We start from the raw sequence: 72,089 nt of genomic DNA on the forward strand, positions 1-72,089 counted from the left end.
AAAAATTTCAAAATTTCACAAAATGGCTTAGAAAACCTATGGCCACCCACTTTGAGAAAAATTTAATTTTTTTAGTTGCCAAAAAAAAATAAAAATTCTAAAATTTAAAAACTTCACAGAATATCTTGGAATACCTGTGGCCACCCAATTTGAGCGAAATTTTATTTTTTTAGGTGCCGAAAAAAATTAAAAAAAAAGCAAAAAATCAAAAATTTCAAAACTTCACAGAATGGCTTAGAATACTTGTGGCCATCCACTTTGAGTGAAATTTAAATTTTTTTAGGTGCCGAAAAAAACAAAAAAAAATAAAAAATTTCAAAACTTCACAGAATAGCTTAAAATACCTGTGGCCACCCACTTTGAGTGAAATTTAAATTTTTTTATATGACAAAAAAATAAAAATAAGCAAAAAAGTAAAAATGTCAAAACTTTACAAATGGCTTAAAATACCTGTGGCCACCCACTTTGCGCGAAATTTTATTTTTTTAGGTGCCGAAAAAAATAAAAAAAAAATAAAAAAAGAAAAAATTTCAAAACTTCACAAAATGGCTTAGAATACCTGTGGCCATCCACTTTAAGCGAAATTTAAATTTTTTTAGGTGCCGAAAAAAATAAAAAAATAAAAAATAAAAAACTTCACATAATTGCTTAGAATACCTGTGGCCACCCACTTTGAGTGAAATTTAATTTTTTTTAGGTGTCGAAAAAAAAATAAAAATAAGCAAAAAAGAAAAATTTTCAAAACTTCACAGAGTGGCTTAGAATACATGTGGCCATCCACTTTGAGTGAAATTTAATTTTCTTTAGGAACCAAAAAAAATCAAAATCAAAATCAAAATCAAAAATACCATTTCGGCATCTAAAAAAAATTAAATTTTACTCAAAGTGGGTGGCTAAAGGTATTGTAAGTCATTTTGTGAAGTTTTGAAATTTTTGATTTTTTATGTTTTTTTTCACCTAAAAATATTTAAATTTCACTCAAAGTGGATGGCCACATGTATTCTAAGTCATTCTGTGAAGTTTTGAAATTTTTGATTTTTTGCTTTTTTTCACCTCCAAAATTAAAATTTCACTCAAAGTGGGTGGCCACAGTATTCGAGCCATTCTCAGTAAAGTTTTGAAATTTTTGAGTTTTTGAATTTTTTTGGGCACCTTAAAAATTTAAATTTCACTCAAAGTGGGTAGCCACATGTATTCTAAACTATTCTGTGAAGTTTTGAAATTTTTGATTTTTTGATTTTTTTTGGCACCTAAAAAAATTTAAATTTCACTAAAAGTGGGTGGCCACAGGTATTCTAAGCAATTCTGTGAAGTTTTGAAATTTTTGATTTCTTGATTTTTTTTTGAAAAAATTCAACAAATTTCCTTTTTTCCCGAAATCTAAATTTTTTTTATTTTCTCGACATTTTGATGATTTTTTCTGGAATTTTTCAATTTTTTGGGATTTTCTGAATTTTTTTAAAGATTTTTATGAATTTTTGGATTTTTTATTAGTTTTATTCCATTTCTAAAAAAATGGATTTTTATTCCTGGAAATAGAATTTTCTGTTGTTTATCAAACGGGTTTTTATTTCAGGAAATAGAAATTTTGTGCTGTTATCAAACGGGTTTCTGTTCTAGAAATAGAAATTTTTTATCATTATCAAACGGGTTTTTTTTCTCAGAAACTCATCTAGGAACCAGAAATAGAAAAATCTATTTCTGGTTCAGGAACTCATTCCGGAACAGAATGGTTATCATTCGCTACCCTAATGGCTAGGATTGATTCTTGAAAAGGTTTCTAGAAAAAGGGCAATTAAGAAAATAACAAAAGCAAAGAGGGGCAGATCTGCCCAAGGAATTCAGCCACACTAGGGGGTACAAAGACCAACATGCCCTTCCACTCAACCAAGAAGTCCTAGAACACTAAGGGGAAAAAGGGTCTTTTTCAATTTCCAGGCCGAATTTCACTTTTTAAGAATTTTCGAGCAAATCGATAACTAAGCGAGCTTAATGAGGCAATGTCCAATATAATAATTTTGATATCCTTGAAAGTTCAATACCAAAGTTCGGATTTCAATTCGTGGCCAAAATCAATCAATTGTGACTTTAGTGTATCTCAAACTAACAGGCGGTTTTTAGGAGTTACGCGTATTCAATCCGTGGTTGATTCGATATCAAGCCACATTTAAATTTACTCAAGCTATGGTGACCTTAGTTGTCATGTAATTGCGAGGGTCAATCACTAGTTCCGAAAGACACAATTGTTATAAATTGTTTTAGAAACGTTCGTCAACCATACAATTGTCAAACGGAATCACCCGTGATCCAATTGTATAACATTAGCAAATCATTCCATAATCATCCTTGGATCGGTCTATAATGGCCCAAAATATCCCCTAGTCAATCCTTATGGTCGAAGTGTCAATCCAGGGTCGAGTTCTTAGGTCGTGTGTACTTAATTCCTAACTAATCATTCCCTAACGGTTAGTCTTCTCATGAGTGATCAATTCAGAGCAAGATTTAACTAAAAGTACATCAATGAGATAATCATTTCATAAGTCCCGAAAATGGGTCGAAATTTAGAATGTCACATTTGGTTCGCGTAAACAACTTGGTGAGAGGGGGAGAGATTCGAGCCATGTATTTGAAGGCTAGTAGGGGATGGCGAATCGGCGATAGCGATGACAATTAGGACCAAGAAGACAAAGATGAAGAAGCTGAGATTGCTTATGAGCTTGATGAGTTTTTGGGGTGACGGCTTCAGCTCTCGAATTTGAATTTTTAATGCGTTTTTTACTTGTCTTCGTGATCGATCAATCGAAAATTTTGATGCGAAATGAGATAATTCAAATTTTACGTGAGATGGAAGAGGACTAGTTGGGTGAAGATGAGGTTTCTACAAATTTGAGCTTCAACACATATTATTGATATGAGAGGGATGTTTTAGAAAGAGAGAGCACAAAGAGAAAAGAAGGAAAAGAAGGAAAGTGGCCCTGCCAGAAAAGATAAAGAAAAGAAGCAGTTGAATAATGCTTTAAAAAAGTGGGACCAACAAAGATTAATATTGTCAAAACATTGTAAGAGGGAGTGTTTTAGCCATAATAGGAGTGCAAAAAGCGCGACCCTTCTAAAAACACTGTATTTTAGTTTTTGATTCTAATTTTTTTCAGTATATAATTTTAAATACTTGAATTTTAGAAATTTTATAGACATTCTAGTTACTAAAAAAATTGAAATGCTTTTAAATGCTTACTTCGTTGAAGATATTCATATAAAAACCACCAAACGAAAGAATTACGTAACCAGATCTACTATTAATTATATTATGTGACCAATTTGAATAATAATAAGCAAAATTACGTTATTACGAAAATTTGAATCATTAAATCATAAAAAGAAATAGTTAGTAAAATACACACACCATAAATAAAGTGATTGAGAACATTTCAGAAAGGAAAAAAAATTATTGAGATCCCCTAAAAGTGGATGGTCCTCTTTGCTTTATAGTATGTATAGATGACTTTATTCAACAATTAACGCGATCAAATTCAAACAAATAAATTTTGTGTTAATGCGATATTCAGCATCTTAATTTTTTGTGTGCCCCCAATTGCCAATGTCAAAGATTAGAAAGTTCGTATTCTAACTTTACTTACATGTCTACATAACTGTCTGTAATAATTAGAATTCAACATTTCTTATACCACAAATTTTTTTACCATCAATTATATTATGAATTATTTATATTTCATTTGTCGTTATACAATATATATGTCTGGCATTAGTTGACCATATAAAAATGAAATAAATATTCAATTATTGTTGCAACCTATGCTATTATTGTTATGTTTCTCTATAATTGATGATAAACACGATTAATCTACTTACAGTAACGAAGTCGATTAATTTATTAGAAATACGTATATGAAAAAGAAAACAGAAACATGATAGCCAACCTAGCTAGTGCAAACAAATGTTCGAACCACAGAACAAAAAAAAAAAAACAAATGCTCGAACCTCATAAAACGACTTACAAGTGTAGTGATGAGAACTTTATAAAATCAATAAATAGAGGTTTATGCAATTAATTGCATTGGAATATTTTTTAAATAACCTTAAAACTAGCTTGTCTGACTTCTAGTGGTTAAAAATTCGCTTGTATTTCCTATTATACAAATTAACTGTTATTCTACCTTTACTTATATATCTAGATAAGCAATTCACTTGTAATATGTCCAATCGTGCTACATGATATTAACATTCCACTAATGATCCCACATGTGTCGAGTTGAGAAAGTAGAAATAAATGTTTAAATTCCATTGACGACCTGTGTGTTAGCATCAAATATTTGTCTGGGATGACTAACACAGTTCATTAATACTGATATCATCTTCGTATTACAAATTTGGTACTACTATCTTCTATCCTGTTCAAGAATAATTTTCGTCGCCAAGAAAACATCAGGCGACAAAAAAATTCAATTTCACCACCTTATGGTATACCAATAATGATAAAAAAATTTATTACCTCCGGGTACACCTAAGGTGACAAATCAGATAGTTTGTCACCTCAATTGTAGTCAATGGCAACAAATTTTTCTTGTTACCTTAGGCATACTTAGGGATGATCGATTTCAGGGTGGGTTGGTTCCTACTTTGAAATCGGGAACCGTCCACTAAGGGTCGGTTCCACAAACTGAGAATCGAGAACTAGACCACCAGTCCAGTCCTATTCTTGGATGGGTCCATAGAACCGGCTGTGTCTTGGGAGGCTCGGAAAGGGAAATGTTTCATTAGCATTTCATTATTTTGCCTCTATTCTCTTGGGCAAATCGAGGCCGATTTTGATGACACGAGCTGCATCAAAGGAGGCAGCACCTTGATACAGATGAGGAGGAGCAAAGCCGCCATAGATGGAGAAGCCATTGGAGGGTTACAATACAACACGGTGGAGGATGCACAATACAGGAAGGCGAAGAGGTGGAGAAGGAGGCAGGACCCAAGAACAGACGAGGAAAAAATAAGATAAAAATAAGGGATAAGTGCAGTGGAAGTCTTAAAACTTGTCACTAAAGTGTAATTAAATCCTAAAACTTTCAAAAAGTGCAATCAATTCCTTAAACTTGTCACGAAAATGCAATTGAGTCCTAAAACTTTTAAAAAGTGTAATCAAGTTCTAAAACTTATCAAATTGGTTCAAGCAAGTCCTTCCGTTGATTACACTTTTTGAAAATTGTAGGACTCGATTGCACTTTCGTGATAAGTTTTAGGACTTGATTGCACTTTTTGAAAGTTTTAAGACTTGATTGTATTTTTGTAACAAGTTTTAGAATATAATTGTACTTTTTAAAAGTTTTAGGACTCAATTATACTTTTATAACAAGTTTTAGAACTTTCAATGCACTTATCTCTAAAAATAAACGAAAACAGAAGAGGGGTTTTGCAAGCCGACAAGATGGGTGACTCTGTCTCTGATTTATTTTCTTATCTCAAAAATAGAATGTAATATGATCAAATCCAATACTTCCTCTTCTTCTTCCTCTTCTTCGTCTCTCTCCATGCATGCCTCAAAGTGATTTGATCAGAGTTGGGGATTTGATTCTGTGTGTGCTGTGGACCATCAGTTCGCCTTGAGTGGTCTAGGTGGATAGGTCTACACCTGAAATTGAGAAGCGCCCAAAACCGGCCAGTTCAAGCAGTTCCTAGTCTGATCTGGTTCTTTTGCTCACCCTTAGGCATACCCAAAGTGTTGGGAAAACTCCTTATGTATTTTGATATTTTGAAAATGATAAAACATTCTCTATGAACTATAATATGTGTATTTGAGCATGAAGATGAATGGTACTTATTAAATGAAAACAATGCATTCAAAATGAAAACATGTACCCATTAATGGTCCGTTTGTTTGAAGGAAATACGTTTCTAAAAAATTGTTTCCTGACTTTCTGGTGTTTGAATGACGGAAAATTAACAGATTTACAGAACCATTTTCCATGGATCGAAAACAACAAGTTTATTGGTGGAAAACAAATTCCTTCTTCTAGCATGAATAAAATCAATTTTCATAAACCACCAAATAAATTAAAACTAACTATTTTTCTTAATAATGATTTCCATGACAAGTACTTTATTTTAGCATAAAATTTTCAGTGAAACAAACACATCTTATGATTATGTCACTCTTCAATGAAAGAAAAAGAAAATTAGAAGAAAAAGATAAATTTATCAATATAAGGAGAGCGTAACATTTGAAATTTCGCGGGACCAACGTGTACAGCCTCTAAAATCAAGTGATTCATGCAACTTTTTACTTTTGAAAAGTGAAGTGCATATAGCTCATAATGGAATTGGTGCAAACCGTAAGTTGCAAACGCTCGTAGTGATTTTAGGTAATTTTCTTTAAAAAAATTAAAATTAATTAATAAATCAACCACCGATATTTTTCTCCCTCCGACAGGTCAACATCGAGAGGGTCAACAGCAAAATCCCTTTCATTTTTCCCCTCTATTTTCTCCCCCAATAATTTTGGAATTTCGGTCCATCTCCCCCCCCTTCGATAGTAACAATGCGACGGTTCACCTCCTTTCATCACGTGGCTCCTAACGTTAAATTAATATTAAGCCGTGCTTATGGACGGCTGTGCTTCGGCCGTCGTGTCGTCGCCACCGCTGCGAACATAAACGAAGCAGTCGGTTAAAGCCGCTTTGACCCTTCCCCTCTCTCTGTGTCTCTGTCTCTCTCTCCCTGCTGTTCTTCCTCTGCTCTTCTCTAGCGTTGGAGGCTGATGTCGTTCCCCCGGGGGCTGTGCGCCGTTTCGAGGTCCGCGAGGCGAGGCTTCGATGGGTGCCGTCGCCTTCTCTCTTCGGATCACGGGTCCCCTGCCCTGATGCAGACCCGCTTCGCCGGCGCTCCTAGGACGACGGTGCGTGTTCCCGCTCGCGGGTCGTTTCTTTTTTTTTTCTCTTTCCGATTGGTCGTGTTCGTGCGGGCATTTGGGGGTCGAAGTGCTGAGCTTACTGGTTCTTTTTGGGCGATTGGGGAGCTGGGATGAAAACGGTGATCTGGGTATGCGCGCTTCCCGTTCGACGTATTGTCTGAGAGGCTGTGCGTTGGTGCTCGATCTCGGGGGAGGTCGGTAAGACAATGGCTTGTTGGGTTGAGCTTTTCTCTAAGATTTTTGCAGCTGATTTTTGGAGGGTAAGGCAGTTGCTGCTGTTTCGGGACTCGGCGGGCTTGTTTCGTTTGTTGTGAGGCGAAGTAGCGTCGCAAACATCAGTTGGTGTTTGCTGAGATTGCTCAATAATTGGTTTTGCATTCTGGATTATCATCAGCTTGTGGAGGCTTTGGGTTAATCAGCAATGATTGCGGGGGTCCGGGTTGTTTCAGAGCAGCACAGGAAGGATCTCCAGGACGAGTGTTTAGGCGGTGGTGCTTTGGCAAAATGAAGCACGGTGTTTTTTTTTTTTTTTTTTTGGGGGGGGGGGGTGTGTGGGTGAAGTTTCTCTATTTGCTAAAAGAGGACATTTAACAAACCATTAAACTGTTAAAAACTTAAACTTCGACTTTTAATCTTGTTTCTGAGGGATCTATGTTTTTGAGTCATATCTTCTCTGTGACAATAGGTGTTGGGCTGCAAAGATATCTACTCATGGTGTTTACCTTCCTCATATAGTATCGGACATCAGATTCATCATCAAACAGTGGTTGAGGTAGTCATGCCGTCTTCTCTTATTTATTTTTCTACATATTTCGGCACAAGATTGCTTTAAATATTGTTTGATTAAATGTACATTCACAATTGTAATAGTGCTGGAGGGAGTATGTGTTTTTATTTTTCCAGTTGTCTATTTGCTTTAGCTTCTGTTTGAGGCATTGCTATGAGTATGAAATTGTTCTAGTCAAATGAGTAATTATTAATCTCACTGGGGAAGATCAGTTTTGTGGGGCTGTCGGGCTTGATGTAGTATTGTCTTTTTTTGTCCTTTAATGAAAGCTTTCTTTGTGTTGCTTATGGGTTCCTCTTTCAGTTAATTTGTATAGAGCTTTACACTTTTATTATTGGGTTTAAAATATAATTTTTTCCTCCTTGGCTTTTCAAACAAGTGAACATACATCCATGTATAATCGTCCAATCTGTTTATTCTGTCCATGATCAATTGTGCTAATTGTACGCCTTTTGTCTTGTGGTCATCACTATGCAAGCTCTTTTTCAGTTATTGTTTTTTGAGGTGGCATGGGATATTGTGCTTAAACTTATTTTTTCTGAATTAAAGTTTTTCTCTTTCCGTGGCATGGTGACGAGTCTCAACCTTTGTGATACTTATGCGTATAGTTGTAGCTACTCTCAAAGAGCTTTTCAAATAATTTCAGTTTCTCTTATTGTGGATTTTGTTGCTTTCTTTTACTTCATTGCACGCATTTTCGTCCCTTGATTGTAATTTCAAATTAACTTTCTTGTGTGCAATAACATTTCACGAGATATAACGATCTCCTTGATGGGGTTTTTCTTCAGTTTCTTTGAGTTGATTATGCTGTCAATTGACTGAGAAAACAATATCTAATCTGGGTATTCCCCTCCACTCTCTTTTCCTTTTTGGTTTTTTCAAATGTAAGAGACGGCCAGTCAATATACTGCAAAATCCAGCTTCTCATATGTGTGGAGCTTCTTTATTGGACTTACTGGCACAAATACGCGATGGCTTACTAGACTAAACTATATGGCCACATTTTACAAGAAAAGCTGATGAAGCTGCGTCATGTCAAGGGATTATGCTGCAATCACATGCACATGTAGATGTGTGTGCTATGTATCTGGATCTGTTTGTAGGGATACATGGCGCTGTATTAATATCAATATGGCATGCTTAACCCACTGACTGTTTAAGTTTGCTAAAGGCAATTTTGGTATGACACATAAGAGTGGGTATTAGATGATGAAGCTTTAAAGTGTGGGATTTGTAGCCTTACCATTTACTTTCACTACAGAGACGCAACAAATCATGGAGACGCGTGGGAAGTCTTAGTCTGACTATTCACAATAATTTCAGTGTATATGTTGAAAATGATTACTCTTGTCTCCCCAAGTAAACTTCAAGCATTTCTTGATCCAAAAACTAGGAGTTCTTGACAGTGAAGTACTCATCTGGGTAAGCTTTTCATCAATCAGCTTAGGAAATCTTCTATACAAACTAAAGTTGAAAATTAGTTGAATCTTATTTTGTTGGCTAATGCAATTCCTCTTTAAATAGTTGATGGAATACTTTGGCATCCATCATAATACTTCCTTGTTCCGCCATATGTCTGGTGTGACATGGCTTATTCTTCCTGTTTTCCTCTAGCTGGTGGTGTTGCGGGGAAAAATGTCGTTTTGTGATGAGGTCATTTTGTTTAGCCATTCTGATGTTTGTGAATGTTCTATTTACTATTCAAATATTCGATCATGTATGGCTTGCTTTGCATTTTGTATTCTTACATTCTCTGTGGCTTCTTTCAGGAACAACTTGACCCATTCTCACTTGTTGCAGATGAGCTATCCATACTTGCTAACAGATTGCGATCAATGGTTATTGCTGAGGTATCAATATTTGCTTTCTTCTCTTTTGTTTCATTTTAGGAAGTAGGAATGCTTTGGATGATTTCTCCATAATAATCTAACATAGGAAAATCAATTCTTCAGGTCCCAAAACTTGCCTCGGCTGCTGAATATTTTTTTAAATTGGGTGTGGAAGGGAAGAGGTTTCGCCCCACAGTATGTCCTATACCTTTTACTTTCTAATATCATACTTCTAGTTTGAGGGAAATGTTAACACGAATTTTTATGCAAGGCTTCCCTTCTGAAGCCATTTTGTACAGGGGTGGTGCCCACTACCTCCTTGATACCTTCTTAACAGAATTTTGCGTATCATTAGAAAAAAGACCTTGTTTTTACTATTTCGGAATATCAGAAGTTTGGGGTTTGCCTATTGCTTTTATTGCATTGTGATGTTATATTTCATTGATGTATTACATATGCTAAATGTTCATGCTTTTGCAAGGTTTGCATTGCAGACCTTTAACTGATAAGTGTGTTCCTAAGCTGTGATGCAACCACTATTTTTGTTCTGCTGATCCACACCATTAAGTTCACAGTATGGGAATGTTTGAGGTGTGTTGAGTTGGGAGAAAATGTCTCGAGGATAACCAAGATTTGCTTGCCTGAGAACTGTGATATTAAGGGATATAAATAATTCATTGTCATCCTGCTTGTTTGCTTTAAGAGGCTTGAAGGGGGAGAGGGAATTGTAGCGAAAGTCCTAAATGTTTTGTACCTAATGCATTCAAGTTCTAAATTGAAATTCATGCGGTTAAGTCCTCTTCACTGGTATATCTAATTGCAGAGATTCAACCTGTCAGCAAAATCATGACGGTGCCGATTATACCCTTGTAAAAAAGCATATTGATATGGTTGAGTATTGATTGTATGGCTTGGTTATGAGATCAATTAAAAGACAAGACTCAAGTCTCATGTAGAATTGAGAAAAATTGACTTTTGTGAAAAACCTGGAGACCGACCTTCAAATCTCAAATTTAATCACCAAAATTGAATAAAATTCTTGTTGATCTATCATTTGTTCTTATGACCGAAAAAAAAAATCATCAGTTCTTAAAACCATACATAAGTTGCTCGTGTATTCAATTTAGTTATTCCATAAGTTTTTTCATTTATTGAATGACAATTTGATTGTCAATCTCTAGTGTTTAGCTAACCTGAATCTATTTCTTCAATTCTTCTGGTTTCTTATTATTTTATTGAAATTAGACGCATGTGTCTTATTACTTTAATGATTTTCCTTATTCATGGATGATTAATTCAACAATTTGATTAACCTTTTGTGGTTTAATTTGAAATGGATGGCTAGTTTTCGGTTTCATGTAAAAAAGACTTCTTCTTGGCTTGACATAGATTTTGAGTTTTGTTTGCAATGTTTACCTATAATCAAGTCAGAAACTCAATAATTGACAAAAACCACATGTTTTAATACGTGATTATGGTTGAATCATGCTTTATTTTGTGAAAATTGAATACTGTCCAAAATTCTGGTGTCTAAATGCCACCATTAGGCAGTTTAGGACTTTGTTGCCTGTCAAAATTCTGGTGTCGAAATGTTTATGACTTGATTACACTCCGTATGAAACTTTTAATGCTTTTGGTGTAATTTCGCTTGAAGGGGCTAGACACCCTTCCTAAGCCCAGTATAATTTGTTGAACGTCAGGACAAATTAATACTAGCATATAGCCCATGAGCTTTGTGGACCTTGTGGAACTAATGGCTTTTAGAAGATGCTTCGAGGCATATTGAAACTCAACTTCCCCTTTTCTTATGTTTAAATCTTTGGTTTTAATTGACTGTTGTGCATGTGGATTTCAATTTCTTTTTCTTTATCATTTTCCATGATTTGATTTCTTTTTCCATACTTTCAGCTGCAGATTTATTTTGTAGAGAAAGATTTAGGTTTCTAGTGATATATATACTTCTTATTTTTTGGAATCCACCTTCTCTTAAGTTTTGTCCTTTATCTGGCACAGGTTTTACTTTTAATGGCTAGTGCTTTGCATGTGCCTCTGCCAGAACCAACTGATGGTAGTTTAGGAGATGCAGTGTCTTCGGAACTACGTACAAGACAGCAGTGCATAGCTGAGATCACAGAGATGATTCATGTAAGTTATTTTTTCATCTTCCTGTTAAATGTGCCTTTTTTCTGTGTCTATGGAATCAAAGGAGTAGGAAATAACAGGTTGTTGCTGCATTTGCATATGGATTATCTTAAATTATTCTCTTATATCCCTTTTTGTTCTTTTAACATTTAAGCATCTAACTTGCTGATCCTGTGAACCTTGGAAACATATTATACGTTAGATGGTGGAGAAAATTTGTCTTTGAGTGATCTACAATGGCTTTGACCAGATGAAGTTGTTCTTTAAATGATGTCTGTGATGCTACTTTCTAATTTGCCTACGTGCCTTTCTTTAAATACTACATTGATATTTGAGTTCCCTTTCAATCTCACCACCCCAATAACCTACCCACCAACCAAGAAAGAAAGTCTGTTGTCGGTAAATAGAAGTAAATAAAACAAGTGAGACTTGATAATTGTTGTGAAGCAAGAGATGATTCTGTGTTAGTAGGGAAGTTCAATTTCCCACTTCAATATTCTGAAGCGGATTTTTATAGGGGTAATTCCCCCTTCGTACCTTCTTAAGGGAGTTGTGTCAACCTATAGAAAGAAAGGGAAGGAAACACACCCTGCACATATATAGCATGTTTCTTAGTACCAGTAATGCAGAGAAAGGAATACATCTCTTTTGCTGTACAATGTTATAGACTCAAATGACGTTTCTCATAAGTTCCGCCTATTAAGGAACCCTTTGATTTCTTGATTAATGCACATGTTATTTGTTTCTCTTAGGTTGCAAGCCTTCTTCATGATGATGTCTTGGATGATGCAGACACAAGACGTGGTATTGGTTCATTAAATTTTGTCATGGGAAACAAGGTGCTCATATATCTCCACCAACTTCAAGAGATATTGCTGGTTCTTATATTTGTTATATGACTAGATTTGTATATGTATGCATGTAAGTATTGTACCGCCAAACTTGGTGTTTATCAGTAATGGACGGAGAAATCTTTCTTCTTTTACATAGACACAATGTCTGCACCTTTCCACATTAGATGTGGCAATATTTTTTACCAATCCGTGCCTTGATTTTCTTTTACACAGGAAAAGAAGTTTTAGTCCTACCATATTGTTCTTGCTTTTTAAAGAAGATGCATTGTGAAGATTTGTGACTTCATTGTGGTCCTTATAGATGATAGTACATTAAAAATCTAGACATCAACAATTTTTTGTTTGCTATTCAGTTGGCAGTTTTAGCTGGGGATTTTCTCCTTTCTCGAGCTTGTGTGGCACTTGCATCCTTAAAAAACACCGAGGTATGTCTGGGTTTCAGTTTGATTTGACTTGATTTTGTATTGATCTTTAAAGATAATCTTTGTTTCAGTGATAAACACCACCTGAAAGGGCTTATTTTGTCTAGCCCATAAAAAAGACATACTTTGGGTACTGGATTCTAGGCTCTTCTTTTGTCATTTAGTTGTAAATCTGTGGATGCAACATTCTTGAAATCTAGGTATATATTCCTATATAGAGTGTGTCCAGTTTCTTTTTTTTTCTTTCCGCAAGATCATGGTTCCCTAATTATGTGTGAACATTCAAGCTTAGGCTTGGGCATGAGTGTTAGACATCAGGTCGTCTTGCTTGTGGAGCGATAGATGGAATTTCTTACGATGGCTCAGGATATTCATATGAGTCTTGCAAATGCTTGTTCTGTATTTGCACAAACTGCCTTCGTTTAGGATTGACAAGGAGATCCAGCATCATCCATTCTCTTCCTCTTTTGCTCTGCAATTTCGTCCGCTATTTCACTTTCCATTTGACAATTAGTAGAATTCAAACTCTGAGCAGAGAGAGCTTTTCTGACACAGCTCCAGTTGGCATATTTTTCTTCTTTGTCTCTGTCTACTTAATTGAGAAGGACCAGATGAGTTCTGGAGGATAATCCCCTAATGTGTCTTCTCTATTCGTTTAGTTTAAGACTCATAAATAAATCTTGCTTCATTTTCCTTCCACTTTTCTTTTCATTCAGGATTTCAGTCATTAAGAGGTGTAGTTTATGTGCTATGACTAGGATTGCACTGCCATGCCTTGAGCAGCATAAAAAATGTCATATTTTCATTATATTTCCATATATGTAGGTTGTATCGTTGCTAGCAACAGTAGTAGAGCATCTCGTTACGGGTGAAACTATGCAAATGACCACATCGTCTGATCAGCACTGTAGGTATGCTTCTGTTTTATCCTTGGTGCACTTTTAATTTTCTTTCCCTGGATAAGCTATGCCTTGCACAGACTGGTGCTTAGGTGATATGTAGTCATCCATGTGGTCCCTAGACGTGAAATGGGCACATTTATATCGCAAACATCTTTATGTTAAATGGACATTTTACTCTGTATGTCATGGCTGTATCCTTTTGTGTTGTTCTATTGCTTCCTGAATCAATTGTTTGTTCTGGTTCTCTGTGGTGCTAGACATCATAGAATATAAAGAATCAGTTTTTTTTATTCCTTTTATCAATAGCTAAGAATGTATTTAGCAATGAATGTGCCTGTTCTCTTGAAACTAGTTTTTGGGCTTGTGGTACACATGGGTTACTTCTCAATATAATTTCTTAGAATTTTATTAGTATCCATTAATATTGGGCAAAATTACAATCATGATATACTAATTTATGATTTATTAAACCTATCTCACTTTCTTGTATACGACTTTCACGTTTTGATAGAAATAAGTTGTAAAAGTTATAGATGTTTAGAAAATTAATAAGACAATGGCTAATTCTAATACAAATTTGGGATGAATTTTATATTTGCGCTTCATTTGACCTTGCCTTTAATTTAAGTTTTATCTAATATTATAAACCGTTTATTTTTTGAAGCATAGAAATCCTAGTATTCAAAATGATCTTTAAGTAGATTCTACAAGTTAAATTCAACATATACGTTCAACATATGAGATGGAACATCGAGATCTCTCACAAGCTATCCCAAGTTTCCAACCACTCCATTGCCATGCTCCCTATATCGGAATATTGCTTTCTCATCCAAAAGTGGGACTTCACTTTAACGATTAAACAACCAAAAGTGAAATTCACAAAAAAGTGAAATACTGATCTATTTAATTAGATACATGAGCTATGGAAGCTCTATATTTTCAAGTTCACTCTTGACTAGATTTGACACTCAAGCTATTCAAAATCGACTTAAACCTAAAGTTATCAAGTCTTGTTCAAGTAATTTATGAGTAGGTGGACTCATTTATACCTCTAATGATCATGATCAAAATCATTAGCTAGCTTCACAAATCACAATATAGTTGGTGCACAAAAAGTAGTAATGTGAAATATACTTACCGTTAAATTGTGTGAAATTTTGTGGGACCACAGCCAACTGTTCTAAAAGCTTAAACTATTAGATGAAGTCGTGGTTTAATATTTAATTACTCTAATACTCCCCCTTACGCCTAGCCTGGTCTCTTTGCCTAGTACTAAGCGTGCACATATTTAATTGGGGAGGCAAATGGGGTTTGGAAAGATTTGAACTCAGGATCTCCTGCTTTGATACCTTGAGAAATTTTGTGGGACCACAGACCGATTGTTCTAAAAGCTTTTTGTTAGATGAAGGCGAGGTTTAATATTTAATTACTCTAACAAATCGGAATACTTTTCTCATCCCATTAAAATGAAATATTTAGTATTTAAGATCATGTTAACTTCTTTTAGTTATAACTCAAATCAGGATAATATTAAATTGGCACATTTAACATCTAAAGTTTTTCTTTGTATTTTATTGACTGAAACTCAATGTAATTTTGACTAATTTATATATATATTAGGATATTCTAAGAAATTTATATCACTTATCATGAAATTCATAACTAATTAATAAATACATTAACTTATCAGGATTAATTAAAAACTGAAAAAACCACTAAAAAAAAAGGTTGTGGACTCACCTAAGTCTTCTTAATAAAGATCCAAATTTAGTGGGTGGGGCCCACTACAAAGTTATGGCAGAAACTTGTCTCGTACAAGGAGATTCACTGAAATGCCCTTCTTTCTGCTTCAAATGACAACTTTCCAAGAGCGTAGGAAATGAGAAATAATCAGAGACTGTTTATGGTTGTACAGAAAGAAAGTGAGTATTTTGAAGACCTTAAAAATATTTAGAGTCGGTAAGAAAAGTGTAGAAAGACAATCACCTGGTTTACCTATGTGCTCTGGCGAGGTGAGGCAATGGCACTTCTCTTCTAGGAAGTCCAGCAGGGCACATGAAGTCAGCCATATGCCTTTTACCACATTTTGTGCTTTCTTCATCAGACACAAGCTTAACTTGTCACCCGATGAAGAAAAATTGGTTTCACTCAAGTCAATTGGCTTTTCCTGTGAAAGTATTATTTGATCCTTTTATTACGGTGGGGTTGATATTCTACCTTTTTCAAGACCAGAAGTACTTTTCAGATTTTCACAGCAGAGGAGCGCCTGCACATTTGTCATTATTGTCAATGTTAGCTACACATAGGCTAGTGTCTATCAAAAGAACTAGACCAGTACCAACTCTATGCGTGCGCGCGCGCGTGTGCATGCGTGCCTTTTGAAGCAAATATACGAGATTGAGCTCTACATTTTACTAATTATAATTTCTCTCTTTGAATTCATCTTTTCTTATCTGTCTTTGACTCAATCATCTAGAGTGCATGTTCTTCTTGATCACCTTTTTTTTTCCTTATTTTATGTAGTTTGAACTCTTGATGTTTATTTTTGTTGAATGCTAATGCTACTTTCCAATTTTGAGTTTTTGCGCCCTTCTTTGCTGGGTTATGCCCTTTTTTCATGCCCTTTGCCTTAGGCATTTTTGAGTGGTAGCTCAAGTGTGCCTTTTGCCTTTGCCTACACTAGATAAGATCTCCGGGACCCCGCACACACAGCCACTCTTTAGAGACGAAAAAAGGTGTACTTATGGCAATTTGAAGTTTGTTTCGTAATCTTGCCATCTACTTTCTTGTCAAGAGAGGCACCAAGTATTGAGGACCCTGATAAGGTTTTGATATGTAAAAGATTGTGCATGAGGCTGCAAAGTGGCCTTTGATTAACAGTGGCAACTATATTATGCTGTTATAATGTTGCATAGTTTCCCAGATTATTCCAGTATATGCAAAGAAATTTCTTTACTGGACTATTGATACTTAAGTTGTTTAGAGAGGCTGTTGTGCTTTTTTTAGTTAAAGCAGTTTCCTTGGGGACTCTAGCTCTGTATGCACTTCCAGGTAAAGAAAATGGTCTAACTATCCTTGATATCAAAGAAAGATTCAACTTCCAAAATGTCTTCCTGGGGATGACTAAAATTACCCACCTTGTGAAGTGGAATTTAATAAGGTAAAATTGGAAATAAGTCAATCTGATTACCCGGTCTTGTGAATCTGTCACAAAATCAAGGACCAGCAGGAAAAATCTATATAAAGAGATGGGGCAGCTTGACAGAAGTGTGGCACTTGGAAATTGTACACCAGCTTTAATACTAACAGAAGCAGCATAATGACGTTAAAAATTAGTAATTGATCTCCAATTCCATGCTATGATGGTGCCTCAAGTAACTCATCCATTAAGAACCACCTACGACAGCAGAATTAAGCTGCACCCTCTAGCTATGATTTCCCTTAATCCTCCTCTTAAGTTATATTTTGTGGATGTATTATCCCTCCCTCCTTTGCGACATCTATTAGCTTTCTCTTTGAATATGTGGCGTTACTTTTCATGATGCTATAGCTGGCCTCCATAGAAACATTCCTTGTTTGTATTGAGCCACTGCCAAGGTCAAAATTTCATCCTGCGACCATGTTTTTACTGTTATGTAAAGGTTAAATTTTGCGTTGGGAAGGTTCTGATCCATGAGATGTTCATGAGCATTATACATGTTATAGTGATCTCATGCAAAGTTATTGTTTAGAGGTAATTCCATTTCTGGTCCTATGGCTTAGGTGGATGGTGTAATCCAAGTCATGTAACTCTTAATTTGTGCAATAGAGGTCCCGGAACTTTAGTCCATTGTTTAATGTAGTCCCCTGATGACCGGAGATCAGAAACTCCAATCAAATCAATGACATGGGCTTATATATATATATCAAAAAGAAATGATGTAGAAAGTGTGAGATCCATGCAGACTAACGTCACTCAATGTGGACTATTTTCTTGGGAGAGGGTGATGCATCATAAAAGGTCCACTAAGTAAAACCCATAAAAAAATCAGAAAGCACGGAAATGTGCTTGAAAATAGAGAAAACATCTGGGTTTAGTTTGAGAGATGAAGTTTGAAATCACTTTCAATCAGTGAAGGTAATCACATTAAGCTTGAACTAACCCAAGAATTTAGGAAGGATTGAAGAAGAATAGATCGTTTATGACATTTCCATGTAACTGAACTTCTAGCTATAACTTTCTGCATAAATGAACTTCTAGCAATAATTTTTACACTCAAAAACCGAGGAAAACATGCAAAGTTTGATGATCACCTTGGATCTAGGAAGCACAGACACTCTCCGGGGGCCTACGTGTCGTGTCAGACACGTGTCAGACGTACCCCAACACTCGTCCGACCCTCTTTTTTTTATTATTTATTTATTTATTTGTAGATTTGAATCAAATTAATTTGATTGAAATAATCATAAAAATGATAATTTATCATGTGTATATAAAAACATACATTTAATATACAATGTGTCCCAACGTGTCGGAATTCTCATTTTTTGAGAAATGATGTGTCGGCATGTTGTGTCGTGTCGTGTCGTGTCGTGTCATGTCGCGTGTCGGTGTTGGTGCTATTTATCCTTGGGTCAAGATCAGTCAATTAAGTTAGAACACTAGCTACAATCTTTATGAGCAAAAACAGAAAAAAGCAAGAATGGGAATAATGAAAATAATGAGAAAGAGAAAAAGCTTTTCGTCATCCTCCTCTCAATGGAGTTGATAACGAGACTCCCAAATCTCAGCAAACACCTACAGGACAGGAATGGTGATGGTGGCATGAGTTCAGTGACAGTAAGCACTCTAGAAGCTTCTGCAGCTCCTCCACTGGAAACGTCTCCTCCTCCACTATCATCTTGACCAATAATTGGCTGAATTCCCAGAGCAGGTCACTTGACTTCAGCATCGCGAAGCTGTCTCAGTGTTCCTATTGCTGCTGCCACTCAGTGGCAACACTCTGACTCTGGCTGCGCTGCTTTTCATCTAACAAGTCCAAGGAGAGGGAGCAGGAGGATGAGAGGCCTGCGTCGCTCTCGTTGCTGCTCCTAAACCAGTCCTCTGGGGACGTAGTTGATGAGTTATATGGACACTTATCTTCCTGCTCCGTCCTTGTCACCTTCTTCGTCTTCTTGGTGGTTTTGACTCGTATTTTGGGATCAATTTCTATAAGCTGTTGAAACAATGGCAGATTGACATTTTCTGCATCCCTCAATGGAGCCTTGGTGTGATTTTAAGCTCAATTTTCACTGGTTGAAGTCGATTTCAAGCTTCATCTTTGCCAATTAAATCTACGATGGTTGCTCTGTTTTCAAGCACGATTCTGAGCTTTTTAATTTTTTTGGGTTTTGCTGTGTGGACTTCGTGATAAATCACCCAAAGAATACACATCCTGTGATGTATGTCCACATGGATTTACAGTTTCAATGTCATTTTCTGGAAAAAAAATATAAGTCCGTGTCATCAATTTGATCGGATTTTGTGATCTCCTGTCACAAGAGGACTACACTGAACAATTGACTAAAATTACAGGACTTGATTATACCTTTAATTTAATTGCACAGTGATCATTCTACTGTTCGTGCCTCATTTTGGAGTCCACCGTGCCTCTTTGTAGTTGATGTAAGATAAATTGCTCATTGTGTGCAGCATGGAATATTATATGAAGAAGACATATTACAAGACAGCATCATTGATTTCAAACAGCTGTAAGTCTATTGCTATTCTTGCTGGACAAACAACAGAAGTCACCGTGCTGGCTTACGAGTATGGCAGAAACCTGGTTTGTCCTCTACTATAAGCTTAATTTGTAGACTTCTATATACATAGATGTTGTATTGATAACAACTGCAGTTGATTACTTTATAGGTTACACTCCTTGTCAGTCATAACTGGAAAATGCAAAAATAGCATTAACTTATAATATAGCTAGCACTTGATGAAATGTCATCATTAGTTGATGCAATATGGGAGGCAGCAAAATATATCTACAAAATCATATATGTATGGTGCCTGTCTAAAGTGATATCCAATCTAAGTGATATCACGCCTATTAAAAGGAAATCAATCCAAATCTTACGCTCCTATCACGTGGAGTAGTTCTTAGGTTATTGTTATGCAATGGTAATTAGGTAGGATAATAAATGGCTCCTTCTGTTGAGTTGACATGAATTGCAATCAGCAGTTCCCCATCTGGCCTTTGTTTTGTTGGTATAAGCATCAGGTCCTAAATCTGCTTGGAAATCCTTTGTCTTTGATCCACGTTGCAAATACTTTATGTTCGATTAATAAGTATTTCTAGAATATGCTTCAATCACAACCGACATGCATGTTGCCTGGAAATACCTTATATATAGGAAATAGGCACATAACTGTTTAGTTTCCTCAGTATTCAAATTTCTTATTTGTCTTTTCTGTTCCCAGGGTTTGGCATTTCAATTGATAGACGATGTTCTCGATTTCACTGGGACATCAGCATCCTTGGGGAAGGGTTCTTTATCTGACATTCGCCATGTAAGCTGTACTCATTGTGAAACTTCATGGTTCTAGGATTGAACTGGATGGAGAGTCACTTTTTGTGCTATTATACTTATTAGATAGATTGCTTTGTTATTTATCCCAGTTAATCTGATACTAGGTTTTTTTGTTGTTTTGGTCAAATCTGATAGTAGTTCAGCAGATGATAATTTTCTCTGCTGGTAAATCTTATGCTTGAATTTATGAAAGTAATTGTTTCATGCATCCACACAGTCTTTCTGCTCTGGTCAAAACAACACTGGAGCAATATTAGGAGGAAACAATTTCGCATAACTGGTAATTGTTTCCTAATGTCATCTAATAACTAATTGAGAAGCAGTTTTGCAATATCTTAGTGGTATCATTTGCAGAATTCTTTGGTAGGAAACAAAGATGTCCCTGGAATATTTTCCTGGATAGTATGTTGTCGTCATGTGATAGCATTTGACTAAATGAGGTGGTGATTTCCATACACATTGCTGGGTACTTGAACTGCTCCAGAATTATATTTGCTATCTTTATAAATGTTTGGTTGAGTCTTTTGCCTGATTTTAGTTTGATGTTGCTATTTGACTGGGTCGCGTCATTTTTTGTTCTCATGATTTTTAACTTATATTAAGAGCTACAAGATAATAGTGCGGAAGTATTCCTCTTGGTTGTGTTTAAGTGGCCTGCTTGCCAATTGTCCAAACCAAACATAACATACCTACTCTTTTTCTGAATTTGTGCACAAGTGGATAAGAATATTCGTGACAACTGCAATTTCTATTATTTGTGCAGGGAATCGTAACAGCTCCAATCTTGTTTGCCATGGAGGAGTTTCCCCAGTTACGCACAGTTGTTGACCGGGGCTTTGATGACTCGGCAAATGTTGATCTTGTAAGTGACGCTGATTGCCCATCAACTAGCTAATTGAGCAATCTCAGATCTAGAGTTGATGCATGTTCATATCATTTTCTTGTGACTGCTACAACAATATCAGCCTTTTGAGCTGGCGAGGTTAGTGATGGCAGCTTTTTTCGCTGCTAAAGCATGACAAGCCTAAATTGGAGGGGGAAGAAAAGAGAGCACTTAGATTGGATGTCATTACTAGTAAGATAGGGTTGAAGCTTTTGTCGGAGCACAGGTTACATCCTCATTTAGTGGTGAATTATTTTGTATCCTATTTTAAATTGAACTTTTTTTGTCCTTGTGGCTTTGAGATTGAATTATGTTGTCATTTCACTGTTTATCTTCGTTATTTTTTTTATTTGCTCTTAAGGGCTAATCTGTGGCACAAGCAATGTTTGACTGAGAAGCAAACTAAAAAGCACTTCCCATTTGCATAAATGACCTAATGGGATGCTTCTGTCCTCATTTGTGATTGCAATGAAGCCAGCTTGGTCAAACTCAGGGTTTAGTTGGTACTGCTTCCTCCTCAATCAAGCTCTTTTGCGATGCCTATCTTGGTCAACTAACTATTCTTCTTTACCATCTAGTTCGTATCGCATGCAATGAAAAGTGTTCGGCATTTTAAGGTTACCTTGAAATGTTTCAAACCTAGCAATATTTTTTCCCCTCTTATCTGCAGAACATGTTCTGATCGGTGGATTTTGTGTGAGATGATTTGGTTACAAATGTAGTCGACTCTTTCTGAAATCGCAGGCTCTTGAGTATCTCGGAAGGAGCCGTGGAATACAGAGGGCAAGGGAACTAGCCAAAAAGCATGCAGAACTTGCCGCTACAGCAATTGACTCTCTTCCTGAGAGCGACGATGAGGATGTCCGGAAATCAAGGCGAGCACTCATAGACCTCACACATATAGTCATTACAAGAAACAAATGATGCAGGGGGCTCGTTCTTCTTCAATAATGAACACGGCATAGGGGAGGTTTTGATCTTTTTGTAATCATTCCTTGAAAGGTGGGGGGTAATTTTGCCCTCTTGTTCATCAATATTCTTTTAATTTATCCAATGTCTCCTAATAATCATCTGCATTGGATATTGTTCATTGTATAATAGACCCCAATTAGAGAGTAGGATTTTAACTAATGTCCTTTAGTATAACGCAAGCTCCCTTAATAATTTGCTGTAGTGCTCTGCTATTTTACCCGCATGTGCATGGTTCACTTCAGTCTCTGAGCCAGCATAAAGAAAGTTATAGTCCGTTATCAAGTGGCTAAGTAGTGAATTTTCGAATTTTGCCTATAACATGTTTGGTGTTTTCTTGCGGCATCTTGTCTCCGACAGTTGGCAAACGCAACTTCAATTTGGTTTCATGATTTAGCACAACTGAAAGGAAAGAATAATAGTTGAGCGCGGATTCCAGTTAGAACGTCGCTCATCCTCGTCTGGCCATTAACTGTACGTAAGTCAGTATTGTATCTCCAGACTTTTGCCTAATCGTATGCTCATATCTGGGTGTCTCACTTGCTTTTGCCTAATCGTTGGCTTGTCATAAAAACAATAATCAGCATGCTTGTGGCGTCGCATACTGGGAAAACGAATTCTGCTGTATCTGCAAACGGTAGAACTTGGATTGTGTTTTGCAGGATCGAGAGAACTTGAGACAAGGGGTGAGAGTCACGGGCCCACTGCCATGAGTGGCGAGGGTCGCGATCCTTTGCTGCCCTGAGTAGCGGGGGGGTCGCCACCCTCATTGCTCTCAACGGCGAGGGTTGACCCTAGCTAGAGATCATGCCACCTGACCTCACCTAGCCCTTCTCTCTCTTAGTTGTTCTTACTTTGCTTTTTTACAATTTCGCGAATAATATCTTTCGATTCTGTTTTTGCTTTTCTTTAAGTTTTATTTGCCATGTAGGATGTGACACGTTACGGAAATCTAATTTTCAAATCAATGTTTCATTATGCTCTTCAGTAGAAGGATCTAGAAGGATCAAGGTTATAAAACCTTATAGTTCAAGGACCAATTAAAGAAATTTTTTTGATCATACTAGATTGAACTTTTGGCGGGAAAATTACCAAAGCAGTTCTAAACCTATTGCAATTGTGCCAATTCAGTCCTAAACCTTTATTTTTTGCCAATTCAGTCCTGAACCTTTTGTAGTTGTGCCAGTTCGGTCAATCGGGCCAATTTTGGCTGACCGGCGCTGACGTGGACGCCGGCCGACGCTGACGTGGCATGTTTAAATATATTTTTTTCGAAATTTTTTTATTTTTTTTCCTTTTCTTCTTCCCCTGGCCGGTCGCCAGCCACTGGTGAGGCTCGCCGTCGCGGGCAAGGTCAGCCGAGCAGCAGCCATGGCAAGGCCGCTCGGCCTCCCCCAGGTTTGGGCAAGGTCGAGCGGCCTCGCCATGGTTGCTCGACCTTGCCGTCGCCACAGATCTGGGCGGCGAGGTGAGGGCGAGCTTCACCAGTGGCCGACGACACTAGTCGTCGGCCCTAGCCCCTGGCCGGTCGCCGGACCTGCCAAGGGAAGAAGAAATGGAAAAAAAAATCGAAAAAAATATATTTTAAAAATGTCACGTCAGCGTCGGCCGGCCAAAATTGGCCGAATGGACTAAACTGGTACAAATACATAAGGTTTAGGACTGAATTGGCACAATTGCAATAGGTTTAGGACTGTTTTGGTAATTTTCTCAACTTTTGGCAATAGTGCAAGATTGGCAAAAGCGCATGATCAAGATGTCTTAATCCCTAGTGTCGAACTATCCTGAGACATGAGATTCCAAATGCAACTATGCAAGGATATTTGTCGGAATCTCTCTACTACAGATTTTTTTATAGCTCTAGTATCAGTTTAATGTCAAATATTTATCCATTTTCGTAATCCCTGTAACCCCTAGATAGAGGATTGCTCCAGGTGGCAAGAAGCCCACATTGAGGTGTTTGATCGAGATTAAAGAAGATAAGCAAGAAATTTAAAGAACTGGAATCAAAGAATTCACACGTCTGCATTGAATCCCTTGTGAATTAATGGACGCAGATGGCATATCAATGAAAGCAAAATTACATTCTTCTAAAGAAATCATGTTTTTCTTTCTATATTTGGTGCTTGTGTAGCGGTAGACTGACTTTAGACATTGGTGACAGCAATGAGACCTACTCTGTTAGGATGCATGTGCAGGCCCTCCAATTTTTATTTTTTTTTTAAAAAGATGACAAGACATCAGATTAAGAACACAATACAACTATTCACATCAGTGATGAGTATTTTAGAATTCCAACGGCGAAGTGCTGCAGGAAGACATTGAGTTATGCCGATTCTCAGCCAATATAATATCTCTCTATCTCTCATTTATTTGCGCGATTCCCACTGACATCATATTGTTTAAAACGATAATAATGAATTCCCTAAAGCAGTATGCTTCAGTGCATAAAATAATCAGTTGCTTCTGAAAATTACATGTACCTCCACAAAAGTCCTGCATAGTCTGTCTTCGCAATTCATCACCGTCTTGCAAAAGAGTGCCAAACATTGAGCTTGAAACTCGTGAAGAATCAATCTGAAGTCGCTTCTGCATAACAGTTCAGGCAGAAACAGATAGAAATCCCATCTCCCGTGATTGGTCCAAGCCCCAGATCCAGACAGAGGCAATTGTAAAGATTTTCTTTTGCTGCAGAAAATCATCAAAGACATGAAAAATACCCAGTTGCTGATTGTCTGCATCGCAAAAGCGAGGAAAATGCCGACAGTCGTATTCTTAGCTGTAATGACTGGAGAAGACCTGACACTGGAAATTGTGAGTCGGGATTTTGAATCATCAATTATGCAAAAGACTATCTTCTGCGAGTGCATGACTCGTCAACATGCAAAGAATACACCTGTCCTGCCCATTCTTGAACCTGAGTAGCCTTCAAATTACAAATAAGCTCACCAGAAGTTCCTACACATAAAGCTGAAGGTAGATCAGTTAAGAGGCGGTTTGAGTAGCAAATTAGTGACTATTTGACGACTTCATGACAATGACATATACATAGTTAAATTCACCACAATTGACCAAATAGGTCCTCATTGACCACCTCCTTGAGAGAAAAAATCAATTTCCAGAACCACAAACAAAAATGCATGTAAGCTACTTGTTAAGAGGAGAGAAATCTTATAGTTAGCTCATGATGTCAATTGGTGGACAAAAAGAAACACGACACTAAAATATTTTTACTGGCTTTGGTATACTTGAGTGTCAGGCTGTAGCGAAACTAAAGCCTACTTTTTCTATTGACCATTTTAATGAAGCACTAAAGGCAGGTGTATGACTTCCTTAAATGTCACCATTCGGATTAAGGCCATCTTCAAGCACTCTAATCTGAGTTGCCGAAAAATTAATTTGATACCATTAATGCTGCGGATGAGATGTATAATAGTGAATGCGTCAAGATATCTATTGTCATGCTCACATGAATTTTCTTGCTAATAAACCGCCCCTCAAACTTCCTGCAGCTCCTTTTCTATTTAGTCCTAAGAAATTCATTAACAGATATGAAAATCAGAGTTGAATAAGGAGCATGTTATGATTTCAACTACTTCATGATCCTTAAAAAAAAGCATGGTCACAAGATCAAGCAAATCCCACCAATAGCAGGTAAGTAAGGCAAGAGGGTTATGCTCATAACTACCCTCTGACCTAGCTGCCAATTGAAAATCCATGTAGAAATAGATGAGATTTGGGTCTAAGTAGAAGTGCAGATGAGTTTCCAGTTGGAAGTAAAGAAGCAATAGCCAATTTCTTATTAGGATTCCCTGTGAGGATGGGAAATTATAACACTATAATGTGGAGACTTTTCTGGTTCAAGTCATCATCCTATGAGTTGCGGTAGAGAACTCACATTTATTGCATATTAGGCAAGATTCAAACAAAGAACAATAATAGTATCATAATGAATTAAAAACCTTCATAAGAAAAAAAAATCTACTTCCAGTCGATCTGATTTAGAGTCTTTAAATGTTTATCTGTTATTTAGATCAGAAAAAGAGATTTGAGTTGATAGCACAATAAACAGATAACAAGCTGACTAAGGGGAAGATTGATCACCCACCCGTTGGTATTATCCTCTAGTCTATTGCAATAGTGTTAACCAACATACTTCCATGTCTCTGCCGGAAACAGGAAATTACGATCATGACAGTCACCGGCTACATCTCACATTCTGTACTTCTGATCTTGCATCTAGTCTGAACGGGCATCCTTCTATAAGAAAGTAAGAACAAGCTCAGAAAGAAGGATAACACCATGTTTTTCAGTATCAGCACATAAACAGTTCACCATCATCATCCATGCAACCATCAATACTTTTCTGTGTTCAAAGAAATGACTATGACAATTGCGATGGTATAATTTCAACAGGCTGATGTTGTACAGTGACCTAAATGTAATGGGAAACAGGACCACAGAACAGCTTAGAAGACACGCTACATGTTCATGCATAGGGCAATCCAATAAAACCACTGCTTCTTTAGGCAATCATCATTACCAACTTGACAGCCACACACAATCTCTCCTCGTATCATCGTTTGTCTACTCTAGATCAGAGTATTAAAGTTCTATGTTGTAACCATGTCAGAACAGCACCTAACTACTCCATCCTATGTCCTAATATGGCTCCCATTCAAGTCGCCAATCTTAGAGTGATGCACAAACAATATTTAGTTCCCTACTTCCAGGTTGGGCCTTTATGCTCAAACGAGTTCTATCTTTAGTGTTTCCAGGAAAAACACACAAAATAAGCCCCTAGATTGCTAGCTTGATGGCATGATGATGTGGGGTTCGCTTGTTAATTTCAAACTTGTGTCAAATGACAGTCTGTAAGTGGCAACATATAACCAGGTCCAGAAATGATAGGTAAATTAGGGGCAAAAGCCCCAAAATAGGCTGCTAGACAGCATAATTGACAGAATGCCATGAGCAAAAACAATCAGTAAAACTTTTAATGGAGAAAAAAGTAGAGGTCCAATAGAAAGTTCTACCATAATGCAGAGGAAAAGATGACAATAATTTCAGGGACATACCATACTCCAAGCCCATCAGAAGAAAGGTAATAATTGGGTGGTATCAACTGCATTTCAGTGTAGAAGGATGCTTCACAGGATTAGTAGTGCTTTCAACTCTGAGGCACGATGTGTCCACGTTCCACAAAGAGTAACATAAGCTTATCTGCCTCCTCCAGTTTGCCTTCTGACATAAGTCCTTTGGTCACTCTCTCACACAGTTTTAAATCAGGAATCAGACTCCGCCGAAACATTTTGCATGCAACTTTGTATGCTGACAGAGGGATCCCCTTGCTCAAATAACTCTCCATTAAGACATGGCATGTATTGGCATCAATACGAGAAGCTGTTCTCAGAACCTTACCCAGAAGCTTTTCAGCTGCCTCTAAGTTTCCAAAATTACAAAGCTTCTCAATGACTTGATTGTATGCTATTCTGAACTTTTGCCTTAAAAGCATCTTTTCCAACAACTTTAACAAATCTTCCACCTGACCCCTTTCACAATAACGGTGTATGACTGTCCTGTATGTAACTGGAGTAGGAAGCAAACCCTTCTTCAGCATCTTCATGACAAGGTCGGTTGCCTCTTCAATTCTTCCCTTCTTCCCCAATGCATCTATGAGTGTCGTATATGTGAATACATCAGCATGTCTGTTGCTGAGGTACATGTCATCGAGCAAAGATAGAGCCGCATCCAAATTATCTGTCTGACAGTACCCATGAATTACGGTGGTAAAGTTCACAACATTAACAGCACACCCTTTCTTTGAACATTCTTCCATGAACCTTTTAGCCTCGTCCACTTTTCCCTTCTCGCAGAGAGACTGAAGAAGTAAGTTAATTTCAACAGGAGTGGGAAAGAATCCCTTCTTCACCATCTCTCGAGCTACCTCACTGGCCTCTGACAACTTTCCCTCCCTGCGCAGCCCGTGCATCACCACACTGTAAGTAATGGCATTAGGACTCCACCAGTTCTCTTCGCTCGTGTTCATCATTTCTCTAGCTTCTGAAGACTTACCACTTCGACAGAGCCCAGTTAACAAGGCTGTATAAGATACAGTGTTTGGCTTGCAGCCATGCTTTTCCATCTGCTTCAGCAGCTTTCTAGCTTGATCTACTTTACCTACTCGACAAAACCCATCAATAACAGAGGTATATGTCACCACATCTGGCAAGCAACCCTTCAATAACATCTCATTCACTATTTCCTTTGCCTTATCTAGGTTCCCCTCTTTACAGAATGAATCGACTATGGCACTATGCCCTACTTTATCAATCTGAAAGCCTCTCTGTTCTGCTTCCCTCACAAATTCAAGAGCCTCGTCTCCATGACCATGCTTGGCAAGCACATGGACTAGATGATCATAAGTAACCTGGTCCGGTAATAAATTGCTGTCCCTTACCATTTTCTGCAACATCTCCCTCACTTCTTCAACCCTTTTTTCTTTACATAGAAAATCCATGACAGTATAGTAACTGACCTTATCTGGAGGACAACCCTTCGCAGGCATTCCATCAAGCAGCTCAATGGCATCGTCGACACGATGCAAATCACAGTAACCCATGATTAAACAATTATAAGTAACCACATTTGGCGTAATTCCAACAAGTTGCATTCTCTCCATGAACTTAAATGCCTTTTCAAGCCTGTTAGCCCTTGTGAGGACATTCATTGCCACGTTGCATATTGATAAATTAGGTTCAACACCTGCCTTCTGCATCAACGTCAGAACCTGCAAGGCGCGCCTTAACTGGCCTGCCCTACTGTAGGACAGCATGAGATATCCAAAAGCTTCAGGCTCACGCACGATGCGCCTTCGGCGCATGAGCCGGATAATTCTCCTAGCGCCTTGGCACAATTTGGTCTTGCTCAAGATCCCCAACATCGTATAATACACGATAGGATCATGCCGGTACCGCCACTGTCGATCGGCCCAGTAGAAGAACTTCAAGGCGACCCGTTCATCCTCCTGCGCGCGAAGCACGGCGCACACTTGCCTCGGCTTGAGGCTCCTCAATAGATGCCTCAGCTCACCTTCAAGGTCCGGGTTCCAAACTGACTGAAGCTGAACTAGCCTACAAACTTCCCTCACCAAAGGGTGTCTCAATTCATCTCCACAGTCTTCAACACTTCGAATGAAATCACTCCGTCCATTCTTCAAATTGAGCGGTTTCACCACCGGAAAACAATCCTCCTCTTCCGAGCCAACACTTTCCTCTGCTTCGTCACCGCTCGACTCTTCGCCCACCTGAAAAATTCCGAAGTCAGGCTTAGTGTCATATCCACAGTCACCTGGCGTGCGTGCAAACGCTCCATCACCGACGCCGCCGCGACCCATCATCCTTTCAAACGAATCGAACCCATCAAAACCATCCTTTCCCCGAGGCCGGACAGCGGAATCCCGACCGGGAACGCGAGGAGAAGCAGGAGTTTCGGACGAGGTCGATGCACAGGCCAATGGGCGTAGTACCCACAAACGATCATGGCGTGCAATGCCACTGCGCAACCGAGAGAGACCCGCCAAGCGGTGATGATTCCTGGGCAGCATTCTTTGAACCTATCCACACGAAGCGCTACACTGGAACATGTCGATGCTAACGAAGGCGAACTTCATTCGCCGGAATCCCATCAGACGGACTGCTCCGGAGAGTCCTTTCGCCGGCGGGCTACCATGGGACCGGGATCGACAGACGAGTCGACGGTGTGTTTCTATGCCCCCGTGTCCAAAAGCACGGATCTTTCCCCGACCATGAAAACCGGCACCGGTCGATTTTTCACGTGAGCTTTTGTAGAATGTAATCGACACAAGGACACACGAAAAATTCCAAATAATAACACGAAGAATTCTCATTTTCTCAAATCAATGTCTAAAGTGAATATTATTTCAAATAAGAGGCATGACCATGCCGACTAGCTAAATATTCCAATCGGTCAAAAGCATTTTTGCCTAAAGACAATTTTAACTTAAATTTTAGTTAAATTAGATTAAAAATTAAGCATGCTAAAAGTTTTTAGAAACAAGATACAGGCCAGCTCTCCTGCATGTGGCCACCGCCTGAGGCGTTGGCAATAGCTGGCGAGGTCGTCTACGACTCTCGCTAGAATCGGGAGTCGCAGCCTTCTCCCGGTCCACTAGGCCCTCGCTTTTGGTTGACGAGGCTCGCTGGCCATCACCGTCACTCACTGGCGATCGGGCACAGGAGAAGGGCCTGAGTTTTTTCTTTCTTTGTGCGCGTTTGATTTCTTTTTCTATTTTTTAGTTTTAGCTTTTTTTCTTTTTTGAGTTTGTCTTTTTTATGGAAATATTTTGGATATTTTAACGTAATTTAATTAAGATTTTGTGTAAAAATTAGGATTCCGATCAAAACGACGTCGTTTTAGTGATTTAATTAACCTTAACGCCACGTAGGACGCCACATGAGAGAGTTAAAATATTTTAAAAATTATGTTGGCATATTCCATTAGAGTTAGCAAAAGGACTCGATTTTAACACAAAATCGAATCCTGGGCAAAAGGCCTGCAAGCTCTCACCTGCCGCTAGCGAGGACCTAGCAAGGGTTGCATTGCTCAGGTCCTCGCTAGCTAATCCTCGCCCAAATCTAGTGATGGTTAGCCTTGCCTATGGCCAACAAGGGTTGCCCAAGCGAGGTTGGCCCTCGACTATGGCTTTCAAGGGTGGCCTCGCTCGGGTAGGGCAAGGGTCAATTGATCGACCCTCTCCGAGTATCGTTGATGGCCGGCGATCGCCATCGGCGAAAAGCAAAGAAAAAAAAAAGAAAGAAAAAAAGGGAAAAAAAAGTAAACGATGAAAATGCCTTTAATCAGTCGGTGAAGTCAAATTCTTCTTTGAGATTGACATGATTACTTTATACTCTTATTTGAAATAATGTTCACTTTATGCTCTTATTTGAGAAAATGAGGAAATTTTAGGCTCTTATTTGAAACAAGATTCATTTCATGTCCTTATTTGAGAAAATAAGAATACTTTAGGCTCTTATTTGGAATTTTATTTATGAATACATTTACTTCAATGGTTTCAAAAATTACTAAATCGTTTATTAATGTCAATAAATACTAAAAGTGCATCAAGCAAATAACTAAATAAAAAGAAATTGTAATTTTCAACATATTGATTATTTTTGTGATATTCATTACAAGTGCCCCAAGCAAGATCCTATCATTAATATATGAAAACTTACTACTCACATTAAAGTTACCGAGCATAACGAAAGTTACTTATTAAGTTTCTATTTATTTCGTAGAAAATGAATTATTTAGAAAATATTTTCATGAAAACGATCATTTGTATCACTTACAAAAATGAATAAATGAAAAATATTTTCATCGTTTATAAAAATATTGAGACATAAATCGTTTATATATAATGAAAATAATTTTCACTAACTAATTATTTAAGATGATACAAGCTATCGTTGTTAAGGAAAATATTTTTCAAAATCATTCATTTTTCACCAAACAAAAAGAACTTAAAGTTGTTACATTCCTGTGGTAAGAGTTACCAATCATATTCAAAGCTATTTCGATAGGTACACCAACCAGTAATTGCTTACGTAGCCCCTTGAATCTTGCAAGTCGCATGTAGCTCCATCACAGCTCCCTGGATCCTAGAACCTTTCCAAGTCTTGCGTTCAAGTTGTCTACTACACACATCAAATACGTGAACTGAAAAGTAGAGAGGAGTCGCCATCAATTGTCTTGTGTTTAAAACATTGTAAGGAAATGTAAATAAACACGTCAATTTAACACAAGGAACATTTTAAATTGCTCAACAAATCGAGTTACAAGCGCGAGGGGTTGTTTCGGTTTATCTTATCGAAAATATGATGATCCTCACCATACTCAAGCGAAGGCTAATAGAGAGAAAGAACCTAAATATAATAATTTAAATAGGAAATTGGACATATAAATAAAGTTTAAGAACAAAATTGAACAAAAAATGATTGATTAGTAATTTTAACGGCATGTCAACAAATTTTATTAAATTTTAATGGAAGGACTACACTAAAATAAAAAGAAACTTAGGGAACATATTGGACAATGAGGAAAAACTCAAATACTACCATTGTCATTGGCCCTAAAATATACTTATGTTAGCCCTTGTATGTAGAGGTGAGCTCGAAATTTGTAATCAAATGAAGGGGCATTTGATGAAAGCAATAGTATTTCGGTAACTCATTTTGGTGTATTTTTTGTAAAGAACTTCGAAATGAAAAGAAAAATAAAAAGAAAAGCAAATCTAGGCGAGCATTGGCAGAGGCAGGGACTGAGCGAGCTTTTCCAGCATTGACCATAAACGAGCATCGACGGCTACCAAAGGCGGCCATTGGCTGAGGTCGCGCGAACCCAAATGAGGCAATTGTTGGGGTCAGGCGACCTCTGCAAGGTGAAGAGGCTTCATCGGCAATTTGCAACGTCGTAACTAGGGTCTTTTGATTTGGAGATTTGTAATGTTAGAGCTTCACCGGCGACCGTCTCACAGACCATTCAGGCCCTTCGACCGTTTGCAACCTAGGCGATGGTCGCCGAGGATGTATGTAGAGGTCGCACGACCATGTTCAAAGGGCCAGATTTGGGTCGATCGACCCTTGACCTCGACCTCGACCCACAGCAGCTCAAGCCAAGACAGTAGCTTCTGCGAAGACAGCGGCTTGACAACATATGTGACCCTCAACCTCGACGGCAAGCAACCTCGACCTGGACCTCAACCTTAATGACAAACCAGCGAGCACAATGAAGAAGATGAACAGTATTTTTTAGGGCAAAAGTAGAACACGTAATTATCAATGAGGATAATATTGAAAAGAAAACAAAAGTCATTAAACCCTCACGATAGCATTCCAAAAATGCTGAAAGCCAAGGCAGGTCTCTATTTGCGTTGGGCTTTCAGCTTATTAGCATTTGACCAATGGGGTCTCAAAAACACTTGCCAAACACATCATATTTTCTCCAAGGGACTTTTTTTTAGGGGCTCAAAGCTCATTAGGAAAGCTGAACCAAACATGGATACGATCTAGTTTCCAGTTCCTTGTACGGAACCAAATTGACCAAACCGAATCGATATTCCTTGTTTTTATTTTTCTTTCATAATTTTTTTTTCTCTTGTAGAACTAATGCTGCATTGGGGGCACATGCAATATGCATTGTGAAAATTTTTCCTCAGATCCAAAGCAAAACTCCAAAATCATGATTAAAACTCGAAAAAATAAGACTGAATCTCTCTTCTATTTTCACGAAGGGATAAGAAACTCATGCTAAGTTTTCACATTAAGATGCATTTATTTCGCAGAAAATGTACCATTTTTGAAAAAAATACTTTTTAGGAAGTCATTTTTTAGGAAAATGAGTTCATCTTTCGGTATTTGGCTAAAACCTAAAAAAGACTTGAAAGTATTTTTAGTTGTTTGATGAGAAAATTTAATGGTGAAAATTATCAAAAAAATTTATATTTTTTAAGTTATTTTAAATTATTTTTTCTCTTTTTTCTCTTTCCTTCTTCTTCCTCACATCCGCCACTCCACCTCAACCGCTGCTCCTTCCTCCTCTCCACCACCACAGCCATCTCCGACGACCTTGCCTCCCTCTGTGCTGACTTCGTCCACCTCAGCCACCTCATCCTCGACCTCAGGCGAGCTCGAACTCGCCGGGATCTAGCGAGGCCGCGGCGAGCTTCTCTCGCTAGATTGACCTCAAGCTTGAGCCGAGGCCGACGAGCTCGTGGCTTGCTTGGATCGGCTGAGCCTCGAGCTCGCTGGCCTTAGTTGAGCCTCGAGCTCGTTGGGTTGTCAGTCGGCTGAGGAACGAAAAGAAAGAAAAAAGAAAAATAAAGAAAAAAAGAAAAGAGAAGAAAAGATTAAAAATAATAAAAAATTTGATTTTTTTAAATAAAAAATAATTAGCAATTCGATTTTAAAAAAATATATTTTTTATAAGAATAATTTCACTAATCAAGGACCAGTGCACGATTTTTGTGAACCCGACTAGAGCTCAAGCATCAAGGACTAAGCATGGCTTTTGTAAATCCGAGTTCGGGTGCCGGAGCATCAAGTACAAGCACAAGGGGTTTAGGCCTGGCTTTGATGGTCCCAAGTGTAGGCTGGTAAGCTTAGCCTCGCTGGCTTGCGCTTGTGGCTGGCAATGGCTGGCGAGCGGCGGAGCGAGGAAGAAGGAAAAAGAAAAAGAAAGAAAAGACAAAGAAAAAAAAGAAAGAAAAGAAAAGAAAAAATATTTACAAATTCAAAATGAGTAATTCCAAAAAGTATTTTCACCTCCTTAGATTAGAGAATTCACTTTCCTAATTTTATTGTTCGCTCGTTTTACGACGAGGAATATCCTTCACCGAAACTTCGATTTTTATTAAAGTAGGTTCTGTGGCTTGATTTCTAGGAATATCATAGCGAAAAACAGAGTGTAGTGCAGGGTTATATGGAAGCGGGTAGAAATTGAGTGGATTGAAAATGGATATGAGATCAACAAAGTTTCTAATTACGTTACAATACTCCTATGAAAGCTGTAAAGGACTTGAAGGTTAACTAAAGCTACAGGAAGCTGTAAACGCAGGAAGTAAAATTGCAGAGGAAACTAAAGTGCATATAAGCTTGAGAGTTTTTGCATTGTTGTCGATCCCTCTCTTCTTCTTTCTTTTGAGTATTTATATCTCCTCCTATCCCGTAACTGCTTGTCGGTTACTTCTTTATTTTCGAACTTTGAATCTTGGCGCTTTCAATAACTGCCTTATCTACCCACGTTTTCCAATTTCATTGTCCACCAAAACTTGATCTCAACCGCTGGGATGACTTCCAATTTGGATAAATGATCTCCCACGATCTGCTCGTGCTCACTATCTCTGCTTTTTGCTCATAACTTCCTGTTGTCACGATTCACGTGGTTGGGTTGTGATCTTGCCGATTTTCGGTAGTTTCAGCATTTCCCGAAATGTAAACTTTTCATGTTTCGGTAAAATTACCGATTCTCTCCAATCACAGAATTCGGGACATGGTGCCATTTACGCTTACTACATTCCCGAATTTTATCCAAACGTACTTCGGCAGACGGCTGATCTCCATCGTCCGTCGGATTTTGACATTAAACCGACTTGACATCTATGCCGATTTTGGTGTAAACAAATGCCCCCTTTTAAAAGAATTAAAAGAACTTTTAATTCTTTTAAATGTCAAAGAAATAGTACCTATTCTTGACGTCGCTTCGTCACCTTGCTTCGCGCGCCTACCCTTTCGTCTCCAAAACACTTTTGATAAAAATTGTTCCTTTTTCGTTCTTCTTCATCTTCACCTTTTCGAATCTCTGCAATCTTTTCCGACACTCTACTAAAATCCATGGCTTCCAAAGCTTCCAAGGACCAAACTTTCTCCTTTTCTGCATCAGATGCCCTCAACCGATATTATTTATTCCGGGATTCTGATAATTTCAAAGAAGGATCTCATCTGTTCTCTGTACAGAATGATTTTGAAGATTCTTATATCCTCGGCCCTACTGCTCACAATCACTTTTTCGTTCCACAATGCCTGTCAAACCGCTTCCCTCGTCATCAGATTGAGGTACTTCCCATCCATGAGTCATCTATTTTGGCATACCAGTGGTATTCTCGTCCTTCTCGCCTTAGGGCTTTCTCTGATTTTGATTCTGAGTTCTATCAATGGTACCTTCGTCTTCTTCCTTCTAAGGGTTCTCTTTGGAATACCCTTTCCATCCACGATGCTTTGCGTCTTAGTTGTTTCGACTACCATGTGAATCGGGAACTAATTGACGCATTGTCCTGTTTTTGGTCATCTTCGACCAACTGCTTCTTTTTCCCTTTTTCTCCTATGTCGGTAACTTTGCTTGATGTACATTGCCTTACTGGGCTCTCTCCTTTGGGTACAGACCCATCTACCCTGTCTCCAGATTCTCATTCACCGCTCGGCAAATTATCTGATTCTGAAATGGCCTACGGGACATTCATGAAAAACTACTTTAAAAAGGGAAATGCAATTACCGACGAAGAGCACACTGCTTTTCTTTTATACTGGCTCTGTAAATTCCTTTTCTGCCACCCTATAGTTAGGATCTCGAACGATTTTGTTGCTGTTGCTTCTGCTTTAGTTTCAGGGACCCAACTTTCTTTAGGCAAGACAATGTTGGCCTTACTCTATCGGGGTTTAGCCCATGCTTCTTCCTCCACTGCTTCAGATGAAGTTAGTGGCATTTTTGGTGGTCCCATTTTGCTTCTTCAAGCATGGGCAACCTTCTATTTCCCTACTTGGTTTTCCGAGGATCAAGTTATCCAACCTCTCTCGGTTTTTATTCCTGACCAACTAGTCTGCCAAATTTTGAGCAGGAAACTGGTCTCTGTTCCTAAAGCACCATCCTCTTGTTTTCGGTACTTTATTTCTCAAATTTATTCCATTAAAGAGAATCCACATTCTTTCTCTCCTTTCTTTACCCCTCAATTCAAATCTTACCTTCCTGCCTTTCGGAAGAACAAAAGTGACTTTTGGCAATCTATCTTGACTTCTGTTGATCTCCCTGTGAGATTTTCGACAAAAGGCAGGTTTGCTGCTGGCTTTGAAATCTATTCTCCCCAATACTGTGCCAGGCAACTTGGGTTAATTCAAGGAGTTCCTATTCCTGCCCTTTACACTTTCTCTGTTGCTTCTTTTGATAAATTAACTTGCAAGCTGAAGGATGATCAGCCTTTTAATGAGCTGACCACATTGATACGGGGTATCTACCGATTGTCCCGTGTCATCGAATTCACTGGCTACTCTGATTATTCTTCAGCCGATTTTGACCTTTGGTGGAAGGATTATCAAAAGACTATGTTTTCAGATTCTCTGGACCTGATTCTTTCAAAAATAAGAGATGCTGTTCCTCCTGTAGCATCAAAAGCAATTGAGGCTGTGAATATGCCTCCAACCAAGTCAATAGAACCCTCCAAAGGTAATTTGATTCTGATTTTCAATATATGTTTTGCTTGATTTTCAGCCTCCCATTTAACATCATACTCTCGCAGTGAACAAGAAAAGAAAGACTTCAGACTCTATTGCTCCAAAGAAAGCACCAGCAAAATGCGGCTTTAAAAAAGTAATTATTCGTTCCTCAGAATCTCCAGAGAATCCTCCAACATTTGATCAATCTTCAGAGCTCACGCTTCGAGCTATGATGAAACCGCGCACACCAAAAGGTACTTCTCTTGCTTTATTTATGGAGACTAGCAATGTGCATATTAGCACTAACCTGTATATCCTTTGATTAATCCAGATACTCCCAAGACTGATCCATCCAGTGTGGCTTCCCCTGTTCCTTCTCCTAGCAAGACTCTTATCATATCAGCCCCAAATCTTTCACCAGTGATTCCTGCTTCTTTGATAGAAGTTACTGCTGAGTTGATTCAAGATCAACCTCCTATTTCAGATTCTCAAGAGGGTATACCAATGCAGGATACTTCTACCAATGTCATAGAACCTGAAGAAAATCTTCCTCTAGCTCTTACTGGTAAATGTCATTGCCTTGTATTTGACTCGAAATTTTTATTCAGTTATCTGATATACATATGTTACAGCTGCAGCTTCTGACATACCTGCTTCTGCACCTCAAGTGATTCCAACGCCTGAAGAAACGACGATTCAGGAACCTTTGAGTGTGCAAGTGCCACCAACTTCTCATTATCACTGCTTTACCTCCCTCAACATCCTCCGTCGTGCCCAATCCATCTCGCTTCGTATAGAAATTTTCTCTTTAGCAGAACGGGAGGAGTTGGAAAGAATATTGGCAGGTACTCATCCCAGTTCTTCAATGACTGCTGATTCCTCAGGGCCTTCAACTTTGTCAATACTTGCCGAAGTTCCTAGAGAAGTTGCTAAAGCTAAATGGGAACAGCTCTTAAACCTATTAGAGCCTGGTTATGGGAAGTTGATCATTGACTCTAACAAAGAATGCCAAGCGAGGAATCTTTTTCCAGGAAATATGCTCTGGCCATCCATCCTTTATCTTGTCTGATTCTTTTCAAGACAAGATTGATCTCTTCATTTCGTTGACTTTGTAGATCTTTGTGACTACAATCGAGTCAATCTTGATCATCTCCCCCCATCTTCTCTTTGGAGAAAGCCGAGGACTGGCAATCCAAGATGAGTTAGCCCACAAGCGTGAAGATGCTCGTCTCTTCTATAATCATTTTAAAGCTGAGGCAAGCAAACTTCAAAGCTTGGAGGCCGGGTAAAGCGTAACTTGAAGCAGAGGCGAGGATGGTGGATGCTCAAATTATAGATCGAAATTCGTAGATCTCAAACTTTTCTCCCACACTTAGACGTAAGATGCAGAAATGTAGGGAATTGGAGAGAGAGTTTGATAATACTATTGGGTTAGTTAGGGCTCATGAGAAGAAAAGGGCAGAGATCATGGATGAAAACTACATGCTAGAGATTAGATTAAGAGACTTTGTAACTGAAGCCAAGACCCTATTGGCTAATTGGAGATAAAATATCGAAACCATTTGTTGGATTCCATTCTTGGTCTTCCTTGCATTTGCTTAATTGTAGAATATCCCGACAGAGCAAATTCCCGATGCTGTATATTCAAATGTAGGATATCCCGATAAAGCAAATTCCCGACTGCTGTATATTTTAGCAATCGGTAACTCAAACGTTCTACCCAAATGTCGCTCTTTATCTCTGTCTGGTTCTTTTGGATATTTGAATCAACTCAAAGATAACTGTTCCACTGCAACTTGCGTAACTGAAAGATCAAACGCTAACCTTTCCTCTCATTCATTCTCTCTGAACTTATTGGTTACCAACTTAATAACTGCTTATCCACACGCATGAATCAAATTCCATTTCCATCCCATCTCTCCGAGAAAATTCTGACACATCATCCTCCACGATCCGCTCCCTTTATAAGCCCATTTAAGCTCGCCACGTGATTCCCCGCAAACTCACAACTCGTTCATGATGTCTTCACATGGTTCTTCATCTCGGCTGCTTCTTTGGTCTCGATCACAGAATGGTCGCAATACTATGAAGGTAAACTTTCAACCTGACCTTTGACGACCATTCTTCATTCCCTTTAACATGACAACTTGCTTCATTCTCTATAGGTGATCGATCCTTATGGAGGTGACTACACAAACTGCTGTCCCAAGGACACCATGCTTTATTATTGAACAACAATCATAAGGTAGAAGTTACCGACCTGACAGACTTCTTCAGATCCAAAGTATTTCTGTTTGCAGATTCTACCTTTCTGGATCTGGTCTGGGAGCTATGTTCTTTATTCCCCGATAACTTTGATGCATTCAAACATAATGTGAGGGAGATTTGGAATTTGGAACTTGTTGTTGTGGAAGCTGATGCTCTTCAACTTCATATTGAGAAGGAGTTTTCCCAATTGCAAGATTCTAAGGCTGAATATGCTCAAACCCAGGAGTCTTGTACTCAAGCCAAAGATGACGTTGAGATGGCACGTCGACTCCTTACTTTTTTTTTGAATCATCGTTGTGTAGAACAGAGAGTGATCAGAGATGAAATCTCTCGAGTTAGATCCATGGTTGAAGTTTCTTCAAACAGGCACAGGCAGTTGCTTCGAGAAGCTTGGGAGAAGTTTGAAGTTGTCCGCTTCCATTCTCGTCACATGAAGTATCTTGAAGAACAACTTTCTGAACTTCACCAGAATCTTGCCTTACATTCTAATCTTGTAGCCCAAAATCTCAAACTTGTTAAGGATCTGCAAATCTTTATAACCAAGATCAGAATGTATTTTGACTTCTAGTGGATAAATAAATCTCCTTATGTTTCCCAGATTGATGGATGATATTTCTTCAGGAATTTCCCATTTATAGAACGTGATAGTTCTTTTCCATTGACATCCATCAACCTGTATGCATTCCCACTCAGCACTTCGATAACTAAATAGGGTCCTTCCCAATTTGATGACCATTTACCGAATTCTCTATTTTGGAGATTAAAAGGCGAGATCGCTTTCCATACTAGATCCCCCACCACAACCGCTTAACTTTAACTCTTTTGTTAAAAGCTCGGCTACTCTTCTCTTTTGTGCAATCAATTGATCCAAAGAAGTCGCACGAACTTCATCTAGTTCATCCAGTTATATGCATCCAATCTTTATAATCTTCGGGCAACATTTCACTCGTAATTGGACTCTTAAAGATTGTATCTTGTTATTTCCATCGGAAAACCGCTGCCTCTTGTCCATATGTAAGCATATAAGGGCTGATACCTGTACTTGATCTTCGTGACGTTCGGTATGCCCACAATACTGTTGACAATAAAGTATCCCATTCCCTTGGATTTTCTTCTAGATGTTTCTTGATAAGACCAATAACAACCTTGTTTGTAGCCTCAGCTTGTCCATTTGCTTGAGGATAGTACGGTGTGGAATAAATCATTTTGATTCCTCTTGATCGCGCAAATTCCTTTACTTCACTTCCAGTGAACACTATACCTTGATCGGCGGTAATTGATTCAGGCAAGCCGAATTGATGAATTATATTTTCCTCCATAAATTTGATCACGGTCTTTTGTGTTATACTCTTGTATGGAATGGCCTCCACCCACTTCGTAAAATAATCTGTGGCTAACAAAATGTAACTGTGCTTATGAGAAGAGGATGGGTAGATCTTACCAATTATATCTATTGCCCATCCTTTAAATGGCCACGGCTTTATAACAGAGTGGAGCTCCATAGCAGGTACATGTTGCAACGGTCCATGTTTTTGACATGAAAGACATGCTTTGGCATAATTGATACAATCCTGCATCATTGCTGGCCAAAAATATCCATACCTTTTTAATAGCCATCTCATCTTGATTCCTGCTTGATGAGCTCCACATACGCCTTCATGTGTTTCTGACATAACCAATTTTGCATTATCTTCATCAAGACAACGCAAGAGCAATCCATCTGAGGATTTTCGGTATAATTCTTCTCCTAATACGACATATTTCTGGGCTTGTCTTCTCAGCTTTCGATCTCTTAAATCTGGATTCTTCAAATACTCGATGATACTTTGCTTCCAATCCTCTTTTTGGACTACTTCGCTAACTGCTATCGGTATCTTTCTTTGTTCAATAGAAGGTATTTATAGTGTTATGGTGGTTGTGATGTCAGCTAACTCTTTTGATATTCGGTATCCAGAAGCTATTTGAGCCAACTCGTTAGCCTCAAAATTTGTATCTCTTTTAACATGGATTATGTCGTACTCCCTGAATTGCTCTAATTGCTTCTTAGCTAGATAGTAATAACCAATCAAATTCTCATTCAAACACTGGTATTCTCTCCTTAATTGCTTCACCACTAATTGTGAATCACCGAATACTTTGATAAACTGTGCTTTCAACTCAATCAATATTCCAGTCCAATAATCAATGCTTCATATTCGGCTTGATTATTTTAACATACAAAATTTAACTTATAGACGCACCTTGTAAGTTTCCTATCGGAAGAAATTATTACCAATCCAGCTCCAGCCATGCTCTTAGCACGCGATCCATCAAAATACATAGTCCATGGTAGAACTTGACTGAGACTTTGCTCATTTTCTTCCATTTGTAAAAATGGATATTCGGTAAGAAAATCAACAATGGCTTAGCCTTTTACTGCTTTGATCGGCACATATATCAAATCAAACTCGGACAAGATAAAGGCCCACTTTGCTATACGTCCTTTTATAACAGGTCGAGATAGCATATATTTTATTATATCAGTCTTACCGATCACATGTACCGTAGTTGGCAGCAAATAATGCCTTAACTTCATACAAGTAAAGTATAAAGATAGACATAATTTTTCAATTGCGGTATATCTTTTTTCAACATCAGTTAACACCCTGCTCAAATAATATACCGCTTGTTCTTTCCCATTCTCATTTTCTTGAGCCAACATACTCCCGATAGTTATATCGGTAGCTGATAAATATAATTTCAGTGGTTTGCCTGCTTTTGGCGGCATTAATACAGGCGGATTCATTAGATAAGCTTTGATCGAATCAAACGCCTTCTGTTATTTTTCTTCCCATATAAATTCATCTTGCTTTTTGAGACGCAGAAGCTGTGTCATCGGCTCCATTTTATCAGACAAATTGGCAATGAATCTTCTTAGAAAGTTTATTTTCCCGATCACCATCTGCAATTGTTTCTTTGACGTAGGATGAGAAAGCTCCATGATAGCTTTTGTTTTGTTCCTTTCAACTTCGATTCACCTCTGAATGACCAAAAATCCCGAGAAATTTCCTGCTTGTATTCTGAAGGCACACTTGGCTGGATTCATCTTCAATTTGTATTTCCTCGTCCTAATAAACGCTCGCTCGAGATAATCCAGATGATCTTCTTGGGCTGATTTAACCATTACGTCATCAATATAAACTTCTAAGAATTTACCAATCATATCATGAAAAATTAAATTCATTGCCCGCTGGTACGTAGCTCCTGCATTCTTTAGTCCAAAGGGCATAACCACCCACTGAAAAGTCCCGATTGCACCAGGACATCTAAATGCTGTCTTTGGGACATCTTCCTTAGCGATAAATATCTGGTTATAACCTGAATGATCATCCATCAGGGATAACATCTCATTTCCCGATGCTGAGTCTACTAATATATTTGCCATAGGCATTTGGTATTCATCCTTTGGAGTGGCATTATTCAGATCCCGAAAGTCAATACAAACTCTCAGCTTCCTATTCTTCTTTTCACATAGGGACAATATTTGAAAGCCACTCTACATACCTGGTTGTTTCAATAAATCTTGCTTTCAGCAGCCTTTCTATTTCCTCCTTGACTTTATCCACCACATCCGGAGCAAACCTCCTTGCTAGCTACTTATGCGGACGAAATCCTTTCTTGATTGGAAGGCGATGTTCTACAATATCTCTTGACAAACCAGGCATTTCATTATAGTCCCATGCAAAACAATCCTTATACTCTTTGATTAGATTAACCAACTTTTCTCTCATGCCCCCTTGTAAAAAAGCACTTACATATGTCGGGCGGAAACAACCAGGCTCCCCTATATCAACTTCTAACAATGGATCTTGAGCCTCCATTGTCCTGTCTTCTTTGACTAATGGGTCTTCCCATTCATCTATACAATCTGAGGCTCCAACCTTTTGATGCGCCATTTCCGCCAAATATGTAAAGTACCTTTCACAAACTTCTTGCAATACTAACTCGCTTTCCATATAGAGTATGTAATTCTTCCAATGCCAAGCTTGACTTAGGGATCCATTCAGCTTTCACATCCCCGAAGCGGCAATAAGCAAGGGACTGTAGATCTGTCCTTGGTGTTTCAATAGCATAACCTTCATGTGCACAGTCTCGATATTTTCGGCAAATGTCAATCCACCCGATTGAAGCATATCCCGAATCTGCCTCAACATATTCCACTTTCTCGCCATTCCAGAATGCCAAGACTTGATGCAAAGTTGAAGGTACGCACTGATTAGAGTGTATCCAATCTCTTCCGAGCAGCAGATTATATGAACCATCAGACTTTATCACAAAGAAAGTCGTTTTGGACAACTTGGACCCTATAATCAAGTCCAGCACTATTGCCCCCTTGACTTCGGTAACTTTCCCAAGAAAATCAGCCAACTGAACATTGGAAGGGATAATGTCATCATCATCCTTCCCTAATTTCTCGAAGTACTTGTAAGATACGAGGTTCAAAGTGGCTCCGGCATCTACGAAAATTTTACCGACAGACCTACCATTGACCTTTCCTGAAATAACCAAGGATCTTAGATGCTTTGCTTTTTCAGAAGGTACCTTATCAAACTTAATGGCTTCCTTGTCGGGAAACTGGAATTCTGCCATGGCTATCTCCTTTTCCGAAATGTGTTCGATATCTTCTTCCATTACCAAATTGGTTCCATACTCCGCTGGAAGTTTAGCATGGATCATGTTTATCCGTAATGGATGATCATATTTCTTTGACATTTTGGGGTAGCCAATTCGGTAACTCCTGTCATTTCCTCGTGACCATTTAGGACCCAAGTTCTTTTGCCCCACCTTTCCTTGATGTCTTGGGTTGAGGGCTACAGTGAACTGCCCAAAATTAATTGTCTGAGGAGCTTGTGAAACTTTTTCTTTTCTTATCTCAACTCGAGAGCTATTTCCCGAATCCCCTGGTTCTGATTTAATCTGATCTTTTTGATCAGGGTTTCTTTTCCAGACCCAATTACCTTTCTTACTGACAGATGTGAAAGGTAAATCCTGCTTTGCTGTACTTTTAGCTCGGCTATTTTGGAAATTTCTTTGCCTATTTTTCATCCGCTGAAAACGCCTCTTAATGGTTCTGTAAGACGTTTGTCCTGGCGATTTAACTGTTGACCATTTTCCTTCGGGAGGATTGTGTGGCACCTTAACTGTTTTTCGCTTGTGGATTTCCTGGGCATTTGATGGTGGTGGATCATTAAACTCATCTCCCCAGCCAGTCGGCACAATTGGTAATGACGGAGGTGTATAGTCATCCGTATCTCCGTAGTAGACCACATAGTCAAACTTCCCACTAGGTTCTCCAAGCAATCCGACTTTAGGATCACCTTCTTTATATCGTTGCCATAAATTCTTTTTCTTTGCAGGCTTGGGTAATGTTTCTTTTTCTTCATGGACTTGAGTGGTCGATTCCCGAAGTGGGAAAGCTGGTTGCGATGAATCATGGTGATATTCCTTCCTCTCATATCTACGACTAACATCTTTTCTTTCGGGAACATGTGCTGTTTGTCTTGATTGAACTGCTTGATCTCTAGCTTGTACCGTACAATTTTCGGTAGCAACAATCTCAGATTTTACCTGTGGTCTACCTATTCTGCGGACAAACGATTCCAATCGATACCTCTCCCTTGTTCCTCTCATGTATTGGAACTTGGGTATTTCCCGATCCTGATGAATTAGCTCTTGGTGACAACGAGTGCAAAGTTGCTTGTTATCGTCGCCTGTCATATCTCGTATGTTAACCATACTAATCATGTTTGGGAAAGGGTCTATGTCCACTTCCATTGGGGCCTTGCCTTTGTCTTCAGCAAACTTAATTTTGCCTTGGCGAATTGCCTCTTGAATAGTCTTCCCAAATATAATGCAATTCACCGTATCATGAGTTGTAGAGTGATGCCACTTGCAATACCTCTTATCTGTCATTTCCTCCTTTGGCGGAATTATTTGCCCTTCAGATAACTTGATCACTCCATCCTTCAACAACAGGTTAAATATTTCATCCAACTTGTAGATGTCGAAGGAGTAGTTATTTGTCTCCTTAGCCTTGAACTTGGATGCATCTCTCATCCTGGCTGGCTTTAGTGCTGGGCACACATATGGTTTTTTAAGCACCATAGTTGCTACGGCTATTTCATTCTCCTCTTCGACTATATCACCTTGTTCGGTATTTTCAGCAAATGCCACTGTATGCCGATTGTCCTTATTCGGCTTCTTATCTTTCTCCTTCAACAAGTGTTCGTACTTGGAAACCCGTGCGTTCAACTGAAAAAGATCGTCAAATGCTTGTCCTCCAAATCTTTCTTTAAGGTTGAACCTCAAGCCATTAAAAGCCAAATCCGTGAACTCCTTTTCAGTAAGTGACGTTAAACATCGGTTTCTGGATTTCTTGAAACGTGTAATAAACTGATCTACTGTTTCGGTACCATATTGATACATCCTGGCCAAATCGGCTACCGTTACCTCTGGTACCGTTCGGCAAAATTGAGAATGGAACTGCCTTTCCATCTCCGTCCATGTCTGAACAGAATTCGCATGCAAATTCGTATATCAAGTGAACGCTGTTTTTGACAAAGACAGTGGGAACAACCTTAACCTTAAATACTCATTAGTTCCAGCTTCTCCATATTGTGCTAAGAATCGACCTACATGTTCCATGGTTGGTGATCTTCTTCTCCTGTAAATACAAAGAAAATCGGCATCTTGAAACCCCTCGGATATGGTATATTGTCAACCCAATCGGGATGTGGTTTCCTATACACCGGCCTTGGCATTCCTCTCTCTGCTCCCAATTGTTGCATTACCAATTCTCGCAAGCTCTATCTCGGGTTCCATGGCCTTAAATTTTCTTGGCCTAACCAAGGATCTTGACCTCTAGGATCGAACTGTTGAGGTCGATTCACCCCTTGCTGCTCCATGTTGAAATTAACGGGTAGTGGTGGTCCATAAAAAGGATTTTCTGTCATATGAGGATATGGTTGAGGCGCAGGTGGTCTGATATGGTCAACATTAGGCATATTCATTGGTAGAGGTACATTCATCACTGATGGTGCATTTGTGGCCATGGAATTAATCAAATTAACCTCATTTGAGGCATTTTGAGGGAAATTATAAGCACTCACACCATTCACAAGGTTTATAGGGGTAGGATTCTTTGGCCTTGGTATAATTCTAACAGGAGGTTGAGAATTTGATCCCCCATTACTATTATATCCAACATGAGGAGGTCCCGATGTTGGTGGGAATGATGTTGTCCCAGGAGAATTTGCATACAAGGGTGGAACTTGAGAAGATGAACTGGGACGCGATATTACCTCATTTATAGCATTGATCACCATGGGCTTTATCACATCAGTTACATGTCGCACCATATGATTGGTAAGATCATTCTGCTGTTCCTCAAACATCCTTTTTATCGTGGCTACCAAGGTGTTATCTGGTGCCAACGCACGGGCTTGTTCTTCAGTTAATTGCCGAGGAATGTCGGCATTCTCCTCTACTTGATTAGCCGCAGAGTGTTCAGAACGTGCTTCATCAACTGGATTGTTGACGTTGCCGACCGGTATTCCTTCAGATTGCCTAGTTCTCACCATTTCTCCAAATCTTACCACGCAGGTCCCACCGGGCGTGCCAAAAAGATGTTCGCTCGTTTTACGACGAGGAATATCCTTCACCGAAATTTCGATTTTCGATTTTTATTAAAGTAGGTTCTATGGCTTAATTTCTAGGAATATCATGGCGAAAAACAGAGTGTAGTGCAGGGTTATATGGAAGCGGGTAGAAATTGAGTGGATTGAAAATGGATCTGAGATCAACAAAGTTTCTAACTACGTTACAATACTCCTATGAAAGCTGTAAAGGACTTGAAGGTTAACTAAAGCTACAGGAAGCTGTAAACGCAAGAAGTAAAATTGCAGAGGAAACTAAAGTGCATATAAGCTTGAGAGTTTTTGCATTGTTGTCGATCCCTCTCTTCTTCTTTCTTTTGAGTATTTATATTTCCTCCTATCCTATAACTGCTTGTCGGTTACTTCTTTATTTTCGAACTTTGAATCTTGGCGCTTTCAATAACTGCCTTATCTACCCACGTTTTCCAATTTTATTGTCCACCAAAACTTGATCTCAATCGCTGGGATGACTTTCAATTTGGATAAATGATCTCCCACGATCTGCTCGTGCTTACTATCTTTGCTTTTTACTCATAACTTCCTGTTGTTACGATTCACGTGGCTGGGTTGTGATCTTGCCGATTTTTGGTAGTTTCAGCATTTCCCAAAATGTAAACTTTTCATGTTTCGGTAAAATTACCGATTCTCTCCAATCACAGAATTCGGGACATGGTGCCATTTACGCTTACTACATTCCTAAATTTTATCCAAACGTACTTCGGCAGACGGCTGAGCTTCATCGTCCGTCGGATTTTGACATTAAACCGACTTGACATCTATGCTGATTTTGGTGTAAACATTTATACATTACTGTTTTCCTTGATCGGAAAGTGTTTTCACAATCTTATATTAGGAAATTCACTTTCCTAATTTTATACATTAATGTTTTCCTTAACCGGAAAGTGTTTTAAATTAATTTACCATTTTCGGCAAACTAAACGGGTGAAAGTCTGGAAAGCGGATTCCCAAAAAACACTTTCTCTCAGACAAACGCAACAAAACTAGAAATCCACTTACACCAAAAAAGATAAGTTTAGATTATCAAATTCCAATACAAGAAATTTGCGCACCAACAAAAAGAAATATATACTCTAATTAAGAAATAATTATAGCGTGATAAAAAAAAAAAGACTCCACAGCCTCTCAAGCGGTCCGATTCTCGGGCAGACAGGTACCTAGTGACACAAAATGGGAACCGACCTTTGCTCAGTTAATTTTCGAGGGTGCGAATCGACTCACCTTGCAATCGATGACCCCATATTTACATGGGCCCAAAATGTAATTCCCAATGTAAAAAGCAAACGAAAAGTGGGGGGCTGTGAAAATCAGATTTCCCACCGAATCCGATGTGAAACTCGAAAAGCGGAAGATCGAGAGAAGGAACTACCCATTTAACATCACCTACGTTCCCCCAGGTGAAATGCACAGGCGCACGCACAAATTTCATTCCTGCATTTTGGGTTCCTTTCTATTATAGTAGGCTTTACATTCTGTCTCTCTCTCTCTGTCTCTCTGTCTCTCTCTTTCTGGGCTGATCATCAGGGTTTTTGAGGGGAATCTTCCAGGCACGTTTGTCGTCTCCATCGAGAACGTGTATCTGGGTCTCCTGCTCCGCCTCGGCCAACCACTGGGTAGCGGCGAAATGCGGCTGATTTTTTTTGAGGTTCGTGGTTCACCCTCGAATGATATTTGCTTCGACGTGGTGTGTTGATTCGTGACGTTCGCTGATTTTTTTCGATTTCGATTTCGATTGTTGCCCAGCTGTGAATTTTCGCCGGGCGATTCCGCCGATCGGGCGGTTAGGTTTGTCGATCTGCATTGATGGGTCGATTTGGTTTTTGCCGCGTGTGTTGAGGAGGTGCTTAGATGTTGTGGAGACGGTCTCTTGGGTTTGGTTTTTGATCCGTTTGCGAGATGATTCTGGGAGGCAGTTGGTGATTTTGTTTGGCATAATTCTTGTTAGGTGCTGATAGAAATGAAGAGACTGAAGTTCGAAACCATGGGTGCCAGAAAGCCCAAGCTTTCGCACTTATTACTGGTTCTAGGGGCATTATACTTGCTTTTCATAACCTTCAAGTTCCCAAAGTTCTTAGAGATGGCAACCTCGATGAGTGGAGATGATAGCCCCATTGGGTCGGTGAAAGAGGATTCTAAAGATAGGACCCTAAGCAAAACATTCATCACTTCTGTTCACGAGGATAAATTTCACCAGAGCTTGGAAGATTTTCAAAGCCAAAATGTTTTAAAAATGCCTAGGAAGGAACGCACTGAAGTGGAAATAACTGGGTCTAGGCCCACTAAGATATCTCAACCCCGCTATGGTCGAATAATGGAAGAAATCATGAGGCGGAGGAATAGGACGAGAGAACTATCGGCGCTTGAGAGGATGGCAGATGAGGCTTGGAGTTTGGGGCTAAAAGCATGGCAGGAATTGGGCAGGTTTAATCTGAATGAGACTGCGCAAACTTCGCTCTTGGAGGGGCCAATAGAGTCGTGTCCTTCGTGGGTTTCAACGAGTGGGGAAGAATTGGCGCGGGGAGATAAACTCATGTTTCTTCCTTGTGGGCTTGGTGCAGGATCTTCTATTACCGTGGTTGGAACTCCTCATCATGCCCATCAGGAGTATGTCCCACAACTTGCAAAGTTAAGGCGTGGTGATGGTGTGGCTATGGTCTCGCAGTTTATGGTTGAATTGCAGGGGTTGAAGGCTGTAGATGGGGAGGAGCCTCCCAAAATTTTGCATTTGAACCCAAGAATAAAGGGGGATTGGAGCCACAGGCCAGTTATTGAGCACAACACTTGTTATAGAATGCAATGGGGAACAGCTCAAAGGTGCGATGGTTTATCGTCCAAGAACGATGAAGACATGCTAGGTAAGATTTATCTTCAAAGTGTCTTCAGACTTCGTCTGTTTAGTATCGGTGAGTTTATATCTTCTATTGACTTTTGATTTCTCGGGAATACTTGCTGTTATTGTATGTTTGATTTTCATGTCTTACTCCAGGAAAATAGGGCTAATTCTCTAAAAAAACCTCAACTTTAGGTCCAATGTCAATTCTGTTCTGAACTTTTTTTGTTTGAAAAAAATCCCCAACTCTCACTCTAGTCCCAAATCTGCCCACATGTCCAAAAATTGCTACTAGTTTCTTCAAGATTATCAATATTAGCAGACTCTTTTGTTCCATACGAAGGTGAGGGGCTTGATGAAAACACAACTTTTGATTATGAACCTCTAATTGGCCCTGATGTTGAATCATTGATAATTTTAAAGAAACTAATGGTTATTTTTGAACGCATGGGAATATTTGGGACCAGAGTGAAAGTTGGGGATTTCTTTTTTAGACAGAAAACAGTTCGGGGCAGGATTGTGATTGCACCCAAAGTTGAGGGTGTTTTAGGGAATTAGGCTTAGGAAAATATGAAAAGTTATGACTATTAAGAGTCGTTATCTAATTTGAGAATCTTGCTTCTATCTTAAATGGTTACCTTTACTTTTATTAAGGTTAAGGGGTTAAATGGCATCAAAGTGGGTCTAGAGTTGCTTTTGAAGTCTTGATCTAGATGTTAGAATGATTGATTATCTAAAGGTTTGAATAGAATTCTCACAGAATTCTAATCTTAATTAATGAAATCTTATGATTGACTCTTTTCTATAGATTCTATCCAATAACCTCAATATAGTCTATGGACGTGTATAATTTGGGTTATATGATTTTAAACTTGATTTAATGTTCTAGTTTTATATATGATCATAATTCTTAAATAATGATTTTACTAGGAATATCATGTATTTTCTTTTATGTGCTTTACGTTCTTTTCCCTTCTTCTGGGTGCTTAAAGTCCTGGATTCTTTCCATTTCTGGATCTGATCCATCAGGCATCCATATTGAACCTAAATAAGATCCTATTTTCCGCTTTGAGGCATACAAACATCGGCATAATCTGTAATCCTGTTAACTCAATAGTCTAAAAAGGACTTCTACCAATAAGAAGTTATATGAAGGGTAGGTATGTTGACTCATGACAAGCAGTCAAAAAGAAGCATTCAAAAAGAGGCTATGTTATATTTGTTAATGGATGCATGGATCAACACTTTGCTGAACTTGTGGGATGTTTACTGCCTTCTTTTTGGTCCTGTACAAGGTAGTTTTTTTTTTTTTTTTTGGTAAGGAAAGGTAGTTTTGTATTCACATTGTTGATTTTTGTGCAATTACTGGTTTTCTCCATGAAGAGGCTCACTCAGTGGCAATGAGAGTAAAAATTGGTTTAAATCTGGATTTGTTCCCTTGACTTGTGTTATTTTCATCGTGTGGTTATTGAGTATCCTTATTCACAATGCTATCCTCCAATTTGTTAAAAAAAAAAAAGGGTTGATTTTGTTTCTTGTGACATAGTTCTCTTTAGAGATCGGCAACATGGATAAACTGGAAACTTTGGTTAGGTCGTATAAACGATCTCGAAGCCCTTAAAAGTAGTAACATAATTTTTGATGAATTGGTTGATGTTGCTTGAAATATGTGTTGGAGGAGGTCAGGATCAACCCTTTGCACAATTTGGATGGTACATTAGTGAACAAAAGGGTTTGTGGACTACATGTGAAAATGGCAACAGTTGAGGGACCAGATCTATATTTGAACCGTAAAAGTTTGGTCTCTCGTGAACTTCTCCCCATTCTTTTATTATGTATGAGCTGTAAAAACACAATAGTTGGTACTTGTAATCTAAACATAAGAAACTTTTGAGCAGAGACAGATGGCTTATAGTGGGGTAGGCATTTTACAGAAAGAGTAGCTGCGTATTTTTGCTGTTGTCAGTGATTTTCAGAATGGTTAGTTTCCACTTGGTACATTCGTACATTGACTCTTTAGCCCAGGAAAGCGATGGTGTTTGTCTTTCTTGGATGCGTTCTATATGGAGTCACCAAGCTCTGTTTGGCTTTAAGAACTTGGTGCAGAAACTGAGATCAAGGTGATTTGAGAGTGAAGTGGCATCACCACTGCACTGATTTTATCTGGAAAAGCTTGTAGAACCTCTTTTTATTTGTTTTGGGTTTTCCTAGATGAAGGTTAGGAGTCATTTTACCAATTAAGCCTTTCAAAATAATAGCCCTGTCTGATGATTCCAGTTCATTTTCGATCCGTTTGACTGTAGGTGTGTATCATTGGTCGCACTTTGTGTCATGTGCCAATACATATTGGTATTTTTTTTTTCTGCTGGAATTGTGTTTTATCCTTTTAGTATTTTGTAAACTATTGTTCATTGATTGCTGTATGTTCTGTTAATTAACCATTATTTTCTCACTTGGTTGCTCGAATTGGTTAAATATTGATGGAAGGGAAATTTTACTATGGAAATGGCCGAGGGAGACAATTTAAACCTTGGGTGGAAAGTGTAACATTGAAGAGGGGCAAAAAGCAATACTTATATATGATTGTAAAGATAGAGAAATAGAATTATAAGCATACTTTCTGTCTAGTAGTTCATTGGTCATCTTTGCTGGTTTGCTCACTGTTTGTTTGTGATTTTTCCTTCAGATTAATCAAGTTGGACCTTTATTGGTAATTCCAAGTAGAATTTATTGCATGGTCTCTTTCTTACTTCCTATGGTGGTGTTAATTAATGTGTGGATATTGATCTAATTGGTATGGTTTATAAGAGTAATGATAGTGGATGTTTGGAACTGATAGAAGCTACATGGTTATCACATTGTACATATAACATTTTTCTTGTGAATACTGGCAGTTGATGGATATGTGAGGTGCGAAAAATGGATGCGGAATGATAATGTTGATGCAAAAGAGTCCAAGACAACATCATGGTTTAATCGATTTATTGGACGTGAGCAGAAACCGGAAGTGACATGGCCTTTCCCTTTTGTGGAGGGTGGGCTGTTTATTCTCACACTTCGTGCAGGTGTTGATGGTTACCATATTAATGTTGGGGGTCGGCATATTTCTTCATTTCCTTATCGGACGGTATGTTGTTTGTCATGAGAGAGACTGATCACATGAGCTTTACTTCTTGGGGCAACTCTTCCAGTTTCATTGAATGAATGCTGAATATTTTCCTTTAGATGGAGATCATCAGCTTTTGCTTTAACATCTAATGCCATAGTAATTCTTCCTGTGGCTTTTGCTATAACTAATGAATCTCTCTTCATCTGGGATATCCTTATTCGATTCTGACGATTCCTAGTTATTAGGGTGATATGATGCTAGATCAATTATTTGTCTTGAGTTGCACACGTGGTATCTTCTAAAGCCTTTCTTTCTCCCTTGTATCTGTAGGGATTTACACTTGAAGATGCAACTGGATTAGCAATAAAAGGAGATGTTGTTGTTCATCAAGTTTATGCTACCTCTCTCCCTACTTCCCATCCAAGTTTTTCTCCTCAAAGAGTTTTGGAAATGTCTGAGAAATGGAAAGCTCGTCCTCTGCCTAGAAGACCAGTTAGGCTTTTTGTTGGAGTTCTTTCTGCAACCAACCACTTCGCAGAACGCATGGCAATCAGAAAGACCTGGATGCAATCAGCAGCGATAAAGTCTTCAGATGTAGTAGCTCGTTTTTTTGTTGCACTGGTAAGGTTGCTGGCATGCTGACTATAACTATTATTTGTCAAGCGTCAAATTTTAAATTGAGTGTGTTTAAGTTAGAGAGAATCAGATGCGCCCTCAGAATTTTACAATCTATTGGGCGGGTGTTTGTGTGACATGTGGTTTCTTGCTAATTGGAGTTTTTGTAGTTGTTATTGTTTGTTAGTAATCAAAGTTATAAGCTTTACTGAACGAGTTATTCAGGGAATACTTCATAAAGTTGGAATAATATGGCCAGAGACTTTCTGGATTGAATATAACACTAACACTATGGGAACTTAGAAAAATGACTTTGGCACCTGCGGTGCTGTCTTTTCTCTTGGTAGTGACTCAGACCCTCTTGGAAGAAAGTCTTGGACAAAATGGGTAGAGTATACTGACAAAATCTTAAATAAGCCTTTATGTTCAAATAAGTTGAGTTTGATGATGTGGTTCAGTTTTATGACCCTTCAGGCATGAAAGCAATCTATATAGATTCTGAATGGCCCAAGTTGCTTGGATCAGCAGCAATCCACATGACATGTTTGTATTTCCACTACATCAACAGAGTGGATTACTGATCTCTGTCTGTTTAGGTGTTAATTCGGCATCTTCTATATGCTTTTGGTCCAATAATTTAAGGGAGTCAAAGTCAATATTTCATAAAGCGCTGAAGGGGCGTCACAGTCTCTGTCATAGTTTCAAATGCATGGGTTGGCACTGAAATGTATTTAAAATTGAGGGTGTATTGGAGTAATTTACTTAATAGTAGCAGTAACTAAAAGAATACTGGAAAAAAAGTAAATGAATCATTTACATTTTGAGATAGCCATTTATGATGTTTTTAAGTAGTTATCATGTCATCATTTGTTGAAATCTGTTGCTGACAATGTTCACCGTAGAAACCCTTATGTGAAACTTCTTTTCGACGTGAGAAACTAATGCCAATTGTTACTTTTGAGATGGATGGAATCATTCACCAGAAAAAAGAGATGGAAGGATTCAGATGGCCTTCGTTAAAAGATTCACTGATTAATATGGGTAGGAGTGTTGACTTGGAGTGTGATTGTGTTATGTGTCGTAAGCAGTTGGTCATCAACTAACAATTGAACAGATCTATTGGAAAATTGAAGTTCACGAATTCTTTAATCTCTAAACGAATGCCCTTTAAATGTGAAGTACTATGATCAAATGTTTGTACGTGAGCAGATAATTTTTACATCGAATTATATCCATAAAATAGTACAGATTTATGCTTTCCTGTTCTATACAGTCCGTATGTAAACTTGTAAAGTATATTATTCTCTTTTCTGCTCATATTTTAAGAATCTTCGCACAATTGCCAACTTGCAATCTGATTGTTATATACTGTTTTTAGAATCCAAGGAAGGAGGTGAATGCAATGCTGAAAAAGGAGGCTGCCTACTTTGGTGATATAGTTATTTTACCATTTATGGATCGCTATGAGCTCGTGGTCCTCAAAACCATTGCGATATGTGAGTTTGGGGTAAGATTTTGTTTAAAAATCTACATGAAATAGTCTACCCACTTTGAACATTGTGTAGTAGGACTCTACTTTTAACAAGCTCATCATCCTGAATGCAGATTCAGAATGTGACAGCTGCATTTACAATGAAATGTGATGATGATACATTCGTAAGGGTGGATGCCGTCTTAAATGAAATTGACGGCATCTCTTCCAAAAAGTCTCTTTATATGGGCAATCTCAATCTCTTGCATCGTCCACTTAGAAACGGAAAGTGGGCGGTTACTTACGAGGTAGGACGCTTCTGTGGTTATGCTGATTATCAAATGCAATACCAGTTTGTTGTTTTGTTTGCTACTTGAAATTAGATGATTATTGTTGGATTGCTAGACATTTTCGGTTAGCGAAGGTACTTGGCCGCTTGATAGTCACTCATCGGATCTTCCATGTTCTCAGATGAGATAACCAACCAAGTTCACTAGATGTTATCGCCTTGAAGCTGGAATAGAAGACATTTGACACATGGACACATGCATGCACATATAATTTCTGCATACCCTGTTGATGATTAAGTTCAGTTTCATTATAGTGGACCTTTTGCTATGCATCTTGCTGAACAATTCGATGAGTATATTGCATGTATAGTAAGATTGTCTGCATTCTTTGCATGACATGATAATTCTCTCAAAGTGATTATTATTGTCCAACGCGACAGGAATGGTCAGGAGATATATACCCTCCGTATGCCAACGGACCTGGATATGTCATTTCAAGTGATATTGCTAAGTTTATTGTTTCTCAACATAGAAACCGAAGCCTTAGGGTGAGTTTATCCAACTCCTGTGTGGTTTTCGTAAGAATATATATCCTCCAAGCTTGTCTCATTAATGGCTGAACTGTTATATGTTTTGCCTGTGGGTAGCTCTTCAAGATGGAGGATGTGAGCATGGGGATATGGGTGGAGCAATTCAACAGTTCTGTGCCGGTACAGTACTCACACAGCTGGAAATTTTGTCAATACGGTTGCATGGAAGACTATTACACTGCACATTACCAGTCTCCTAGGCAGATGATCTGTTTGTGGGACAAATTGGCGAGGGGTCAAGCCCAATGCTGCAACTTTAGATGACGAGTAACAGACGAATCTCGTCTTTAAGGTTCAGTCGTATATAGTCCTCTTCGGCTTCTTGTAATTAAGCTCGCAGCTGGTTAGTTCCGCTATATCATGAAAAAGGTCAGGCTGGCAATCCTGGTTGAGAATGTGGTAAAGGAAATTTTGACCGGGATATATTGTACCATTGCACTGGCTGTTTGATCGAGCGGAGTAATTTTGGCTCGGTCATCTTGAACAGAATCTGTTTTGCACTACCGGGCAAATGTCTTAATTGAGAATTGAGTAGGCTACCGAGAGAAGCATGAACCAATAGGATGAAATGGAAAAGATGGGTTCAGGTCGATGCCTTATTTTTCGATCTCAGTTCTGTTTGACACCATGGTCTGCAGGCTGAATATGCCTGGAACTGACCCAATATTGTAGTTTCTATGTTCTCAATTTTGATGACCAAATTGTTATTCCGATCCAAAAATCCCGCGAGTTTGATTGATGAAATTTGCACTTCCACAAATCGGGCATTCTATCAAGTTCCACAAATTGGGTAAGTATTACATAGATCCGAGTCCATAACCCATATACATTGTGGGCGTTGATCATGTTTTGGAGAAATTATTTAGTGGTTTGTGAATGACACGTTACTAGCTCATGTGGCGAGTGTTTTTGTTGAACAGATTCACTCACAATTTGGTACTTGTCTCAAATATAAAAAAAATTGAAACAGTGGTCCTTTTTTCTCTCTCCCTCCATCTAGCTACCGCCTTGCCCAAGCTCCATGCTTCCCTTAACCGTCACCACCGGCAGAGTCACCGGCGCCACGTCCAGGTCGACCACCGCCACTAGTGGAGTCGCCGGCGCCACATCCAGGTCGACCACCGCCTCCATCGTCTTCGTGGCCGCTCTGTCTTCTCGAGCATTATTTCTCTTCCGTTGATTTATCTTTTGCCTTTTAAGTTTGCAGTGCTGCCCATCATGGCTGCTCGTCCCTGGCATCTTGACCTCGTCGTCAAGACTCATGGCCATTGATGAGCCGCCGTCGCCAGATCTGGAAGTTCGGCTCTGTTTTTGGTCTTACATCGTAGATTTCGTGGTCAGCTTCGTCAAGGGTTTTCACCAAATCTGGAAGTTTTCGGCTCTATCTTGTATGGCAGTCTCTGTGGTTGGCTCCGTCAAGGGTCGTGGTCGTTGTGGCGGCCTCCGTCAAGCCAAGCCATTCCCTCTATTTTCCTGTCAAGCTTGCGGTCTCCGTCTGGGATTGTCCAAGCTAAATGTGGAGTCAAGAGGGAGGTGGGTAGGGTGGGTGTCTAGGATAAAGCAACTCGTTCTTGGCGCAACAACCATGGTGGGGCGGTGCGTGTCGAGGATTGAGATGGTGGCTTGCATGGTGGAAATGGCCGAGTCAATTCTCAAAGTGGTCGGCAGATGGTGGTTGGATGGAGGAGGAAGACAGAGAAAAACAAGGTTGTCATTTTTTTTATTTGAGACACGTGTTAAATCATAAGTGAATCTATTTAGAAAAATGCTTGCAACTTTAGTTAACGAGGTGACGCTCGCAAATCATTGAATATTTTCTTTACGTTTTGGGTGTGTTGAATGTGCCTGTTAACATCATCATCATTGAAAAACAGTCGAGCTCTATAGGTGGTGGGCTCAAGGGCACAATGATGCCAACATAAGCGTGTAATGGGCATTAGCACAGATGGGTTAAAATTTCTCCATCCGAATTTTCTCAGCAATTAGGAAGAACCTGCTAAATTAGAATCCTAGTCAGAAACTTTGAAGTGCCAAATGAGAGTGCGCATATGAAGTTCATCATCAAAACTTCAAATTTTTAAACGATTTAGTGTACTTCTAATTGATCGAATTCGTTACATTGCGTGTGGTTTTATTTCGTGTAAAGAAAAGAATCGATGTTGGTGTAGTTGTGGTGGTGCTGCAGATGGCGGTGATAGCGTGCGCCGTTGGTGGTGGCTGTGTGATGGTTTTGGCTTTCAACCATAGCGCCATGTGGCCACGTGGCTCGCTCATGTACGAATTTTATTTAGCAATTTAGTTTTTAAGGTCATTTTATTATAGGGCTTTGCTTGTATAAAGTTTTTGGGCCACTGTGAAAATAACAACATATTGTGAGTCACAAATTCTAGAAGGAGTAAATCCCGCAACAATTTATAATTATTTATTATTTATTTTTTGTGATCCAGAACAGACTGTTATCCTCGCAGTAGATTAATGACTATCACCCAATTATTTATTTTTAGCAAATTTTTAACTCTGCTTCTCTAAGTCTTATGCATGTATAGGAAATAAATCACTAATTAATATAGGAGTGATTAAAATAAGTGTTTAACACATATATGTACATATATATATTGAAATACTTATATATTATATGATTAAATATAGTTGTTTATTATGGAGTTTTGAAAGAATTAACAATGTTGGTTTACCTATTTCATATGTGACGATTAAATATAATTAAGAGATCAATAAAAAGTATTCTTCATCACAATATATATATATATATATATATATATATATATATATATATATATATATATATATAGATAGACACACACACACACACACACACACTTTCATTACAAAGAAAAGTATAATAAACTTACCCATAAAGGGTTCTATAACACAACTGCTTATATTTCAACAAGCACAACGGAATAAACAATAAACACTATTAACATAAGTAAAATTTTGGATACTCTTTACAACGAAATATTTTGTCGTACTTCTTAAGTAAATGATATTAATAAATTGATAAAGAAAACATGATGGCCCATATTTAACGTATAAATGACATAATTATGTGGTAATTCTGTGCTAAATAAATTGCTCACTGGGATTTGAACAATGTAGAAATATATATATATATATATATATATATATATATATTATAATATGGTAGTCTATATTTGAAGATAAAAGACCGATAAATAGAGTATATAACATCACAGTGCGTATTTAACAAATATTGATATAGACATGTATTAGAGCTGTACTAAAAAGATGCTCACTAAGAGTTGAACAATGTAGAAATATCTATCATAACATAATATTTTTTTATATGCATTATAATATGGTGACTATCATGATTGAAAAATTGTATAAATAATAGTTATGCTTCGCGGTAGCCCGTATTTAACGAATTTAATATAGTTATACTTCTAATGCCATGCTCTCTTAAGACTGTTTTTCAACTTCATTTCTTTCCTTTCTTCTTAGAAAGATTTAATTGCGTTCTAAATTAATGATGAGAAGAAGGAGAACAAAAACAACAACTGTGTCTGATCATCCCAACATAATTACGATTTCACCTTGCACTTGGTATGGGACTAGTTCAGTGAGTATCGCGACCACAATGTATACATGCTGACTCTACCCACATAACCAGCTGAATTTGACGACGACGAGACACAAATACAACGATGGGAGGAATTAGTGGGTCGAACATCATAAGGTAGTCCCTCTTTGGGGATTATATGCCATAACTTTGAATTCTGACTTCAATTCGGCTTAATATTAGAAGGGATTCCCCATCCCTAAGGGGTGTCGTCAATTCACTGAGTGAGTCACTCACCTCGTTTTATCTTTGTTTGATGATGTTGTGGCGGCGGCTACTAGACTCTCAAAACTACACCAGTTACACGATTTTGAGTTTCAAACTGCTGATGGATCCCATAATGGTGTGCTTGCCTTTTCAATTGAAGATGAAAATCAAAGTTGAAACAATAGGCATAGTTGGGGAAAAGTGTTTAAATAGTCCTAGACTTATTGCATTGGTGCCAATTTAATCCTAAATCTTTTTTTGGTGCCAATTTCATCATAAACCTTTTGATATAGTGCCAATTCAATCTTTCCGGCTAATTTTGGCCGGATATTGATGATGTGGCCGCCGGTCAGCTTACGTGGTACCGCTGGCCTTGACGTGAACAATTTTTAATAATATTTTAATATTTTAGATTTTTTTTAATTATTTTTCTTTCTTTTCTTTTTTCTTACTTCCTTCCTTTGCCAACAACCGTCCACCGGCCATTGGCCAGGCGAGGCCTGGCGTGGCCTAGGTGAGCCCCGGCTAGGAGAGGGTGAGCCCTAGCGAGGGCTCCCCTTGCCAAATCTAGCGAGGCCAACCCTCGCCTAGGCTAGGGTCGGGCGATTCTAGGCGAGGCCTCACCGGCCCCAGGTGAGGGCCAGTGACCCTCGCTCAGATCTGTGGTGAGAATCGCGCCCTCCCCCAATCGGGGGTTGCAGGCCCTCGTCGGGGGCCGGCGGCGTCTTGCCCGGGGCCAACGAGGGTCGCCGAGCTTCAGGAAGGCCCAGGTGACCTCCGCTGGCCCTTGTCGATGGCTATGGCGGTGGCCACCGGCAAGGGCTTGGCCACCGCCACAGCCTTTAGTTGTGGCTTTATGTTTTCCTTTTTTATAGCTTTTTCTAATTTAATTTATATTTTTTTCAACTTTTTCTAATGTGGTGCTTGTTGGACGCCATATCTTGCCACGTCTCAAGAAAATTAATAAAATAAGACATGTTAGAGCTACGTCAGTATTTTCTGTTAATAAATTAGACGGTGTTAACTTTAGGACTCGATTGAATCAATTTGACAAGTTTTAGGACTTGATTGCACATATTGCAATTTTTAGGATTCAATTATACTTTTGTGGCCAGTTTTAGGACTTCTAGTGCATATATCCCAAATATATAAAGATTTAGTAGTGATTGCACGTGCTGTGCATGGGGTTTCTCAATTTGTGTCATCGGACCAATCTGCTTCCAATCCCAGAAATGGCTTGCATTCAATCTCAAACGCGCGCCTATTAAAAAACCAAAGAATTTAGGATGACCATAGTTAGACACCTTAAGACAATATGTCAACAAATTACCATTTATGAGGGTAATCTAATATAAAGAATAAGGGAAAAAAGGAAAAAGAGAAAGAAGAAAAGGGAAAGAAAAAAGAAAAAAAGGAAAAAATCAGAAATTTAAAAAGAATAGGGATAAATGTATTTGAAGTCCTAAAACTTGGCACGAAAGTACAATTGAATCCTATAACTTTCAAAAAGTACAATCAAGTCCTAAAACTTGTTGCGAAAAATGTAATTGAATCTTTAAATTTTCAAAAAATGCAATCAAGTCTTAAAACTTATCAAATAAACCCACATTCAACAACTCCAACGTTATCCTCATAACCCATAAGCACCAGGCAAGTCTCCACTGTCTTTCCCCTCGCCAGTCGCCGTGATCCTCCTTGCCGTCAATCGTCGTTCATATCAAAAGACAAATTAAGGTAGTTTCCCAATTTATGTTCTTAATTAAATATTTAACTGCCTAAATTGAGATTATTTGATCCTAACTCGATTTGATTTGATTTGATTTGATATGTTGGATGTCACCGAATAGGCAGTTTTCTTATTTGAGTCATTTCATAATATGTTTAATAATTGGGAATTTGATCTTTGGGAGTAAAGATTGGACCATCAATTAAGTTTGTTTTCTTATTTCGACGTGATGATATCTATTATAATCAATCATGTAAGGCGTTAGATTTTATATGTCATTAGATCAGCAACCTGCATTATATATATTATTTTCTAATTGGTTTAAGTCATCATGTAGGTTTAGGCGGATTCCTATTTTAACTCAGAGAAAATCTGAAATTTTTTTGCATACGTATCTCACGTAGAATTAGTTGGTTCTATAACATGCACGTCACATATTGCATGTCATTTAGTGACTCACTTGACTTATTATTAGTGTCTTGATAGCAATCACATCATGTAAATAGATTTAATTAATAATTATATGTCATGCATGGCATATATTTTATTTTTCATAAAAAGAAAAAATCCAAAAAATTAATAGATATTGCATTTAGAAATCATGTTTAGGGCGTCAATGCATTTTTTTTTTCTCTTGTTAATATATTGCAGAACACTCGGTGCTTTGGATAATAATAAAGCTCTGCTTTTGCTTTGCGTAACACATCAAGGTTCTTTACCCTTTCCTAGCAATTTGTTTATTACTTTGATTTATTGAGTCGTGTTAAATAAACTTGCTTGCGCACCCACATAATCACCCATTGCATGTTAGTGGCGTAAGAATAAAATTGGCCAAGACTGCTTGCAAAGCATTTTTGAAATACATAGAAAATGTACCGAAAGGGTGTTAAATTTATCTAACGTAACCAAGTCTATGTATCCACAAAATTTATAGTTTGGAGAAGTAAAATGTTCTCTCACATTTTGCCTCGGGCTTCTAATCGACCCATGATAAATTAATGGCAACTCCAAAATGAATTGATCATTTGCATGTTTAATTGATTGAATTAAAACCCCAAATTTGCGATTGATATGGACTTGGGATAGTCTATGCTAAGTGTTTCTTTAGTAATCCATTAGCTTTCCCTTGGTAGTTCACCTCTGAGAATGTTGCGACAAATGAGACAATCAAAACATGAAAAAGCCCCTTTAAAAGTTCAAAATCACAGGAGGGAATGCTGAGCTATACGTGAATCACGTTTGCAAGAACATTGGTGTCTAGGCCCAAATATCCGAACTTTAATCCTCTACTCAAATGAGCCCGAACTGAGCTTATTGTTATGAGTAGCTCACTTACTAATCTTTCGAACTAAAGATGTAGGACGAGAGATATATAAATATTCGAATTTCATAGGCTATAATAGTTGTAAAAGGTTTTTTAGGATCCGTTTGTTTCGTGAAAAATATTTTATTGGAGAACATTTTCCTCATTTTTCAGCGTTTGGTTTGCTAAGGAAAATAAGTCAACGGAAAATATTTCCTTACCAAAGCTTAAATTCAAGGAAAATGACTTCCCCTTTGAAAGTACCGAAAAACGTTTTCCGAAGCATGACTAGTTATCAACGCTAGGACTCGAAACTCTACGCTTGGCCACAAAAACTCCAACGTTGGTTCCTGATAACTAGGGTCCATAAAGGCCATGCTCAGATCCCCGATGCTCGAGCTTTAGTCTTGACCCTCCAGATCGAGTCCACAAAGGCCATGCGCAAGTCCTCAGCGCTCGGGCTCCGGTCCTTAGTTAATAAAATATTTGTTCTTATAAAAATATTTATTTAAAAAATTATTATTTTTTTTATTTTTTTAAAACATCAGTTTTTATTATTTTAAAAAAAATTGAATTATTTATTCTTTTATTTTCTTTATTTTCTTTTTTTTTTCTTCTTCCACGGCCGATTGCCAACCACGGCGACAGCCAGCGAGCCTCAAGCTTGCACTAGGCCGGTGAGCTCGCGGCCTCCGGTGGCAATCCTCTAGCTCTCCCTAGGCCGGTGAGCTCGCAGCAGCCTCTAGTGGCGTACCTCGAGTTCATACGAGGCTGGCGAGCTCGCAGCCTTTGGCGGCGAGCCTCGAGCTTGGGGGGACTCTCTGGCTATGGGAATCCTAATACCTTAACCTCTCCTTTCCGCGTGGCTTGCTAGGTTATTTGCGATCCAATGCATCCGGAGGGCAGTCCTGAAGAGAACAGATTTGATATTATGAAACTTAACGCTATCAAGGTACTCTTGCATTGTATATCATGTTGCGACTGTTTCGTCATGTTTAATTTTTGGTAATGACCAACTTATATACCCCCAGTAAAGTCCTAATGTTGGGACTCGTAAATGCTTGATGATATCACTTTTGTTCAAGTACTCTGTTTCTTGAGACCATCGGCACTTTCTAAATGTAATGTTTGAAGAAGCTGAGTCGGTTGAATTCAATCTGACATACAAATTATTGTTTTTGATGTAATCTATCGTCTCGTTGGTATATGGTATGGTTAACCTCTTCTTTGGCTCACGACAGGTTGCAAAGACATGCTTCATTCCAGTTTTGATTGGGCATGCGACTGATGATGACTTTTTACGTCCTCCATCGACTTCATCCTGTCCCCATCATCTCGACGAGATCCAGCAGTTATGCTTCTTTAAGTAACTTCCATCGATCTCATTTGTTCTCCTCTATTTCCGCAAACCTTGTTCGTCCACGTTTTGAATAACCACCTTCTCGTGTGGAGACAGTTTCCTAGTTATCGATGATTATCCCGTAACTGAGTCTCTAAATGGTAACCGTTCCCTCCACGGCGTATATCTCCGATGCTTGTCGCTTCAATAGATTTCAAGTTTTCAATGGTATCAGAACTCATCGCCAGCACCAATATTGGTGGTTATGGCTCATCTGTTATCATACTTTGACAACTGGATATGTGACATTAAAGATCATTATTGTCGATCAACACGTGCTGGCTCCGGTACCCTTCAATAGACCAATATGTGCAAGATCTCACTCATGTGCTACACGTGATTATCTTTATCCTTGCTCATGTGCCATTCACATTCTTTTTTTATTCACATGTCAATCATGCATGTATAGAAGAAGTCAATATTGTGTAGTCGTGGTGGTGTTGTCGACTGATGCGGGCGCGGAGTAGGCAAATGTGTTTTGAGTGATAATGATAGGATGTATCATAGATGAACGATAGATTATGATCACCACCAAGACCTAAAGGACACGCTACCAACCAAAGATAAATATCGAGATTAACGAAGTTCACCGCCAAGGTTTAATATTGGGACTCGATTGTACATTCGCGACAAGTTTTAGGACTTGATCGAGCTTCTTGAAAGTTTTAAGACTCGATTGCACTTCGGCGATAAGTTTCAGGGCTTAATTGGACTCTTTGAAAGTCTTAGGACTCAATTACACTTTCGTGACAAGTTTTAGGAATTGAAACAATGGTGCTTCATGCCAGCTCTAGTTTCTTGAGCAAGCAATGAAATATTGAATAGCAAAACTCACGCCGACATAACAACATCGTTGTTTCAATTTTATAACAAGGTTTAATACCACGGCCCCAAACTAGTAAATCCGTGATAGATTTACCCAAAACTAATTTTTTGATCACGAAAAACCTCAAACTGGTATACCTATGACAAATTTATTCTCCATTAGTTTCCATCAAATTTTACCATTAACTTGCTTTGTTATATGACACATGGCAGTTGACGGATGTACTGATTTTGAGTTTTATTATCCGTTTGTCACAGGTGTATCGGTTTGTGATTTTTTGAGGTATTAATCCAATTTAACGGAAACTAACAGATGGTAAATTTGTCACAAGTGTACCGGTTTGGGGTTTTTTGTGGTAAAAAAATTAGTTTGGGGTAAATTTGTCATAGGTGTACCAGTTTAAAATTTTTCGTGATATTAACCCTTATAACAGTACCGTTTCAACGACATATTTCAATTGTAAGAGATGGACCACCGGAAGAACGGTGGACATAGCCTGAAAGTACAAGGAAAAAGATACCGAATGTAATTCATTAACTTATATCCATCTACATACTTTCTTTTATTTTATTTTCAGCTTTAACGAGTACTAATTATCATTTTATTTTCACGAAAAATACTTAATCATCCATTCACTACTTAATCATATGAAATGGAATAGGATCGGGTATTATGGACTTAATATGCATATGCTCATTCACAAATTTTCTTTGAATTCTTCTATTTGATTAGGTCCTAAAGCATCTTTTCCCATTATGACACAAACAATCCCTGAATTTTGATCCAATATGCAATGCGGTCCCTTAACTTTTAATTTGTTCAATGTGGTCCCTGAACATTAATCCAACGTGTTATGTGATCTTTGAAATTTTAATTTGTTCAATGTTATCCATGAACTTTCGGTACTTGTTCAATTTAGTTCCTGAACTATATGAAAATGTTTGATATAGTCCCGAACTTGAATTAATAGAAGGACTACATTGAACATTTTCATATAGTTCATGAACTATATTGAACAAAGTCCATAAATCACATTGAACATCAGGCTAAAGTTCAAAAACTACATTAGACAAATTAAAAATTTAAGGATCACATTGCATATTGGGCTAGAGTTCAAGCTGTTTGTGCCATTGTTCCTTTCCCATTTCGAGGGATTTTCCTTCTGCCAGCTGTCGAGTACCGGACAACAATTTTCACGGAAACGGGGTTAACAGGTTACCCGGTTGAGGTGTAGATCGCACCTGTCTTTTATGGGAAAATAAACATTGCGTTCACAGAGTTATTTTCTCAGTGTAGCACGAGCATCTCTTCAAATGCATACTTTTCACGTGAAATTGCTCTCTTCAACCTGTCCTTGCTCTCTTCTGATCTGCATTATTTTGTTTTGCCCTTTTCTTTGGCCGGTTCCTACCCTTTTCCTGTCGGTGGGGTTTCCTGACACGTTAGTTTTTTGTAAGTTGACTTGATTCCATTAGGGATAATGGCGCAAACAGTCCTAAACTTTACCTCAACGTATAATGTGGGCCCTGAACTTTTAATTTGGCCAATGTGGTCCCTGGATTTTAGCCTAATGTTCGATATGATTCCTGAACTTTTAATTTGTTCAATATCGTCCCTGAACTTTTGGTACATGTTTAATGTAGTCCATTAATTTATATGAAAATGTTTAATAAAGTCCTTGCACTTAAATTAATGGAATAACTATATTAAACATTTTCATGTAGTTCAAGGACTAAATTGACGACATTGAATAAATTAAAAGTTCATGAACTGCATTGCACATTGAGTTAAAGTTCAGGGACCACACAGAACAAATTAAAAGTTCAGGGACAACATTGTATATTAGGCTAAAGTTTAAGGATTATTTGTGTCATTTTCCATTCAATTAGGCTATATTTTGCTTAGCCAAAAAGGATGGACAAAAAAAAAAAGAGCGCGCTATTCCCATCTCAATCTCACGAAAAATTCTTGAATAGCCCGCCAGTTTATGAACTCGATGAATCTGAGCCATTAAATTATGCAGGCCTCACTACGGTTGGAATTTATTTTTTTTTCTGTTCGTTCATTTTTGTAAGCGATTAAATCGATCATATTTTGGAATTTTTTTTCCAAATCACTCATTTTTCGCAAAACAAATGGATCCTTATACTCTTGGGCAGAGCCCTTGACCCATGTACAAAAATCACCCGTCTATATATATCAAGCCGCGTGCACGAAAAGTGATCATCTCGAACGCAGCTAAACAAAAGCATTGGCAGCAAGCCCACTTCATTTCTCTCCCATCTCCAAGCTACAATTGCAACTACATTATGGACAGCCTTCAATGCGATTGCGAGCACCTGCTCGAAAACGTCGGCGGCAATGAGATTGCGATGAACCCTCTCGATCTTGGAGAGTTCAGGCGTCAAGGACACATGGTCGTTGATTTCCTAGCCAAGTACTACGAGAACATTGAAAAAAATCCAGTTCTTAGCCGAGTCGAGCCCGGGTATCTTTCCAAACGCCTCCCGAGTTCCGCCCCGCAGGATGAAGAACCCATGGAGGCCATACTCGACGATGTGCACCGGCACATAGTCCCGGGCTTGACTCATTGGCAGAGCCCCAATTTCTTCGCCTACTTCCAGACCAACACTAGCACTGCAGCGATCCTCGGCGAGATGCTTTGCGCAGGGTTCAACGTGGCAGGATTTAACTGGGTCTCGTCCCCCGCTGCGACCGAGCTTGAGAGCCTAGTCATGGACTGGCTCGGGAAAATGCTGGACTTGCCAAGGCCATTCCTCTTTTCGGGGAATGGCGGGGGAGTCATTGAAGGGAACACCACCGAAGCCATCATTTGCACTGTCACTGCTGCGAGAGATAGGGTCCTGAGGAGGTTGGGACATGATTCCATCGTGAAGCTCGTTGTCTACGGGTCAGACCAAACGAATTGCTCATTCCAGAAAGCTGCCCGGGTCGCGGGAATAGACCCGCGGAACTTCCGGGCCTTAAAGACGACAAGGTCGACCTTGTTCGGCTTGTCCCCGGACTCGCTAGGGAAGGCAATCCGTTCGGACATCGATGCGGGGTTAATTCCGTTGTACTTATGCGCCACGGTCGGGACAACTTCATTCGCAGCGGTCGACCCGCTGGCACCTCTATGCAAAGTCGCGAGCGAGTTTGGCATGTGGGTCCACGTCGATGCGGCATATGCGGGAGCCTCGTGTATATGCCCGGAGTACAGGAAATTCATCAATGGCGTGGAGTTTGCAGATTCATTCAGCTTCAATGCACACAAGTGGCTTCTGACCCCTCTCGATTGCTGCTGCCTCTGGGTGAAAGACCCAAATGCCCTCGTGAAGTCCTTGTCGACAGCCCCCGAGTACCTCAAGAATGAGGCAACTGAGACAAAACGAGTTATTGACTACGCAGATTGGCAACTTTCTCTCAGCAGGAGGTTCAGGTCATTGAAGCTGTGGCTTGTACTCAGGAGCTATGGCGTGCAGAACCTGAGGAGCCACATAAGGAACCATTGCCGATTGGCGAAGCTCTTCGAGGAGCTTGTGGAGGAAGATCGCCGATTCGAAGTTGTTTTCCCGAGAAATTTCGGGCTGGTTTGTTTCAGGATTCGTCCTTCGGTGGTCTCTGGCACGTCCAATGGCCATGCGGTCGAAAACGGACATGGTGAAGCATGGAAATTAAACGAGGTGAACAGACTCAATGCGCAATTGCTTCACGCTATTAATGCTTCGGGACGGGTCTTCATGAGTCATACGGTAGTCGGAGGAGTTTATGTGTTACGGTTCGCCGTCGGGGCGACTTTGGTGAGAGAGAGGCACGTGATCATGGCTTGGAAGGTGGTGCAAGAACATGCAAATTCTCTATCATGCATGCCAGGGAGTGAGCAACACTCCGCATAACTGGCCTCCTGCAGTGCCCAAATTTCGTTGCACAATCCTTTATGTTGTGTTTGGTCATATGAATTTTTAGCTAAGATAGGACTGAATAGGATAGGATATGAAATCCTGAGATTTTACTATATCTTATCCACTGTTTGATGAATCGCAGTAATAAAATTGGATATTTTTATATCCTATCAAATTTATTGTTTGGTATGCGGCATGTCAATGTAAACGAACCTGAAAATGCACAAACAAGATGGTAAGAATTTCTCATGATTCACTTCTAAAGAAGTCACAAATGCACAAACGGAAATAATATCCATCAATTAATTCATAATTATTATAAAATTTACATCTAAAACAGAAAAAAAAGGGCTCATTGTAGCATTCCAAAGCTACTAGTTCGACAATGACAAGAAATGTAAACGGGCTAAGCAACATCAATGAGATATATCAATTAGAGAACGCAAAATCTAGTAAAAGAGAGAAAACACGATTATTCAATTTCACGATTCCGATAAGTATAGTGTTTTGACTCTCTCACCACGTTCGCGAAACTTCAATATGAACCATAGAGTCACAGAAAAGAGGAGTTTCGACTTTTTTGCTGCTTTCGTCGACCTCTAACATGAACGAAAGAGTTACAAAGGAGAAGGAGCGTTGACTCACTGATAGTTTTCGTAGAGTTTCGATGTGAACAAAGAATTGCATAAGGGTCGTAAAGCTTCAACATGAACTAGAGATATGGAGAAGAAGAAGACATAGTGAGTTAAAAATATTCCTTTCAAGTTTTTGTTCATTTAAAATTGGGCTTCTTCTACTTCATTTTTGTTTACTTATTTTTTTTAATTATTTTCCTCTCTTATTTTTTATTTTTTATTCCTTTCCATCATTCCTTAATCAAATGTAATTAAATAATAAACTATACTAACATAGCTAAAATATGTGATAAATACACTTAATATATACATATATATAACATAATAGAAATTTAGATATATAAATAAAATTAGGAATAAATAAAAAAAGAAAATTATATGTTACTTTTTTGTTATTTTGAATTCTTTTATATTAGAATGCAAATATTATTTTATATGTAATTATTATTTTATTTTTTTAATTTAAGAAGTTTGTTATTCGAGAAAATAGCTTTGATGCCATATGTATAATAATCCTATCTACCTTTATCATTCTTCTCTTATGGGATATTTTTATTTGGGCTATATCCTCTTTGTATATGACTTTATCCTATCTTGAACAGGAACTAAATACGGGATGAGATAAATTTTATCATATGCTGACTTTTATCACAGCTACCAAACGTAGCCTTAGAAGTGTTGCTTAAAAGCTCCAGGCAACATTTTTCAAGGGGTTGATTATGAGGTCATTGGCTAAAGATAGGGCAACACTATTTCGGCATTAGGCAATTGTCCTTTTAATGAGCAACACTTTTTTTTTGCTAAATTTAATAAGCAACACTTGTATGGTACCTTCAATTGCCTTCGCTTTTTCAATGCAACACAATAATTTGACAATTTTTGCCAAACATTTAAGTAAGGGTGTCCATCAGGTGGGTTGGGTCGAAAATGGTCCGACCCATATTAACCTATATTGACCTATTTAACTCATTTTGACTCATATTCATGTTGTGCAAATATAGCAACCCAAACCGACCCGACCCGACCCCAACTCGATCCGTTTTGCTAAAGACTTTAATATTAAATTCAATTTAGAAAAAAATAAATCTTATAATTTTTAAAAAATATGTATATTGCTAAAACACTGGATAATTTTTATAATTTAAATAAAAAATTATGATTTTTTAATATTTTATATTCTTTTCTTTTCTTTTTTCTTCTACGTCTGATGACAACATATGATGACTGGCGACCGCTAACCGTCGGCCATTGACAACCGGCAACGATCGGCACCAGTTAGAGATCGGTGATTGGCGACCGGCGGGCGAGGGCCATTGACTGACGACCGGCAAGCGACCTTTGCCGGATTTCCTAGAAAAAAAGGAAAAGAAAGAAAAATAAAAAAATAAAATAAAATGAAAAATTAGAAAATTAAAATAATTAAAAAATGACTTGTCCATTTATTACTAACTTAAAACTTATTAAATAACTAACCCATTTAAGACCCATTTAAGTTGCTTACATTTAATTAAAATATATATTTGAGCATTGTTATGTCATGTTTTCGCATGCACCGGAGGCTATTACAAGAAGTTATCGTATGGTTGATAAACCGCGATAAGTAAATTCATTTGAAATGTTAAGGGTTAATATCACAAAAAACCCTAAACTTGTACACCTGTGATAATTTTACCCCAAACTAAATTTTTGACCACTAAAAATCCTAAACTGGTACATTTGTGACAAAATTACTCTCTATTAGTTTTCGTTAAATTGGATTAATACCACAAAAAATCACAAACTTGTCCACTTATGACAAATGGAGGATAAAACATAAAACTGGCACATCAGTTAACTGCCGCGTGTCATTTAACAAAGCAATTTAGCAGTAAAATTTAATGAAAATAAACTGAGGGTAAATTTGTTACATGTGTATCAGTTTAGGGTTTTTAGTGAGCAAAAAATTAATTTGGGGTAAAATTGTCACGGATCTACCAGTTTGGAGTTTTTTGTGATATTAACCCAAATATTAATTATGTGGGTTATTATAGACTATGTGTTGACACCTAAATTTTGACGACTCGTTTAATCATTCATTGCATAGGAAATGGGTCGATCCCAACCCCTAAACGAGAATATAATTAATATGCATTTTAAGAAGGTGCACATGAGTTGCGTTTTAAATTGGACTGAAATTAGTGGACTCAAGCAGGGAAGCCCTAAACTCATCAAGCCCACACAAGCCTGGTCCCCTTGATGATTTCGGCCACGCCCATTTCAATTTAATCGAAGATTAAATGTGCTTATACTTGGCTAACACATGGGGATGGATATAATTGTCAGCATGAAGGGTTGGAAT

At 38.5% G+C, this 72,089-nt stretch overlaps 4 protein-coding genes across 16 annotated transcripts; 3 read left to right on the plus strand and 1 right to left on the minus strand.

The window, feature by feature from the left end:
• The first annotated feature begins 6,628 nt into the window (after window positions 1-6,628).
• Window positions 6,629-22,457, plus strand: LOC130135999 (solanesyl diphosphate synthase 3, chloroplastic/mitochondrial-like). The gene is made up of 12 exons (XM_056305944.1): window positions 6,629-6,904; window positions 7,605-7,691; window positions 9,476-9,556; window positions 9,659-9,730; window positions 11,549-11,680; window positions 12,430-12,516; window positions 12,885-12,956; window positions 13,779-13,864; window positions 19,527-19,659; window positions 20,301-20,390; window positions 21,174-21,272; window positions 22,038-22,457. The coding sequence occupies exons 1-12, from the start codon at window positions 6,767-6,769 to the stop codon at window positions 22,215-22,217; spliced, it is 1,257 nt and encodes a 418-aa protein (XP_056161919.1). The 5' UTR covers window positions 6,629-6,766; the 3' UTR covers window positions 22,218-22,457.
• Window positions 22,458-24,597: 2,140 nt separating this feature from the next.
• LOC115684138 (pentatricopeptide repeat-containing protein At5g16640, mitochondrial) lies at window positions 24,598-30,079 on the minus strand. 13 transcript variants are annotated; one of them, XM_056305915.1, is made up of 4 exons: window positions 27,341-30,079; window positions 26,419-26,522; window positions 25,732-25,792; window positions 24,598-25,220 (listed from the first exon to the last, which is right to left on the minus strand). In XM_056305915.1, the coding sequence occupies exon 1, from the start codon at window positions 29,866-29,868 to the stop codon at window positions 27,433-27,435; it is 2,436 nt and encodes an 811-aa protein (XP_056161890.1). In that variant the 5' UTR covers window positions 29,869-30,079; the 3' UTR covers window positions 24,598-25,220; window positions 25,732-25,792; window positions 26,419-26,522; window positions 27,341-27,432. The 13 variants fall into 13 exon arrangements, with proteins under 13 accessions (XP_056161890.1, XP_056161891.1, XP_056161889.1 ...); XM_056305916.1 differs by having other exon boundaries at window positions 24,598-25,232; XM_056305914.1 differs by having other exon boundaries at window positions 26,371-26,522.
• An 18,447-nt stretch (window positions 30,080-48,526) lies between these two features.
• Window positions 48,527-56,896, plus strand: LOC115684147 (hydroxyproline O-galactosyltransferase GALT2). Its single transcript, XM_056305909.1, has 8 exons — window positions 48,527-48,644; window positions 48,772-50,102; window positions 52,972-53,204; window positions 53,517-53,807; window positions 55,180-55,308; window positions 55,407-55,580; window positions 56,003-56,110; window positions 56,210-56,896. Exons 2-8 carry the CDS (start codon window positions 49,205-49,207, stop codon window positions 56,414-56,416), a joined length of 2,040 nt encoding a protein of 679 aa, XP_056161884.1. The 5' UTR covers window positions 48,527-48,644; window positions 48,772-49,204; the 3' UTR covers window positions 56,417-56,896.
• A 10,612-nt stretch (window positions 56,897-67,508) lies between these two features.
• LOC130135991 (tyrosine decarboxylase-like) lies at window positions 67,509-69,291 on the plus strand. The gene has a single exon (XM_056305928.1). It carries the CDS (start codon window positions 67,524-67,526, stop codon window positions 69,108-69,110), a length of 1,587 nt encoding a protein of 528 aa, XP_056161903.1. The 5' UTR covers window positions 67,509-67,523; the 3' UTR covers window positions 69,111-69,291.
• The last annotated feature ends 2,798 nt before the right edge of the window (window positions 69,292-72,089 follow it).

The sequence above is a fragment of the Syzygium oleosum genome, unplaced genomic scaffold, assembly GCF_021117445.2.
Source record: "Syzygium oleosum isolate NSW1041296 unplaced genomic scaffold, Sole_v2.1 Sole_v2.40, whole genome shotgun sequence".
NCBI classification, from domain to species: Eukaryota; Viridiplantae; Streptophyta; class Magnoliopsida; order Myrtales; family Myrtaceae; genus Syzygium; species Syzygium oleosum.

Coding starts and splice junctions, on each gene's coding strand:
- LOC130135991 (XM_056305928.1), top strand. CDS start 67,524: ATGGACAGCCTTCAATGCGATTGCGAGCACCTGCTCGAAAACGTCGGC.
- LOC115684138 (XM_056305917.1), bottom strand. CDS start 29,868: ATGCTGCCCAGGAATCATCACCGCTTGGCGGGTCTCTCTCGGTTGCGC.
- LOC130135999 (XM_056305944.1), top strand. CDS start 6,767: ATGTCGTTCCCCCGGGGGCTGTGCGCCGTTTCGAGGTCCGCGAGGCGA. Junction 7,692..9,475: donor ATCATCAAACAGTGGTTGAG/GTAGTCATGCCG, acceptor GGCTTCTTTCAG/GAACAACTTGACCCATTCTC. Junction 21,273..22,037: donor ACTCGGCAAATGTTGATCTT/GTAAGTGACGCT, acceptor CTGAAATCGCAG/GCTCTTGAGTATCTCGGAAG.
- LOC115684147 (XM_056305909.1), top strand. CDS start 49,205: ATGAAGAGACTGAAGTTCGAAACCATGGGTGCCAGAAAGCCCAAGCTT. Junction 50,103..52,971: donor GAACGATGAAGACATGCTAG/GTAAGATTTATC, acceptor GAATACTGGCAG/TTGATGGATATGTGAGGTGC. Junction 56,111..56,209: donor ATAGAAACCGAAGCCTTAGG/GTGAGTTTATCC, acceptor GCCTGTGGGTAG/CTCTTCAAGATGGAGGATGT.